Source organism: Crocodylus siamensis, chromosome 2, assembly GCF_052110815.1.
Source record: "Crocodylus siamensis isolate JL-2025a chromosome 2, ASM5211081v1, whole genome shotgun sequence".
Classification (NCBI taxonomy): Eukaryota; Metazoa; Chordata; order Crocodylia; family Crocodylidae; genus Crocodylus; species Crocodylus siamensis.
Genome location: NC_143396.1, coordinates 125,083,202 through 125,155,290, shown reverse-complemented (window position 1 = coordinate 125,155,290; position 72,089 = coordinate 125,083,202). Strand labels below are relative to the sequence as shown.

The 72,089-nt window shown below is 42.4% G+C and overlaps 1 long non-coding RNA gene across 1 annotated transcript; it reads left to right on the top strand.

The window, feature by feature from the left end:
* The first annotated feature begins 29,628 nt into the window (after positions 1-29,628).
* Positions 29,629-70,363, top strand: LOC149870720 (uncharacterized). The gene is made up of 2 exons (XR_016440488.1): positions 29,629-29,892; positions 70,108-70,363. It is a non-coding gene; the product is annotated as an uncharacterized LOC149870720 (long non-coding RNA).
* Positions 70,364-72,089: the final 1,726 nt, after the last annotated feature.

Sequence of the window (72,089 nt, the reverse complement as noted above, 5' to 3'; positions counted from 1 at the left end):
GTACACAGCCCCACCCAGGAGGCCAGCCCAGGAATGGCACCACCAACCCTCATGAACTCTAGCTCCTCCCTGTAGGGGACCCCTGCTTGGTCAGCCAGGCACCAAACCCCAGAACACCATCAGGAGCTGTGTATCATCACCACCAATGGGAAAAGACTCAGGCTCCTGAGAACATCTGCCATGCCCACTCGGTAACCCCCACACTGGGAGAAGGGCCTTCCCTTCCCTTCCCTGTCCTTCCCCACCCCTAACCCTGCTCCTGCCCCCTTTCCCCTCCTTCCCTGACTGAGCTCCACTCTGAACCCCAAACGTCCCTCCCCACAGCATGCAAGGAGGTGAGAGGCAGTGCAAAACTTTAATAAGCAGCTAGTGCCCCCTCAGCTAGGCAGGCACAGGCCTCTTGCATGTGGAGAAATGCATCAATGCCAGCACAGCAATGTCATTCTCAGGTGCAGGGAGCAGGACACGTAGTGTAGGCACAGCTACCCACCAAGTGGCGGTGAACATTGCAAGAAAACATAGGCTTGTCCACTGCACTGTTGTAGCTCAGGATCCCATGCCAGGTTCTCAGGTATGCCTAGGGCACCATGGCAATCAGTAGCAGCAGGATATAGTGGGTTGGGCACCCCTCAGTCTGTGCATACAGCTCATCATGGCACACCCACGACACTTTCAAAAGTGGCATATTTGGGGCACAGGGCATGTGTTGGGGGGGCCTGGCCTGGGGTGTCTCGGTGGAGAAGGGAGTGCCCTGGAAGAAGGGTGGGATTGCCATCAGCTCCACATCCCAGTCAGTCAGGAGCCCCTCTCCCTCCTTGCCCAGATGCTGTGGGCCTGGCAGCAAGAGAGGAAACAGCCTAGCCTGCAGGAGGAAAAGGGAGAGTGAGTCTGGAGCACCCACAGCAGGTGCTGCCTGGAGCCAGGCCTGTTGCAGCCTGGGAAGGGGGTAGGAAAGGCAGGCTGCTTGAGGCAAGCACCCAGAGGCCTACTTGCTCCTGCAGAGCAAGTGGTGGCAGGAGGTTCAGCTGGCAGTCACCCGTGTCAGGACCTGCTCAGCCATCTTACCCTGGTTCCTAGTTATCTGTGCATGCATGACCCCTGATCTGAGGCCAGGCAGCACATAGCCCCTTGGTATAGTGCATGTAATCTCAGAAATGTTGCAAACTCTGGCAAACAACTTCTTTCTCATGACTCTACAGGTTCTGCAGCTCCTCCTCCTGGAAAGGCAACAGCTTCACACAGGGAGGCAACTTCACAGTCACTACCAGCTTTGGCCAGAGCCCTCCATATGTGCCAGCTCCAGCAGTAGCAGACCCAGGACCATACCATGTTGCTGGAGTGGCTGGTCACTGTGGCAGAGGAACAGCTGGCAGCCTCAAAGGCCTGCACAGAAGACATTACATGTGAGTGGGAGAGAATCATGCCTAAGCTAGAGAAGGACTGGGTGGATGGGGTGTCTTTGGGAGGATGGTGGAGGCCCAGGAGTGGCAGACCACTGTGATGGCCATGGCAATGGAGGCCACAGAGGAGGAACACTGGGTGCTAGACACCATCCTGAACCTGGTGGTCACCTTCATCCTGCCTGCTACCCTGCCCCAGCCCTAGCACTAGCCCCACCTGCTCCCTAACAGCTGCCCACTGCCCAGCTGCAAGCCCCACAGTGAGCTTGGGCTGAGGTGCAGCAGCAGCTCCAAGGGCCAGGTCCTCCTGCTCCAGCACCCAACTGGGCCCTCAGCCAGCTGCCCTCCCCACCTTCCCCCACCCCCACTGCTCACCCCAACTCCATACATCTCCCATAGCAGGAGCTGCTCATAATGGGGCCAGCACCATGCATGGACCCTGCTGTCTATGGCCCCAGGCTGCAGAAGGGAGAGTCAGCCATGCCAGCACAGCAGTGGCCACCTTCACACTGAGGCAAGCCCTCTGCCTACCAGGCTCATTGCAATATGTGCACCTGTAGCGATGCAGCCAGAGGCCAAGGTGCTCCACCCCGTAGGTGCCTTCACCACACTGTCCCCTTCCCTGGGAGGGCACGCAAAGCATACTGTTCATAGTCTGCATGGGGAAGAGGAGGTTATATTGGTGCTAAGTATGGTGGTTGGTGATGAAACTATGGTTCAGGAGGGAGGGAAGGGGAAACGGGCTGTTGTTCAATAGAGAGGGGGGACAAAGTCTGTGTTTGTGGAGGGGAATAAAGTGCTTTCCAGAAAACTGCCTGCAATAAGCATGGTGCTGGCAGTGCACAATGGGACTAGAATCCATGGCTGGTCATCCAGGTGGCCTACAGTGGGGAGTGTAGGTGGTCCACCAGTGCTTCTCACACTCAGTGCCCTTGCCCCCACTGCCAGGTGTGTGGCTTGCCCAGGGCCTCAGTGTTGAGGGCCCATTGCTGTTACTGCTGCCACAGCTGGCAGTCCTGATGCCAGATGTCCTCCACCCACTGTGCCTCCACCGCTTACTGAGCCTCTTCTGCCCATGCCTCACAGACGTTATAGGTAGAGGGAGGGTTCTTGACAAGGAGGGGTGGGACTGCCACTTCACCTAACTGGAGACCTAGCACCCCTGGTGTGAAGAGCTTACTCTCCACCAGTGCTGGCAGGGCAGTTCCAGAACATGTGGGTATTGTGAGTACTGCCAGCCCAGTCAGTGATTACATTGATAAAGGCACTCCAGTGGTCAACAACAGCCTGCAGCACAACAAAATGAAAGCCCTGATGACTGTCGTAAGGGTGGTTGCCACAGAGCAGGCAGGTGACAGATGTGAGCCCCATCTGGAGCCCTGATGCGCTGGGATAAGCCCAGGACATGGAACTCCACCACCACCTCCAGGGTGTCATAGACCTAGAGCACGGTGTGTCCCAGCACATCATGGAAGGTGCCATATACCTTGAGGATGGCGTCCCCAGTGGTTGCCTTGCACATGCCAAAGAGGCGGCTGATGTAGTGCAGGCTGGCACATGTCCTAACCAATAGAGGCATCTCTGTTTCAGGGGCATGAACATACTTGGCCTATTCCAAAAAAATGAAATTGGAGATTGTCACACCATGTTGTGCCCAGGATATGGTGGAGACATTGAAGATAGAAATTTTTCAATTTTTCTTTCTTCCTTAGCATAAGAAGTCTGTATTCCACTGCCATACAATAAAGAGCTAAGTACACAAGCACTGCAGATGAACATCTTTGTCAACAGAGTGAGCGCCCTGTTTTTCCAAAATCTCTTTTGAAGTTTAGCCATGGTGTTGTTTTCCTTTCCAATATGAGTGTTAATTTCAGCTTCCAAGCCAAGATTTTGCAACATGATGGAGCCCAAGTATGTGAATTTTTCAACCACTTCCAGGCTTTTATCATTTATTCCAACTTCTGGAGGGCAATCATCTTGTTGACCCATGACTACTTCTTTAGGCTAACAATCAGACCAAAATAGTCACAAGCACGAGAAACATGATCCATGAGACTTTGCAGTCCTACTTCTGAATACTATATGCTGTACTCCATCCCCCTTACCCGCTCCTCCAAAGCACAGTAAGGCAACTTGCCTGCCACCAGAGTTCTGTTAGCCTCAGAATGCACTGCCTCCTCCAAGGCTGTATAGTGAAGCGCGGTAAGTAGCAAGATGCGCTTTTCTTCAATGACCAAGTCTGGCCTAAGATTAACCTCTACCATGGAATCCTGATCTGTGATTGAGATTTCTGGACCCTACTGCCATACCCATTAAATATTAAAATAAATAATCATCACAACATGTTATTGAATTGTTGGTTTTATACTTTTATATTCAAAATTCCAGAGTTATTTGGAGTTTCGGTCATCTTGCCTGTCCAACTTATTGTGCAAAACTGTTTTTTATTATGTATACCCAGTACTTCAACCAGTCTAGTTTGTTTGTTTGTTTTTTAACTCCAGTTGTGGGACTTAAACCAATTCCCTGGGTAGCCTATTCCACAATCTAATGCATCTTGCTGTTAGGTTCATTTTACTCCAGATGTTCAGTATAGATTTTCCTTTGCTCTCTTTTATCCTATTAGTCCTTGCTGGTGTCTTCTTGTTCCATGCCAAAACAATTCCCATCTATCCCTGGAATTTCCACACATCAAATACAAGATCCTCCCCTTGAAAGATGCTCCCCGCCTCTCCTTTCTTGGGAATTGTTTGACCAAGCTTTGCATATTTGGTTCCTTTTATCTTTCTTTCCAAATGTGTTCTTCTACCCTCCCCCCAAGTACATTTATATCTTGTGGGACTGTTTGAAAAAAAGAGACTGAAAAAGTACAAGGAAACAAAGACAATTTGAGTAGATACTGTCAGATTTGTCCTTGGTAACACTGTAATTAAAAATAATTGAAAAACTTTGAACAATGGAAAATATTTTTATAAATACGGTAAGAATGGTTGTGAAGAGTAAAACCATAACTTGACTACAAGTCATTGTCCCCTTGGAATCCTTTGCATTTTCATTGGAATCCTTTAAGCCTTACTACAGCATACAATCCCAAGTAGCTATGATCAGGATCTTTGTGATAGGTGGTTTCAACAGCTGTGAGGTGGTGTCAGCAGCACCAGTGAGGAAGAGAAGTGCTTCAATTCTGAAGGGAAGGCAGATAAGAATAAATACTCGGGACTAGAGGAGAAAACATTACATGGAAGGTAGGTCGGGTGGCCTGCTGAGGGAATTAGCTGTTTGTCTAAAAGTACCTTGGTGCAATATATAGTGAATAATTACATTTTGAATTTTCATAAGGTCTGTCAAGTCATTAAGAGTCTATATCAATCTTAGTGGTAGATGTGACTGAAGTACATATAAATGTACTTGACCTAGCTTCTATCTAGCCTAATTAAGTATGGATAATAGTGAAGACACAGTGACACTGGATTATATGACCCTGGCCAACCCTTCCTGGATAAACATTCTGTTCTGGAAGCCCATACCACCAGATATACTGCTACCAGCACCCACAATAGGTCAGATTGGTCTGCATTTGCTGCAATCACCCTTGCATGTTAGGCATACTTTAACTTCAAAGGTAGATCATAAGTTGGTATATTTCAGTGTTTGGAATTCTAGTTTATGATCAGCATTAATATAGGCCTGATCCAGGCAATTCAGAGTTTAATCTGAATTTGAACTGCTGTACATTTTTCAACAATGATTCTCAACCAGGGTGCAGTTGGGGTGCCTCAAGATCCTGTCAGAGGTATCACAAAGTGACACACAATGTTCACCCTGTTAGGTTTACAAATATGATTCACAAGATGGACCCAGAAATTTTAAATAGAAATCCATAGTTGTGGTCTTTCTGAGTTCTTAGCAACAGAAAAACCACTCTATTTTTCTGTAGTCAAAAAAAAGAGTGAAAAATAAATTAGCATTTTCCATGGGTGCCTTGAGTCTATGAAGGGGTGCCTCGGATATAAAAATGTTGAGAACCACTGTGTTAGAGGAGGAAATGTGTAGGAGCTGAGGTTCTAATTCAGGATCTAATTCAGGATCGGATTGGACAGATATTGGTATTTTGTATTCACCTTCATTCTGCAGCCCCACTACTCTCTGTTCTGTGTTTCAGGTTTTAATATTAACCTTTCAGCCAGGATATACACAGGGTATATAAAGACATAAGAATTACATATACAAAGAGTCAAGCTAACACTGATAACACTGAAGTTCAGAAAGATGGGGAAGAGATGGAGAAAAGCAGAAGCATATCCACAGTAACTAGTAAGCTTCACAATCAAGGGACTTGATAAGTAATTCCACTGCCAGCAGGCAGTTCCTCCCTAAATTTCTCAGGTGGTAGGTCAATACATCAATGCATCATCCCAAAGTTAAGCCACTGCCTATAAGCGCAACTGAGTTCAAGATGTAATTATTAGGATGAATTGTGCTGGACTTGAAAAGTGGAATATATGAAGCAGTCATTCTTTACCAATCAGCCTGAAATCTTCATTAAAAACAACAATCAGCATGTAAGCTTCCTAAAGTTTCTTTTTGTTTTTATGTCCAGCTCAGCTGAGATAAGAGCTGGACTGTGTCTAGCATTGCAGTAAATTTTGTTCACAAAGTAAGTTCCTTATCATACTTCCCATCTAAAATTCCCAACTCTCCAAGTACCAACTATAAAGAAACTCAGCAATATTTAGGCAAACTGTAATTCATTCTGAAGTGCCAGTAATGAAGAAGACAGAATTTGGCCTAGTTCTCCCTGCCACTCATGACTTCCTGTATTCCTATATGATATTACACTGTGCAATTTCACCACTTTACTTATCCTTGACATGTACTAGGTGCAAGTAATTCTATCCATTAGACCAGATCAGGCATGGATCTGGTGAGAGTGTGCACTGGTGCAGTTGCAACCCCTCCCCACTATTGTTTCCTGCCCCGTCTATGTTTAAAACCAGCTGCCAGGCAGTGCTGAGGCAATCCCTTGACTTCATGGCTTGTTATAATCTACCCGATCCCTTCTAAACCTTTCATTCCAGGTGTTAATGACCCTCTCTTCTTTGTAATGGTCTTGATGTCCCACCAATTGAGCTATCCTTCCTTCTGTAATTTTTTCCTTCTGTCTGTTTGCTGCTTATGGTAATGAAGCTCCCATTTCATGGCCCTGCAGATTGTTTTCAGCTCATTCCAGTAAAGTTATACTTGTTTTTTTCTTCAATCATCAACTGCATAATGCAGCCCTAGGCCTCTGGCATATTAGTAAAGCTTCTAGCTTATTTTTAACTGGAGAAAAATGTGTTGTTTGCATATGTGATGGGGCATCTCACCATATGCACCTCCCTTTTCCAAACTCTAGATCAGTCCATGGGCCAATTAAAGGCTTTAATGCCCACACTTTCCCCATCTTTATAGCATTGTCAGCAGATACCCTAGTCTAGATATGCAGATGTAACCTGGGCGGTACTCCAAGAGGTAGCTCCCTCTTCAAATGAAGAGATCAAAGCAGGTGCACAAGTGCTGTAGGAGGTGTAGGGACTCTCTTCCCCCTACAGAGCAGAGCCAGACCACCAATGGGCACTTAACCATATACCTTTTAATACTGGGAATATAACAGGCATAAATCAGAGGGTATAGTGGACACTACAATGCCCCAAGGGGACAGGATTCAACAAAGGTTAGACACTTACAATCACTGACAAAAAACAGGGTTAACAAAATATAAAACACAAACAGCAGAAAAAACAATACGGGTTAGTGAAATATAAAAAGGCACAAATTGCTAAATGTCAAATGACAAGGAAATATAGGGCCTTGGTACCTGGAGGGGGAGAAAACACAACGGCCCCTTTCCACTGCAAGAAGATTTGCTTCTTGTTAGCTCACTCACCCCAAGTTGCCTCAGCAAGGACTTCAACACAGATCTTCTACCTGGGAGGCAGGAACCCTGCCACACAGCCACCACTGATGGCACTACTCCAGCCTGCTGGGGATCTTGACCTTCCCGGAGCACCGGCCTCACGTCAAGCTGCCTGGCCTCTGATTGGAGGAGCTGGAAGCAGAGCTGGGAACCCCTCAGGTTGCTGCTCAGATCCTTGTTGGAGCAGAAGGGAGCCTCTCCTGCTGGCTGCAGCCTCTCCCAAGGGATCCTGGAGCCCAGTGGGCAGCCTCTCCTGCCGGCCGCATGCTGCGCTGCTGAGGGTCCCACGGCTGCCTGTAGGTCCTGCTCTTTCAGGCTCTTCTGGGGTACTGCTCCTGCCCTGCTGGCTCAGCTCTGTGAAGCTTGAAACATAAATTCCTGTATATATTTAAAGATATACTTTTATTTGGAATGCATGTCAACATTCATGAATGACAACTACTCTCTTATCTTTAAATACTCTGTTCAAATTTACATTATGTTACAGATTTACTGGACTTTGCCAGAGTGATACGTAGAGTTGTCTTAGGATTAATAAGCACCAAATCCATACCAGTTTTACATTTGTGTAACTGATCTAAGTAGATGGATGCCTTGAGTGAAGGCAGCAAGATAGTATGGAGAGCTGTTTGTCAGGGAAGAAAACAAATCAAACAAACTAACAGTGACATTCATGATCTGTCTTAGAGGTGCCAGTGTTAAGATGCCAGTTCACGATTTGAAGCTATTAGATATGTAGTATAATACCAATGTTTTCCAAAGTAATACATCTATGAAGTTCTGATCTTTGACCCTACAAATGGTATCTGCCAACAACCAAGACACTAAAAAAAGCAACAAAAGAAAAAACAAATCAAAAGAATAACTGAAAGAAACCAATGTGCACACAGGGAATAGCAGCAAACATGAACTACAGGAAATTTATCCTTTCTTGCTGTCATACTGAAGCTGGGACTATTGCAGAATCATACTTAAATGTCAGTCTTGCTAATACAATCATTTCTGTATTAATGAGATCCAGCCAAATTTCAATAAAACTTTTTTAATGCGACTTTGATTCAAAGCAATTGGAAAAAAACTTGTGGTTTCAAAAGCTATTTAATTTAACCAAATGCGGACAGATCCTGCTGATAAAGGAATGATTTAACTGAAATGAATTTCTATAATAAAAAATAAACTTGGCTAGCAAACTTCAGCCCAATCTGAATGAAAGAGAACTTTAAAAACATCAAGAGCTTGATGAAATGCAGTTAAATATAAACATGTTCGCTTTAAACTCCTTCCAGTCGATCAGTTAAAGAAGACATGATTTAGAAGAGAAATAAAATGTAAAGTCTGAGGTAAAGCCTGCCCTCCTTCATGCAAAGAACTACTGAAGTCAGGAGATTTGCATGGACATAACAGGCCTGAGTTGGCCTTGTGAAATTTACAGTAAAATGTACAATATACTCAAACCTGGATCACACAGTTCAGGAACTGTTCATGATACTATAAAATGTAAAGCACATAAAATATACTGATCATCCAGTTTCCCACTGAGAAGAGGTGAATGAGCAATCTTACTGATCTCTGAGGATTGTGCATACAAGGCTAATACAAGATGTTGGGAAATAAAACCTGTATTCCTGTAAGAGTTTACAGTCCTGTGGTTTAAATTAACAGAGAAAACAACTTCTGCTAAACAGCTTCTGCTAGAAAGACCTACCCAGGAAATAAAATACCCAGGAAATAAAACATTCTTCACATGGCTGGTACTTACCTCTAAGTGAATCAAAAGCAGCACCTAATACAATGAAATCTGCCTGAGAGAGTGTTCTCTGAAACAATAATCTACAAAGGGACATGATTCTTCCTGTTCTGTTCAGTTTAGAAATCAACACTGTTAATTTGGTCACTGCTGGTTATTTCAGCAGAAACAGTGAGCCTATGTATTTTATTTAGTTTTAGATCACTTGTGTACCTTCTCATGTGCCTAAAGTTTGAATGATATCTTCCTGAGCTACCAGAATGTCTACATTCTTCCCATTTTGCCCTGACAGCTTCAGCGATACCATTACATAGAATCATAGAGAATTAGGGCTGGAAGGGACCTCAAGAGGTCATACAATCATATAAAATTAGGGTTGGAAGGGGCCTTATGAGGTCTCCTAGTCCAATCCCCTGCTCAAAGCAGGACTATCCCCAAGTATATTATCCTATCCAAGACTTTGTCCAGCCTGGTCTTAAAAACCTTTAAGGATAGAGATTCTACAACCTCTCAGGGTAACCTGTTCCAGTTCTTTACTATTCCCCCAGTAAGGAAGGTTTTCCTAATATCTAACCTAAATTTCCCTTGCTGCAACATGAGACCATTGCTTCTTGTTCTGTTATCTGCCAGCACTGAGAACAGTCTAGCTCTATCCTCTGAACAGACATTCACTTTTGATTCAGAAAATGCAGGCACTTGCCTACAGTGGCACAAGCCAGAAGCCAGGGGGTGCTAGAGCACACCTCCCAGCCTGCCAGCTCCAAGGCTTTTCCCTCCTCCCTGCTTGAGTGGAGGGGGCATGGCCAGAACCCAGCCCTGAGCTAGCTAGGATCTATCTGGGCAGAGGCAGTGCCAGGCTGGCAAGGGGAGAGCAGGTGGGGGAAAAGGTAGTGGTACTGAATTCAGAAAAGCTTGAACAAGAATAGTCCTCTCTCTGAAACAAGCATGTATTGAACAGAAGAGAACAACCCTGCAGAGTCCTGCTGTCTGTGATCCTGGACTACAAATCCTGGAGGCACCTGGAAGCAGGAATAGGAACTGACAACCCTGCAGAGTCCTGTTGCTTCAAATCTGGACTGCAAATCCCAGAGCCCTTGGGGGAAGCAGGTAGGGTGGCCATTCATCTGGTTTTATAGAGGACAGCCCACTTTTCTACTACTCTGTCCTATTGATATGAAACCAGATGCCTTTATGTCCTCTATTTTTCTCTGTAGCCTTCCACCAGTCTGACATAAAGGTATCCAGTTTCATATCAATAGGACAGAGGACAGAGTAGCAGAAAACTGGGCTGTCCTCCATAAAACCAGACAAATGGCCACTCTAGCAGCAGGAAGAAAAAGCAGACACACAGCCCATGTTGGCTATGTGCCAGAGGGCTGCATTAAATGTAGGACAGGGAAGCCTCTGCACAGCAGATGCTTTATGAGAGCAGAGACTGAGGGACAGTCACTCTAAGAATGTTCCCCTCACCCCCTGCCCCATGTCCCCCACCATCTCTGCCCCAGAGATGGAATCAAGAGGGGAATAGCCTGGCAGGGGCTGCCCTCCCACCCCCACTCCTACCCATACCGCCTCCCCCTTGTCAGCCAGCTGTCCCTGACAGCAGACAGAACAGCCCAGCCTACGGTTGCAAAGCATCCTGGGATGCTGGGAGACTCTGATTTAACTTGAAACAGGAAGAGACAGAAGTTCCATAAACCAGTTTCACCTAAATCCATTAAATCTGATACTGCATTCAACCAGGTTTATCTTAAACCACTTTCAGACATTTTCAGACTGGTTTATGTGCACTGAGCTTCTGTTCTGTTACAAGTTTAAACAAGTTTCTGGAGACTTAAACCAGTTTATGTGTAACTTCTGTCCCCAGCCCTGCAAACTACATAAGCCCAGTTCCTTCAGCCTTTCTTCAGAAGTTATGCTCCCCAGCACCCTATTTTGTTGCCCTCCACTTGACTCACTACAATTTTTCTATATCCTTTCTGTAGCAGGGAGCCCAAAACTGGACACAGTACTCCAGATACCACATAGAGATGAAAAATCACTTCCCTTGACCTGCTGGCAGTGCTCGTACTAACATAGTCCAGTATGCTGTTAGACTTCTTTGCAACAACAGCACACTGTTCACTCGTTTCCAGTGTATTGTCTACTGTAACCCTCAGGTCCTTTTCTGCAGGCCTTCTGCTTAGCCAGTCAGTCGCCAATCTGTACCTATCATCTAGTCCAACCCCCTGCCTGAAGAAAGATCCTCCCTATCCAAACTATCTCATACAATCCTTAATCTAACCTCTACATAAGGTTCCCATCAGTGCTGAAACACCACATCTAACACCCTAACATTCCACAAGTAAAGCAGGGAAACCATGACAGCTAACATCCCGCTTGTATTAAATGTTGTCATAGGTTCATAGATGTTAGGGTTGGAAGGGACCTCAGTAGGTCATCGAGTCCAACCCTCTGCCCTGGGCAGGAAAGAGTGCTGGGGTCAGATGACCCCAGATAAATGCTCTTCCAGTCTCCTCTTGAAGACCTCCAAGGTAGGGGAAAGCATTACCTCCCTTAGAAGCCCATTCCAGATTCTGGAAGACTTACTGTGAAGAAGTTCTTTCTAATGTCCAACCTAAATCTGCTCTCCACCAATTTGTGGCCTAGTTAGTCCAGGGGTGACCTAGTAAATAAAGCATCTCCTATTCCCTGCTGCCCTCCCCTAATGAATTTATAGGCAGCCACAAGATCACCTCTCAGCCTTCTCTTGCAAAGGCTGAAGAGATCTAAGTCCCCCAGTCTCTCTTCATAGGGCCTTGCCTGCAGGCCTCCCACCATACAAGTGGCCTTCCTCTCAACCCTCTCTAGAGTCTCCACATCCCTGTTGAAGTGCGGCTCCCAAAACTGGACGCAGTACTCCAGCAATATGGCTCAAGAGATCCTGGGTCACACCCCCCACTACAAAGGAAGGCAAAAACCATCAAATCCTGTACTAATCTGACTATGGGGTAAAATCTGACCCTAAATATATTGATTGGTTTGGCCCTGAGTGGAGGGACAAGACACTCTAGCCAGAAAACTCCTGCTTTGGTACCAGCATGAATGTTGGCACACCCCAGCCAAAGCCCCCAGCCTAGACTAGCAAATACCCTATGCCTGAGGAAAACTTAAAAATACCCTGATGCATATAGCAGAAAGTGGGGAGCAAGGGCAACCAGAAAAGACCAGAAGCATGGGAAATACCCATAGCAGGACCTAGACACAGCTACACCTAGATCATCCATGGCTAGCAGCTGTCCAATCTCTTCTTGAACATCTCCAGTGGTGGAGACTCCACAATTTCCCTAGGCAGTCAATTCCATGCATTCACTATTCTAACAGTGAAGAAGTTATCCAATCTAAATTTACTTTGCTACAACTTCAGTCGGTCTGTGTCTTCCTGTCTGAAGCAAGAGAAAAGGTGCTTCCCTCTTCTTCATGGCAGCCTTTCAAGTATTTGAAGATTGCTATCATGTCCCCTCTTAAACACCTTTTCTTCAGGCTGAACATGCTCCTTCAGCCTACTCATACAGCTTGCTTTCCAAGCCCTTGATCATCTTTGTTGCCTGCCTCTGGACCCTCTCTAACTTTTCCACATCTTTTTTAAAATGTGGAGCCCAGAAATATACACAGTACTCCAGATGAGGCCTAACTAATGCTGAGTAGAGAGGCACAGTCAGCCACCTCCTAATGCTTCTATTGATATATCCCAAACCTACATTCACATTCATGGATGCATCATGCTATAGATGCATAATGAGTCTGATCTACTAAGACTTCCAAGTCCTTTTCCATTCCATTCAGCCAGGTTCTCAATACAAACCTATCAGTAAAGATATCAATAACAACTGATTAATTAAAACATCTTGTCCCAGGGGGACAAAAGTGGAGGCACCAGAGCAGCCTCCCACGGTGGGACCTGAGGCAGGGTTGACCCATCCAGAGAAAAAAATAGAAAGCCCTGAAAATAGGGCATACTTGCCACCCCCAGGGAAAGTGGAGCCACACGAAGAAGGCCACTGGCACGATTCATCAGCTCTTTTTATTGCCAGCTGGGAATGGTGCCAGCAGATGACATCAGCATAAATCACCACCCAGCAGATTTAAAAGCCGGTGTCAGGAAATGGAAGGGGGAGCAGCAACGGAGCCAGAGGGCAAAGTGGCTCCCCAGGCTACAGCTCAGCAAGGCTGGCAGCTCCAAAAGGGTCCAGACAGAGACCCACAGGAGGGGTCTTGACCACATTAAGAGGATCTCACACACAGCTTGGCAGGGCAGCCAGGCCAAGGAAGAATGGCATCGGGGATCTTGAGGACCACAGACACCGGACCTGTGAGGGGGGTGGGCAGAGGCCAGTACCCCAATTATCCTTTTCTTCTTTTTTTTGTTTTACTTTATTTTGGAGGGCGCACAGAGTCAAAAAAGAAGACCAAGGCAGCACAGCAGAAGCCTCAGAGGGAGAACAGATGCAGATACGAGGACAGCCTCATGCCTCACTGTCATCTGGCACAGAAAAGTCATATAGGGACAGGCAAGGAGAGAAGGGGGCAGGCAAGAACACCAGAAGGAGACAGGCCAGCGACCCATCATCCAGCGGTCCTGAGGGCTGATGCATGGCTGAGGTGTAGGGGAGGAGGAGCCCCAAGAATGCCCGCAAAGGGCAGCACCCGGTCTGCAAGAATCCACAAGGAGGAGCCCCACTACTGAGGAAAAGAAAACCAAGTCACAGCAGGCGTGTGTTGGGGCCTCTCTTGGAGTTGAACGCGACCCAACACTCAGGTCCCAGGACATACCCCTTGGCCAGAACCAGGTGTGCACTCGAAGGCTGCTAGAGAGCGCCTTTATGAGACTAGGTGGGTGCACTTCTGTTTTACAACTATAACTGCCATGAAAGGTTCCCAGGAGGTTTAACTACATGGAAAGACTGACTCAATAGTAATAATCTATTTTTGAATTAAAGAGAAATTAATATTAAACAAATGTAATGATAACGTGAACGCTTTCTCCTTAGGTTTCAGAGTAAATCAGACAAATCAAATTTCCATGCATAGTTCTAAGAAATAACCGACATAAGAATTTACAATGGAAGTAAACTGAAATTTAAAGATAGAGAACCTGACACCTTAACTTAATTCATTCAATAAAATCTACCTAATTTGTAGATAAAGTTTACCAACACTAAATAATCCAACTCCTAATTAAAATATGTGACAGGAAGAGTGAGTTAAAAAAATCTCCAACAAGTTAAACATAAAAATTCATCTTAATTCTGATTCAAAAGATGAAAACTTGGTAATTTTTTTTGAGTGGATAGTAAATTAATGCAAAAAAATGTAGCTTCAGTCATGCTAAAACTATTTACAAAATCAGCCAAAACTGGCCATACTTTTAGCTAGGAAGCTATTTTTCAGGGCGAGGTTAGTAAAACTGCCAGCTTTCTCCTTCTATCTAGTAGCTCAGCAGTTGTAACACTCCCACAGTAATCCTGGGTTTAATACGCTCCTCTAATAAAGAGCAAGAGTTTCTAGATTAATGGTGAAGGCACTCTCCTGCTTGGTTTGGAGTAAGGCTTTAAAACAAAAGGACTTCTACTTCCCAGGAGAATGGCACAAACACAAGGGTATTCTGAGGTGAGAACCCCTCATCTTATAAAACTTCTATTTTATATTAAACACTTGTCTAGTTAAATGAGCAAGAGAGCAGAGATGACTTTCTAGCCTAGTGGTTAGGAGAAACACATGGGAGGTGGGACTGCTGCAGTCTAGTCCCTATTCCAGTGAATGCTTAATTAGAAAGTGGAACAGTTCTAAACTGAGGGATTGAGATTCTCCACCCTGAATACTCTATATCCCCTATAGTTAGAGTACTCTCACAGGTGAGATGAGGTTCAAATCCCTTCATACATAGTGCTCTAATTCCTGAGCTACTGGGGAGAAAGAAATGAATTATAAATATTCCATTGACAGTTTTCCAAGTCTAGCCTTTATTTCTTTTGCTTTCCTTCACATCCCAAAACTAAACGTTGAGTGTTAAATGAGACAATGTTGTTTTGTTTTTCCATTTTGGTGAGAAAAATGTGATCCAATCTGGTCAGATCCACACCATCTTTTTCAAGTTTTTGCTTCAGCAGCCAAGTGAGAAAGTTATGCTACAGCCCTACACAAGCCACACTTACTGAAAACATACCAGGACAAATTTTAAACACTATAAAGACATTTTAAAAGGTACTTCCAATTTATATTTTAACATACGTATACTATTTACATACACAAATATAAACAAAGTTTGTGAAATAACCTAAAGTATATATTACTGAAAACCATATACTCTTTTTATTTTCCTTAACTGTTTCCACAAACTAGAACATACTCCCTATTATGAAATGGCACTCTTGGTACGTCCTCATCCTTTAGATCAGAGTGAGATAATTCCCAGGAAGTTTCCTGTGGGTGAAATCCATTCATTCACAATAAGGAAAAAAATGTTTCATTACAAATGCTGGTTCTGGCAAGGGGATCTTAAGTTAAGTTGTTATAGGACTAGGTAACCTGAATTTTCTCTTTTCTATACTACTCCTTGTTTTACAGGAGTAATTAAGACAGCTAAAAACTACTGTCTCTGAACACGCTGATCTTTTTTACCTTTTAAAGCTTCCTTATTTCTCTAACAATCTTAACTTTAAGAAAGTTTTTGCTAAAATTTTGAGAAAGCTCCTTCAACAACAGGGAATATCAGGAGCCATGAAAAAGATAAATGAAAAAGATGGTTACAGCAGAGATTGTATTCCTACCTCCACGTGACAGCAATATACATTTTTTCCATAGTAAAATTCCTAATGACATGTTTACACATTGCTTATAGGAGATCTTCAGTGCCAACCCATAATGCCATAACTCTGGGCTTGTTTACCCTATCCCTTCCCAACATTATCCAGAACACTTCAGCCCTAGAACGCCACATGCCTTGGATCTTTGGGTCATAAATTGACCCCTGTTTTAAAAAAGCACAATGTAAATGCTTGTTAAAAACTACAGAGCCAAGGAACTGCTTTAGGAAGGGCAGAAGAGAAAAGCTCCACTTCCACAGTTTTTTGAATGTGCCGCCTGGGATTTGCTTTGAGACCCATGGGACTCTGGTTTGCCAGATGTCAGTGTCCACAGAGCCAGAACTTCTATGTACTCCACCAAACCCTACTACTCCCCAAAAATGTTTATACCCAAGACAGAATCCATTGCCTACTTCACCTGCTGATGATTCACAAAATCAGAATTAAACTTCTCTGCCTATCGTTGACTATCCTATGGTAATATTTCCAAGACTCAGTTCAGCTGTCGTGAATGAAGGAATATTTTATTGGCAATTGAACACAAATAATGGAGAAATGCATCACACCATAATGAAATAAAAAATAAACATCCTTTGATGAAGGCTGCCAGAAGCATTACTCCCCTGACAATAACACTTGCTAAAGAATATTACAACATCACCTGCAGCATGGAAAACCCCCTCTTCTCTTTTTTTCACAGATGTAGGTTGTCTGTTTCAGCCTGCCAGCTTGATTTCCTAACTCAGATCCAATGTACCCATTTGTGAGCAATAACAAACTCTTCCTTTAATCATCTTCCAGATCACCATAAGACAGTCATTTCATTTGTGTGAAATGTGCTCATTACCAATAAAACAAAGCAAAACATTATTTTTCAAATGCCATTTCTGGTAAATCAGCGGCTCTTCCTGTCCTCAAACACAAAAAAACTTGCAGTATTTTCTTTAAGCAACCTCTCCCAATGAGGCTATTTCAAAAGCATAATTGCTCACTAAAAAGGGTTAATTATTCTAGTCATCAGTCATCCATAATGATTCTCTAAATAACATCTCCCAGGCAAACATTCTGCATGCACACACTGATTGTGGTTTCCTTCCCAGTTCAGTTTCCCAAGATAACAGTGCAAGTCTGATTACAAACCACATAGGATTGAAACTGAAGTAAACTGAAGTTGAGATTTGTTTGTGACAACACTGTACATTGCTCTCTCAGTAACAGCTTAGTTAAGTCACATAAAAGAGATATTTTACTGAATCAATAGAAAGAGAAAAATAAGCAGCATTCTTACAATATCACTTTTTTAATTGTCTTTCTTCTGTTTTCCTTTCCTCAGTCATAATTTGATGCCCACAAAACTTGTACTTTCTTTTCCTGAGATTTTTCTTATCATTATTATCTTATCGTGAATCCTTTCCTTTTGGAGTTTAATTTCTTTTTGTATTTAATCTGAATAGTTTGAAATAGTCTTTAAAACTGTGTTCAAGTCTTATCTCAAACCTAGGAAACAAACTAAACCAGACTTTTAAAATATTCTTACAGAATTTGTATATAATATAGCATACATAACATACACAGCTACCTTGGTTAGAGTCTACAGCTCTCAAATGATATTTGGAAGCTCCTCAGTTTTTACAGTTTATACCTCAAATAGTAAATTACACCTGTAATTCTCTCGTGTCTATGCCATGGCATATATATAAACATATACACATAATAATGCAAAAATAAATATTGATATCTACAATTCCATGCTGTTTGGAGGGAAAAAATCACACTATAGATAGGACACCATTAACTTAAAGATCTAGAAATTCTTTTAAATAAGTTATACTTAGTTTTAGGTAGTACATCTGCCTCAAGTCTACAGAATAATTTTCTTTTGTTGTTATACCATAGTTTTTTTAAACCATTTTTTCTCTTACCTTTTGCCATATGAAGGACCCAAACGAACCACAGGGAACACGGAATAATTGCCAGTATATAAACTTATTGAAGGGAAGTAGTGATCTAACTATACACAAAGGAATACTCTGTGAACTGCACAGCTGTATAGGGTTTAAGACACAGTACATATGCCCTTTCTCCTGTAGGCCCCTGGACCTTGGTTTAGAGCACAAAGGAGGAAATAGGCATTTTGAACTTGCTTATTCCCCCCTGGAGCAACAGGAAGAGGCAAGGAGTGAATTCACTCATGATTTTGTCCCACTCCAGTATGACAGCCAGCAAAGGGATAGCTTAGTAGCATATTACCACATCAACAGATCAAGGGAAAGGTCTGGCACCTAGGTATTGCTTCCTTTAAATGGCTTGTAGCCCTCAAGTGTTAAGTGTAAAATTGTGGCTAAAAAGTTCAGATGGAAATGTGGTTTTCAAGTTGATAGTATCCCTTTAAATGAAAGATCAAAACAAGTTACACATATAAATATCATTGAGAGTGCTTTCATTTAAACGCAGAACATGACACTCTACATGTCACATGTACACATTATTTATTAGAGAAACTAGACTACTGTGGGGCACAGAAAAAATAGGTAGCTGTGGGAAATTGGTATTTTGATATACAAATTTCTAATGTACGTATATGCCTAACATTCTCATCTTTTAATTGCAAGATGAAAACATTGTTCACATCATTACAACAACCTGTAACTAATAAACAGCAGTCTCATAAAATTTCTAAGTAGAAAATAATATTGCTTTGAAGTTGATTGTTCCTGGAAGATAGGTATTGGAGACCTGTAAGTTGTAGTTTGCAGTGCTGTTATAAATGTTATATGGCTTTTATCTATTGTGCTCCTTCACAACACGGGCCCAGTAACACGCTAAGTTTCACAAGGAGAAAGCATGACAAAAATGAATGCCAGACATGTAGCTCATAAAAGTACATTTCTCTCCATTGTAAAAGGAAGAATAATTTGAAATAGAACTTATGGGTGGAACCTTTAAGAGAAAATTGTTTTCACAGTTTAAGATTGTGTTATGTTTAAATTGGAATGAAAATTGTAGTTAATCATAATCATTTTCCATTAACCCTGTACAGATTTGTTTTGATTTGAAGTCCTATTCAGACTGTCTGTTAATCATTTCACAGGTTCCTTTCCCTGCTTTGCACACACATAGTCTGTCTTCTAGCTAGGTTTATTTGCAATACAGTATTTCAGTGGAAGTTTCTGGGTGTTCAGCACTTCTGAAAAGGTTAGTAGAGCCTTGATCCTACAGACAAGCATCTGCTTAACTTTAGGCCCATGAGTTGTCAGTGAAGCTATTTTGAAAACTGGGCTGATATGTACAGATTTTACATATGTGGATAGTAATCTATCTTCTCAAAACATTGCCATATGATAGTTATTTGATGCAAGTTAATTTGAGTAAGGGTTGAAAGTGGAAAAAAAAGGAAAAGTCACCATATCTACATATGCTAACAGATCATTTTCCAATATTGGGACCCCTTGAATTCTCTTTCCTTATATTATGATGTTTTTATCTCATTCCAAGTTAGGTACGTAGGTGGGTAGGTATGTATGTACACACACACACACAGACACACACATTTGGGAAGATGAGAGTTGATGAGATTTTGTGTCTAGAGAATGGTTTCCTTTATTACTTGTTAATTGTTTGGATTCAGGTTTTTTCTGTTGATAAAACATAAATGAAATCATTGAATTATTCTGACATGATACGTTTTGTAGTATGTTAAACAAAGTAAAAATGAAGTGAAATTATTGAATTCATATGAATCAGTCTCTGCTTCCTTTTGTCATAGAATTTCAATGGAAGGTCCACTGAATTTAGTAAAACATCTGGATGGATCTACAAGGTTCAGCTGCAGTTAAGTGGAATTAAAATAGGAGTAAAATTTGGAACACGTCTGACTTTCTGCAATTGGTTAAGTCCCATGTTGAAAACCTTTAACCCTGTAAATCACAAAGGACTTGACTTTTCTGGACCTTGGAATTAGAAAGTCTGCTGCATTCTTAACATTTCCAGACTTCACCCATTATCATAACAGGCCATAGGATAAACTTTTTTGAGAGGTATTTTCTGCTCTTTTTTTATTGATCTGTTAAAATAGCTTGAAACAAGTTTTTTTATAGTCTGACAAAAGCAAAGAATCTCCTCTAACAAATCATCCAAAAGTTTGGATAACCAATTGTTCACTGTTTTATTCTGCATATTAGTAAGTTATCTTCAATAGGGTAAAAAAATTAAAAATCAAACTACAGGGCCAATAAGTGAAGAAAGTAAGATGAGGAAATAGGCATCTACAAGCAGGACAAATTATCTTTTCTTTCTATGTTTGAGAGATATTTTTAAATATATATATAATAACTAGGTACATATAAAAGTAAATGAAAGTAGCCCGACTGAGGTGAATGGAATTACTCCCACTTTTTAATGAAGTAAGTGAATAGAGACTCAGTTCCAATAAGTGGTAGCTTTTCCCCTGCTCAGCTTCAGCAGTTAAACCTTGATCTGAACAACCTCAAACAGCAAAATTGGATATATTTATGAAATATTTCTATGGCTGCAGGTTAGCTGTGACCTTCAAAAAACATAATGCACTTAAGGACCAAGAGTTGCACAAGTTCTGAGAAAGTCACAGAAAAACTGTGGAATTTGACTATTGAGATCTATTCCGCAAGTAGAAGCAGCTAATCAATATATCAGACTTAAAGTGAAGTGTTTCTTGTACCATCCTGTAGGTTAGCGAAAATTAAGCTCATCAGCTGAAGTATTTCTTACAAAATCTTTTCTGACCATAACTAGAAATCCAACCAGCTGGTTCTTTAGGCTAAGGACAAAAATTACACATAAACCAGCAAGTGATTGGAGACTGATTCAAATCTGTGACATAACAAAAGTTCAGTGCACATAAGCTGCTTTCAAAATCACTGAAACAGGTTTAAAAGAAACTTGGATGGATGTAGTATCAGACTTAACTGATTTAGGTTAAGTCCGTTTTCATAGATTCATAGATGTTAGGGTCAGAAGGGACCCCAGTAGGTCATCAAGTCCGACCCCCTGCCCTGGGGTCAGATGACCCCAGCTAGGTGCTTGTCCAGTCTCCTCTTGAAGACCCCCAAGGTAGATGAGAGCACCACCTCCCTTGGAAGCCCATTCCAGATTCTGGCAATACTTACTGTGAAGAAGTTTTCTAATGCCCAACCTAAATCTGCTCTCCATCAATTTGTGGCCATTGTTCCTAGTTACTTCAGGGGGTGCCCTAGTAAATAGAGTATCTCCTAGTCCCTGCTGCTCTCCACTGAGATCACTTCTCAGCCTTCTCTTGCAAAGGCTGAAGAGATCTAGGTCCCTCAGTCTCTCCTCGTAGGACCTTGCCTGCAAGCTTCTGACCATACAAGTGGCCCTCTTCTGAACCCTTTCAAGGTTGTCCACAGCCCTCTTGAAGTGCGGCACCAAAACTGGATGCAGTACTCCAACTGCGGTCTAACCAGTGCTGCATAGAGGGGAAGCATCACCTCCCTGGACCTGTTCATCATGCATCTGCTAATACATGATAAAGTGTGGTTAGCCTTGTTGATAACTTCATCACATTGACAAGTCATGTTCATCTTGGAGTCAACTATGACTCCAAGATCCGTTTCTGGTGCTGTGCTGCTGAGAAGGTCATGCCCCGGCCTGTAAGTGTGTTGGTGGTTCTTTTTCCCTAGGTGCAGCACTTTGCACTTGTCTTTCTTGAACTGCATCCTATTTTATTCTGCCCATTTTCCAACCTGTCCAAATCTGCCTGGATCCATTCCCTACCCTCTGGCATGTTAACTTTTTCCCATAATTTGATATCCTCTGCAAACTTGGACAGGGTGATCTCCATGCCCTCATCCAAGTCACTGATGAAGACATTGAATAGCACCAGTCCAAGGACCAAGCCTTGAGGGACTCCATTGCTCACATCTTTCCAGTTTGATATTGACTCATCCACCACCACTCTCTGGGTGCAACCCCTAAACCAATTTGCCACCCACCTGACTGTGTAATCTTCTACATCACTGCCTGTCAGTTTATTTACAAGAACAGAATGAGATACTGTATCAAAGGGCTTCTTAAAGTCTAGGTAGATGACATCCACCTTAATTCCTGCGTCTAAGCATTTTGTGACTTGGTCATAAAAAGAAACAAGTTTAGTCAGGCAGGATCTACCTGCTGATTTCCTTTCAGCATTATTGTCATGATTCTTTCATGATTCTGTGATTATTTCCCCTGCTGGGCTCCCACAAATGTGATCCTTAATGATTTTTTCCAGAGTTTTCCCAAAGATAAAGGTGAAACTAAGTGCCTTATAGTTTCCCGGTTCCTTCCTCCTCCCCTTCTTGAAAATACGGACCACATTGGCCCTTTCCCAGTCCTCGAGGACCTGACTGGAGCACCATGAGTGCTTGAACAGCCATGCCAGTGGCTCTGCTATGACACTGGCAAATTCCTTCAGCACCCTTGGATGAAGTTCATCTGGGCCCACTGATTTGAACACATCCAGCCCCTTCAAGTACCCCTTCACTAAGTCTATACTAACAGTTGGTGGACTGGTGTCCCTCCTGTGTCTATCTATGATCCAATTGGGAGATGTCTTTGTCTGTGTCTAGGAATACAGATGCAAAGAACTCATTGAAGAGCTCAGCTTTGTCTCCCCTCTCTGTCACCAACTGCCCTAGTTTGTCCTATAGGGGTCCTATGCTACCCTGCGCCTTCCTTTTGCTCCCTATATACCTGAAGAAGAACTTTTTGTTATCCTTAATTTTTGTCGCCAGCCTAAATTCTGATCCTATTTTGGCCTTCCTAACTGATTCCCTGCAAGTGCAAGCCAGGGAGGTATACTCCTTGGTAGCTACCCCCCTGTTTCCAGAGCTTCTATACCTCTTTCTTTGCCCTTAGGCTTTCCTGGACTTTCCTGTTCATCTAAGAAGGCTTCTTGGCCCCTTTACCCCCTTTTATGTGCAATGGAATTGTCTCCTTCTGTGCTCATAGGTTCATTCCCTGGAGGAACAACCACCCTTCCTGGACCTCCATTTTGCCAATGCTCTTGAGCTTTAACGCCCCACTAACTAATCTCCTGAGCATACTGAAGTTAGCTTTTCTGAAGTCTAGCACTTCAGCCCTGCTGGTTAGTTTACCCACCTCTCGCCAGACAGTGAATTCAATCAATTGATGGTCACTATCCCCTAGGTTACCTTGTCCCTGCAGATTCCCCACCAGGTCATCCCCTGTAGCTAACATCAAGTCCAGCAAGGCATTTCCCCTGGTGGGACTGTATACCTCCTGCATTAGGTGCAGGTCCTATATGCAGGTTAAGAACCTACATGAGTGGTTAGATTTAGCTGACTGCTCCTCCCAGCAGATGTCAGGGTAGTTCAGGTCACCCATGACAACCATATCTCTTGACCATGAGGCCTCTGACAGCTGTCTGGAGAATTACAGGTCTAGCTCATACTCCTGGTGTGGTGGTCTATAGTAGACCCCCACTACCAAGTCCCTTTCCCTGTGACCCCCTTGTACTTACCCACAGTACCTTGGTTTGGCCCTCGTCTGATCCCATCTTGATTATAGAGGATGTATATTGTTCCTTAACATAGAAAGCAACACACCCCACACACACCTTTTTTTCCCACTCTATCCCACTTGTACAACCTGTAACCCTCAATGCCTACTGCCCAATCATGAGTAGGGTCCCACAGATTTCAGTTAGTCCAGCCAGGTTGAAGTTGTTGCTTTCAAATAGGAATGCAAGTTCCTCCTGCTTGTTTCCCATGCTCCTAGCATTAGTGTAGAGACATTTATGCCCCCTATTGGTGCTCTTGGTACCCCCCTGTCCTGATGTTTATTGGGCCCCTTAGTGCTTACCATAGTGCTTACCTGAGCTGATCTAGTGGATTGCTCATGGCTCGAGTGCATTGCTTTGATTCAGGTTAAATCAGTTTATTGAACTTCTGTCCCAGATCCCCTCTCGTTTCAAGTTAACTCAGTCTTCCAGCATCCCAGGATGCTTTGCACATCTCCCACATCTGCCCCTCCCTTCCCCTCTCACAGCATGGGTGGGCTAGCCTTGCTATTCACTTGCTTATCTGTTCAATCTGTGCAGTTTAGACTAACCTATGGAGATTGAATCAGTTTAGCCTCATGTTTTTTAACTGTCTGATCTTAGCCCTACAGACTGTCCACTGCTATATGAATATTTAACCAAAGTATTTCACAAAGGCAGCTGGTCTCTTCTCTTGGGTCTCAGGAAATACCATAACCACCAGACTGGGCTACACTGGGTGAGAGCCCCCTCCTTCTACCAACAGCTCCTGATCTACTGTGCTGTACTATAGTTAAAAGGACTAATGTAGTCCTTGGCTCCAAAAAAAGGGAACTATCCAGTGAATAAAAAGTTATGGTCATGACTTTGTACACAAGATTAACAACACTGGAACTACTACAACGACCACTGCTGCTGATTTCCATGAAAACATGAAAATACCAAGGAGTATTCCAACAAAGGCCACAAAAATTATCTAATTTTTGTTAGTGTTGAGAGTGTTATCATTAAGGAACTCATTAAGGAGCTCAACTTGCTTTGTCAAAGACAAAGTTGGAAGGTAACATGATAATGGTGGGAGGTAGGCTTTTCAATCAAGTTTCAAAATAAGACAGAATTTTCTACCAGTAAGGCTAATTAAACACTGAAACCATTTACCATGGGAACAGGTATCTTCACCATCACCTGGAATCTTTAAATTGACATCTGCTAAAAGACAAGCTTTTATCTGTGTGACAAAGTGGTTACTCACTGACCAGCCACAATGCTAGTTTCCCACCTGCCTCTCTTGGCAGCCACACTGTCAAGAGAGACACATCACCCACCTCTCTCATCTTGTTGTTAAATTATTAGGGTCTTAATTAGATGGGAGGCTACTCTTTGAATGCCCTGTTCTCCTGGGCTTATGTATGCAGCTCCAACCAACCCTATACTGCATCCCAAGCCTTGCTGATGTTTCTAATAGCTGTTCTCTGCTCTGACCTAAGGCCAAGCCCAACTCAGCACAGTGTTAGGCCTCTCGCATTCTGCCCTGTACAGGCTGCACTCAAACTGCCTCTCTCTCACTGAGGCCTTTCTCACTCCACTGCCTCACCCACTGTCTCTCTCTTACTGCCTCGTGCGGGGACACACTCATACCACCCCTCCATTTCCACAGGGCCTCACTTATCCTGCCCTCACCCAGAGGGTCTTTGGGCTTGTTTCCTTGCACTCCCCGGCCAGCAAGTGTGCAGCCTCTTGGGCCACTCTCACAGCCCTTATCCGAGTGAGCGCTGGGCGGTTTGCAGAACACTGGACTGACTCTGCCCCTGGTCTCTTGCTGGGTCACTCACCCAGCTGTTCTCAGTCAGGGCTCCTGATTTGCCCCATTGTTTACTTGTGACTCTTCCTCAGCTGCCCCACCCAATCAGCCTCTGGTCCACCTGTGGCCTCAAGCACCTGAAGGTTTACCTGGACCTAACTTGGCTCCCATATTAGCAGGACCTATCCTCATGCCCCTTTCTCACTGGGACCCACTTCATGCCCCTTCCTCACAGGGCCTCCTCTCTGGCCCCCATGTTTACAGGGCATCCCTACTTTCCCCTCTATCCAGGGCCTCTCAACTGCCACTCTGGTGCAGGCCATTAGTTGCCCCTCCACACCCCACTCTGCAGCTCTGCCTCCACTGAGGCACATACTCCACCCCCAGTGCTGGGGCCTAGGGTCAAACACCACCGTCTCCCAACCCCGCAGTCTCAGGTGCCACTTAAAAGCATTCCTGGCCCACTACTGTCACTCTCTGGGGTCCTGTACCCCACACAGGCTCAGGTGGCCACAGCCATGGCACTATCCACTCTCTGGGGTCTTGCACCCCATATGGGCTCAGATGCCACACTGGGGCATGCCTGGCCCTCTACTGCCACCGATGACAAATAACCCACCTGAAGATGGGGGCTGGGGTTAAAGTGCCCTTCCTCACCTTTCACTGGGGAGGTAACTGACCTAGCATGGAGCTCCCATGCCACTAGGAGCCACACCAAGCCACCTTTCCCCAGAAGGGTACAGTTTTAGGCCATGCCCAGGATCAGGAGCCTCCTAGTCATCCCCATAAGATCCTGCCCTTACCTCCTAGTGTTACCAGACTGGCAGCTCCACTGGGAGATGTTGTTTTCTCAGTGTCAGGAAGCATATTGCTGCCTCCAGCCTTGCTGGCCTGAATCTTAAAATGGCTGCTTATCAGGACTTGGGCCACACCTGCTGATTGCCTCCTCATATTCTTAAGTGACAGACACCAAAGGTGCTCTGCCACAATCTGTTTTGTGGGGCAAATTCTTCAAAAGGTGTATGAGGAATTGAGCTGGATATTTGAAATGGTCCTTTCTGGCCATGGAATCTATGAATCTATAAATCTGTTTGTTCATCTCTTCTCTTCATCAGCCACGTGAAGATCAAGATATTTTGCATTGCCCTTAGCCTATTTAAATTCCATAGCTGCACATTATGATAATGACTATAATAAAATCTCACACTTTGATACTTTAGACAGTTGCTTGCAATGGTCAGAAACAAATTTATTTCCACAATGCATGTTTGTCTGGGTGTATTGTGGAATTTCCTGGCATTCTGCATCTTAAAGTGTTTCACGCTGGCCACTTCTGGAGACAGGAATTAGGTACACTACTGATCTGTTTCACTCATATTCAAGGTCAAACAAGTCATCAGATTTGCAGTCAAGATGACATTTTTCCCCAGGTCAGATTGGAAAGGGTCTATGGGGAAACCCTCTTCAGGATTCATCTCTTCAATATGGAGCAAAGGTTTTCTGTTAAAAGCATGTGGGCACACCCCTTGAAGCCAATTCCCTATCAGTAGAAGGGCCTTGGGCATTGGCAACATATTGGTGTCTCCTGTTTTCTGCCACAGTCACATAACAGTTTAGTCTTATGAGGAATGAAATGTTTTAGACCAATCTATCCAACTTGACTGGTCCTGTGGGGCATAAGTCCAGTCCATGGGACCAGATCTGAAGTGTCAGACAGGTCTGTGGATTCAATTTGCCACATGGAGCTTGTCCACAGGCCCTTTCTGACACACAGAGTCACATAATCAGGTCCACAAGGCTGGGAATTTGGTGGCTAGATGAGCAGTGGCAGCTGTTATTGCCAGCTCCAAGAGCCATAGCAGTTAATGCTACCACTGTTCCTGCATGTCCAGGCCCACTGGGGGCATTGCAGCCCTTCTGTGGGCCATATCCAACCCGCAAGCTTTATCTTGGTCACCCCTTCTTTAAACTATCTAAAGTAACTGGGCTTAACATTGTGGTATCTCAGTAAAATATAATGGCCTGTGTAACATGTCTCCTATTATTCAAAGGGATAAAGATACAAAGAAACTCACCAGCGTGATGGACTGTCACAACAATAATATCATCAGTGCAGCCCAGTGAGAATGCCGACAGTACCTGAGAGAGATAATGAAGAAAAAACTTACCAGAAACAACTAAAGCTCAAAAAGGACGCTGACACGGACAACATCCCCCAGAAGAGGAACTGCAGAGAGAAGTGACAATTGGTCAGAGAAACGACCTGTGCGGAGGCTTGGGCTCCAGGAACGATGATTCAGAGACATTTTTCTGAACTACGTGATTGCAATTGAAATTTTTGTGTTTTGACTACCCTAAGAAACCTCTCTTGGCAAGTGCCGCACCAGGGAGATATATAGACGTTTAGCTATCTCCAGAAAGGAACAGGGAAGTTCTTGGGAAGGATTACAAGCAGGAGAGAAACTGCTTAATCTGGACTGTACTAGCAAACACTGTTTGCAAGCTTACTGGGTTTTTTAGTTGTGTGTTTTTTACTTGCTATCTATGAGTTTGAATGTTTGAGTTACTTCTGGAGACTACCCAAACGGGCTATCTGTAAGAGGTCTAATAGTGAGGCCAATATAGTTGATTATAACAGCTAGAATTATCCTTTGAGTGCTTAATTTTATAAATTGTTCTATCAAAGACATGGCAGGAAAGCTAGCTGCAGGGAATATTATTAATCCATCGGCTGTGCAAGAAACCCTAATAACACACTATAACAGCCTGTAATAGACAGGAGGTCTGATTAGATGTTGTAGAGGTCCCTTTTGGCGAGAAATGTTTTGATACCTGAGGTATTGGAAAAAGAGTAAGTGCCTTTCCCCAGAGTGTGCTGGGTAGGTTAGGTCCTCCTGTCTTCCTTCTTCAAGTGGCTTGCCACATTGGAAAGCTCCCCACTCAACTAATGGAGTGTTGTGCAATCTTTGTCAGTCTACTAACATCACAGGCCCAAATAATAGTTTAAGCCACTACCAGACCACAACATGTAACAAGAAGAAAAGGGTGAGGCCACAAATCATACAGAATAAATAAGATCTGGGATTCCTCTGGATCAGGTGTGGTGTCATCTTAGAATGTCATGTAAATACTAACTGTGCTAAATAAATGAACCTTTTGCACAGCCCCCAAATGTATAAGTACAATAAAAGACCTCCTACAATTCTTAATAGCCATGGGCCAAACTATTTACTAACAGAACAAACTCTAACATAATACCAGTGTCTCAAGTTAAATCAATGTATTGCAAAAATCAATGTAATGAAATTGTTCTGATATTTAAACTGGTACACAGTCCTGGTTTAAAACATCTAGCATATCATATCAATCATTTAAAGGATTGCAGGAGAGAAGCATCTTAAAAAAAAAAGAACCTGATGGTTGCCTACAAACTCATCAGGGGAGATCAACAGCAAATAGGTAGAGCCCTTTTCTCCCCAGCACCACGTGGGGTGACGAGGAACAATGGTAATAAGCTGATGGAGAATAGGTTTAGGTTAGAGATCAGAAGGCAATATTTTACAGTTAGGGTGGCCAAAATCTGGAACCAACTTCCCAGGGAAGTGGTCCTCACCCCTACCTTGGGCAAATTCAAGAGGAGGTTGGAGGATCACCTGTCTGGGGTCTTGTGAACCAGCATTCATTCCTGCCTGGGGCAGGGGGTCAGGCTAGATGATCTGTTCAGGTCCCTCCTGACCCTAGGTACTATGAAACTATGAACAAGATTGGTGACCAGGGAATATATCCAGGCTGCCATTTGTGTTGTACTGGGACCTTCAATGGTTCTGACAGGTTGCCAGCATAGGTGTTGTTTGAGCTCTTTATTGTTGACCGGGGACTAGAATCATGATTCATCCCAATTATGTGAGATCTATTAAGAGCCTTCAGAATTTTTACAGACTTGACACCATTTGATCCTGGCTTGTGAAATAATCCCCAAGCTGACTTGAATAACACTCACGATGTGCTGTACAGTCCTGAACATATCACTCTTGCTACAAAAAGTCCCTCTAACAAGAATCAACATCCAAAATTCTCAAATATGTAGTTTCTGGCAATTCCCAAGTATAGGTAATGCTCACCAAAGAAGGTGATTTGTGTATTTTCCATCCCCTGAAAATACTTCCCCACCTCAAACTTATAGGCACTGAGAACACATGAATAATTTTGATCAAAAGAAGTAGCAGTAGCAGCTGCAGAGGAAAAAGTGCTGCTTTCTGATTGCCTCATCTGGCCTGGAAGGGGGTAATAGCATAACTTTATTACACCAGATGCAGTGGAAGACTTTATTTCATTTAATCTGGAAAGCAGAAGAATTTGTCACATGGAAGAGATGAAAATAATCAAATAATCTTTGCTTTTCACACTGCCATCCATGCATGCTAGTTATTGGCTTCACCCATGGAAGAAGTTGGAGTTTATAATGGATTTTACTAACTTTCTCCTGCATGATTGTCCTCAGGGCTGGTATTTTGCTAAACTCTAGAGACTTCTTCTGTTGAAAAGTTATTTTTGTTTGGTATTTGCTGGAGTACATTTGTTTTGGGAATGTGTGCTTCTGGGATTTGCGGTAAGCTTAAAATGTCAATTGTACATCGTAATATATTGTTTGTTGCTTGGTACGGGGGATCACATTTAATCTGAGGTTTATTTGCTTTTATTTTACTTTATTAACTTTTATTTCAATGTTATTTTAAAAGTGTGAAACTGGTTCTGAACGATGTATGACTGCTTGTTATAACTACCTTGATAGCAAAGGTGACTTTTGGCCTTTATTTCCTTGAAGGGATGGTGTTTAGAGTGGGGGGCATTTTCTAATCCTACTCACATTAAATTCATTGGCAGCTCACAATATTTCTTTGTTTGCAATGAGTTTTTATGGTCATGTGCTCCTTTTCTGTAATCATATTTACAGTGTTAATTCAGTTGATAGCTCAAGCCAATGCCCCTTGGTGAGTAGGAGCTGTCTTCAGAACCCTGTTCAAAAATAATGAACCTGATCCAGCTTTGCCCTTCATGTAGAATGAGTAAATTTAAATGGACTACTAAGAGGGAATGATAACATTTTATAGCTCCTTGAACTGGCTGGTACCAGGCATGGAAGGGTTAGTATCTGAAAACTTGCTCCTTCATTCTGAGAGGAAGGTTTGAGAAGGCAGCAATTCCTAGGGCATTGGAAGCAGAAGTTAAAAGACAGTTGATCTGCTTCCCCCATAGAAAAGAATGCTGGTAAATATCTGAATTTTTTTTCATAGGTTGGCCACTAATAAAGGATAGGACATGAAATTGGGATTCATATCTAAATCCATACCAGATGTTAAAGTATAATCAGAAACAGTGTATGTGATTTGCCAAGTGAAAGGCTCTCTGAGAATCCAGACAATATGAAAGTAAGCATGTTGCCTTATACAAGATACACAGCAGTTTCCAATTGGTGGCACTACTAAGAATATCGTACATTGGCAGGGGGGAAGGTAAGTTTTTCTAGTAGGTAGGCAAACATCATGAACTAAGATGCTCCCCTGTTTTATAAACTCTGGTTTCCCATTGCCTGAAGGTACCCTCTTTACCTAGCATAGTATCCCCACGAGATCTGTCTTCTCTGTTTTAGTTCCCAATATTGTAACCATCAGAGCACAACCTAGCATCTGGGATGCAAGTTGACTAGAAGGTTATGTCCATGGGTCAAGGAAGGTACTCATCCATTTTGACTTGAGGGGTAATGTGTACAGACAAAAATATCTAAAACAAAAAGTATCCTGAGAAGAATTCCTTTGAAGAGTCCCTATTTATATCTAGGCTTGCAGAGATTACCCTGTCCACATTTGGGATTAATTATCTCAGTACTCAATCCAGGATTCCACTTATAATTATAACTAATGACAGAGGGATCTTCATCTAAAATCTCTTTGCAAAAGATAGCCCTAGGACCTTCTCAACCTCACTAGGCATGGTCAGAAATAAAATATTATTTAAAATATTATTCTGAGGACCATCTCAGATATTTACTAGTGACAATCGAAGAAGATTTCTGATACAAATTTAACACCTGGACTAACATCTAGGACAAGCTAAGATATCACCCTGTTAGCATTTTAAGTCACCAACTCTAAAGATTACTGTTATTTATGTTTAGGTACCATTTTCTATGGTTTATTAAATGTAGGTATTTGTATGCAGCAAGATCTTGTTTCCCCTTCCACTCTTGATTGCAAACAGTTTTTTCACTCCCCCTAGATCAGTGTTTCTCTACTCGTGGGTTGTGACCCAAAACTGGGTTGCGAGAATGTAGGAAAGGGACATGAACACACTTTAAAAATGGATCAACAAATTTAAAAAATGGATTTTTGTTTAAAGGAGAAAAATGTGGGAAATCATGGCTTTTCCCTTGCAGGCTGGCAGAGTTCCAGCCTGAGAGGGGCTGCTTAGGGTCCCCCCTGCCCCACACACTGGGGGCCTGGGGGCATTGGGTCAGGAGTAAGGGGCATTGGGTCAGGACTGGCCATCTGTTTACAAATGGCTCCTAGTACAAAAAAGGTTGAGAACCAGTGCCCTAAATCATTTCTATTTATTTGCTATCACAACATGGGAACAAATATGTCAAGTATCTTTAAAATCGTTTTAAAAGCACTTACTAAAATATGCTAGGAGGAATCACCAAGCACCAAGAGACAGGAGATCCAGGCTCACAGAACTGGAAGTTGCAGGAAGTATTTCTCTGAAAGAAAATTAGGGTTGGAAGGGACCTCAGGAAGTCATCTAGTCCAACCCCCTGCTCAGAGGAAGACCAGCCCCAACTAGATCATCCCAGCCAAAGCTTTGCCTACCCAGGTTTTGAAAACCGCCAAGGATGAAGCTTCCACCACCTCTCTGGGTAACTTGTTCCAGTGCTTTACTACCTTTCTCCCTTCTAGTGAGAAAATTATTCCTAATATCTAATCTAAATTTCCCTTGCTGCAACTTGAGACCATTGCTCCTTGTTCTGTCATCTGCCACCACTGAGAACAGTCTAACTCCATCCTCCTTCGAACCCCTGCTTCAGGTAGTTGAAGGCTATTAAGTCTCCTCTTCTCTAGACTAAATAAGACCAGTTCCCCCAGTCTTTAAGCATCACACTTTTCAATTCACACAATTAAGTAGGTGTGCAATCATTACTACAATTATTATGAGTAAGATTGTTAAAACTAGGTGGGGGGATGGGTTCCAGTCCCTGCTCTCAGATTTACTTTCTGTTTTTATTCAATGACTTCCTAGTGTAAAATGCATAGGCCACCCTGGGAACAGGCAGCAGAACACAAGAGTCCTATATCTGAGTGTCCTTACCACTTGGCTACAGAATCAGGCTCTCTCTTGCTCTCCTTTTGCCCCATAACTCTTGCGTCCTTGGTTCCACTTCAGCACAACAAATGGAGGTTGTCTTCCCCACTTTTTAAAGCCTGGGGAGTTCCTTGGGAATAGGGGATGTGGAATCCCCTAAGGTTCAGAGCCTAAATCCCAAGTATTCTACTACATACAAAGTGGACAGTCACCTCACTAGTCCCTTCCGCCTGCTCTGATAGGCACCTATCCTCAGAAGAGGGCTGCAGTTTTGGTTTCCTTAGTGGACAGAAATATATAATGTGCTGCCCTGAGTCAGATACTTAAATGCCATAGAGCAGGGGTTTTCAACCAGGGACACATGTACCCCTGGGGGTACTTTGGAAGGCCCCAGGGGGTACGTGGCAGTGGTGTGGAGAAGCCAGTGGCACTTCTATTTTCGCTGGCGGCATTTCTGGCTTTGCTGCCATGCACCATGCAGGCCCCCCCCGCTCATCAACCAGCCACCAAGGAACCCCCATTCCTGCTCACTCATCGACCAGCCACTGGGGACTCCCCACTTCTTGACCGGCCACCAGGGGTACCCCAACCCAAAAAAGGTTGAAAACAACTGCCATAGAGGAATGGGAGGTTATAGACATTCCTGTGCTTATTGTTTCCTCCTTGCTGGCTGTAGGGGGCTCTCTGTTTAACATTCGTGCTCTCTAAATTGTCCTTCAGAAATGCCCAGTTATCCCCACTGGCTGCATGGGGAACCTGGGCATGTAAACCAATGTCTTATAGTCATATGGAACCATGTACCTCATATTTAAACACAGTAAAGACTAAATTGGAAATATCTAAAAGCTAATCTGGTTTTCACCCTATGTTCCAGCAGTGGGCAGATGCAGATTGAATTAAGCAAACAGTTTGTTATTGAGTCAAATTCTACTGTACTTTGCAAGAACAGAGTTGAAAAACCTTCCATGCAAAAGAAGTTAATTAAGTATATATTGTCGGCCTTTATAAAAAGAAAAAACTGGTAATTCTACTCTTGTGTGGAATTATTATTTAATTCCACTAAACTTGATTTAATTCATGTTGATGCTTATTTATTACCATTAGATAGATATTTGCTGCATTCAGTAATTAGCCCCAGTTAATATCAGTTAAGATCTAGTTCTTTCCTGAATCTGATTAAACAAAAGGCGGGGATGTTGACCGGTGTTCTACCTAGTTCATTTTATGGTTTCCAAGTACTCTGTCCAAATTTTTATTTCTGTTTTATATTTACTGTTCTTTCTTTTATACCATTTGTGTCAGAAGTACTGTATTGATGGTGTTATTAAGTCAGTAGTGTCATGGATGCAGTTTTCACACAACTCTTTTAAAATGAATGCTAGAAGAGAGTTTGGATTTCAGGTTCTAAAGTGCCACCTGCTGGGAAAAAAAGATAATAACCAACCATTTGTGGAAGAAAAATCTGATGCCCTTCCAAAGTGTAGGAGCTCAGAAGTTTCCTTTGTGTATCTAACAAAAAAATAATGCATGCAAATTAACTAAACGTAGTTCTATTATGGCTTAACTTTGAAAAGTACATCTGTAAAAATGAAAAGGTATAGATCCAAGTGTACTGTATTCCAGTACTACAAATCCAACCCTGGTATCTTAAAGTTAACCTGTGTATTTTCTGTGTCTTGCACCACTGCAAATAACAAATATGTTGTAACTGGAATTTAAGAAACGATTGCTTTGATGATATATGAGCCAAGAATAGTTCTAAATTATGTATCAGTCATACATTACAAACCTCTTTTGAATATTTTGCCTCATGCATGGTTTCAGTCTTATAAGTGCACACAGCACCCTGGTGAAGACCAAAGGAGTCCTCTGTTCACTTGAGACAAAGCAACTGTGCACACTACATACAGATTGCTGCCCAGCATGGAACACCTGATAAATTGGTCCCAAGTTGAAGATGTTCCATCGCTACAGCAGTGCATGTATTGTACGTTCAGAAAATTAAACTATGCCTTCAAAAGGGGTCCCATTACTAGGGGTTAAAGTCCGACATAGCTCAGGCCTAGGAAAGGCAGCTTCCCCATCTCTGGGCACCTCCCAATTACAAGTGAGTGATCAGGGACACTGGAGCACATGTTAGAGGCTGGGGAGTAAATTGTCCATGAAGGGGATGATAGTAATGTCTCAGCATCAAGGGAGGAGGGTGTCATGGATCCACAGGCAGAAATACTCTATAGGATTCTTTGGCTCCCCTGAAGGTAGGCTGAGGGGAAACTGTGTGGAGTTTCCTAGAGAGTGACCGCTAGAGGATGGCGAGAGAGGGCCCTCCCCACTTGGAAGGAAGGTCCCCAGTTAAGAGAACTAGCTGCGACTAAGGGGAGGTTGACCCTGGGAGATTTTCACAGGAACTTTTGAGGGCTAGGTGGTAGCCTGCATGTAAAAATGTTGTCAGTCTTGTTTTACTATACCTTGTTTTCGAAGTATTTGATAACTCTTTATTTTTATACCATTTGGTCTTCCTTGTAATCAGTTGGCTTGTTTTTCTGTTACTTGACTCAGATGCCTGTAGTAAATTGTGATGTCTGGGCAAAGTAGTAATGTAGGCATACACATTCAGCAGAGATGCAGAGGTAATAAGCTTACACAAACCCAGAGTGTATCTTGAGGAGTTGCCTGATATCCCAGGGTTTTGTTACAGAGGGTTATTTGGTAGAAGAGTCAATAGGAAGATACCAATACACAGGTTCTAATGAAACAGGGCTTTTTGATGTGGTATAGCAAAAGGTAGTGAGCAAGCAAAGAGTATAGGGTAATTTCTTGCTAGGCCCTAGATTTGTACTGTAGGAGGGGCCCACAGTACTGTAACATCCTAATCTATGCCTCTAATAAAGTATTAATGTTATCCAAAAAAGAAGGAAAAGACAGTTGGGTTGTGCTTGAGAGACCAGTAAGAGAAACTAGGAAGTGGGATTGCATTTCCTGCAGTTCCGTGGGCAAAGAAAAAGCAGAGGTTCATCTGTAAGAGCCCAAGGGTGCATTTACATAAGCTGCAGAGTAGTCTAATAACATTGCTGGGCAAAACATGTGCTAATACACTACTGTGCAGTAGCATTAAGCTAGTATTAGCGTCTGTAAAAACCTGTGCACTGGCACTACTGTGCAGTAGTGACAGTTACTGTGCAATGATTTAGTACTTGGTGATGCAAGTATTAAACATAGTGCACAGTAACTACAGTGCATTAATGAATGTGTAGATGCAACCAAAACATCCTCAGGACACATTTGACTTAACTCACAATTCTTCACTCCACTGTCAGGAGGTTATGCAGGCCATTGATGCATATGGTCTGGATACATAGGCTCTCTAAATATGGCTTAATATGGGTCTTTAAAATATATTAAGAACAGATATCTCTTTCTAGGTAAAAAAAAAAACATTTGAATAGGACACATGTGAGAACGTGGCTTCAGGTGAAGGCAATTCTGCCTCATCCCAGTACTGTGTAAGGACCATAAGTACAAACTCATCTGCATCTTTTAGAAAGCCTAAGAACAACAATACCATAGCCCAGATGACAAGGGTTAAGTACAGACAGTCAAAAAGCTCAAGGCTGAATCAATTCAATCTTTGAGGGTTAGTCTAAGCTGCGTAGATTGAACTATTAAGCAAGTGACCAGACATTCACTTCTGATTCTTTAAATGCAGCCACATGCTTGCAGTGGCCCAGGCCAGAAATCTAGGGGTGTTAGAGCATGCCTTCCATCTGTGCTGGTTTAGACAGCTTGGGCTATAGCTAGCCCGCCCACCCTGTGAGCAGGGTGGGGTTTGCAGGAGAGATGCAAAACCTCCTGGGATGTAGGAGGACTGTGAGTTAACTTGAATCTGGACGGGATCTGAGACAAAAGTTCAATAAACTGATTTAACCTAAATCAGTTATGTCTGATACTACATCCATCCAGCTTTATCTTAAACTGGTTTTGGCCATTTTTAAAGTGGTTTATGTACACTGAACTACTGTTGTGTTACAGATTTGAACCACTTTCCAATCACCTGTACCGGTTGATGAATAATTTCTGTCCCTAGCCAAGGAGTCTAAATATGCAATATACCTCAGACCAGAACCCACAAAGAACAGATTTCAAAGATGGTCACGTCAACCATTCTACTTCTAGATCTGTTTTGTAAAGTTTTTGCATATTATATATTTTGCATGGGGAAAATATTAAAAAGGGAAAAATAAAATATGGGGAAAGCAATGTTGCAGTGAATAAAAAGTACATGATAGGATATGATATGATATATCATTCAAAAATAACTTGGGGGGGGGGTTCAGAAAGCCAACAAAAGGAGCACCCCCTGGTGCCTAGGTACATTATTCTAACAGACATCATATCACCTTTGTGTGACCTTCTTACATTTCAATTTTATGCTGAGAGATTCTAATTCTCAGTTTTACTTTCAATATTATTGTGGTTACATGAATACCCAGTAACGTCCTAAATAATACAGAGCATGTCTATGTGTCCCTATATGGTACCTTTGATACTGTACCGTCATTTAGTACTTTCTTTCAGAAGTACAGGCAGTCCTCGGACTTACGATACAACTGGTCCCTGAAAACAATGTCTTAAGTTGAAACGTAACTCGGAACCAATTTTCTCATAAGAAACAATGTTATAAATGGGGGATTGGTTCCTAAACCAAGGCCCGATACCCTATTTTCACCAAAAATAACCCAGAATGTTGTACTTATTGATGAGTAATATAGCTACATTAATGTATTTATATTGTAAATAGCATTCATATTGATTTGGAAGGAGTTCTTTAAGGTGACTTTGCTGGACTTTTTGAAGGGCTCTTGGCCGGGATCTTCTCAGGAGTCCTGGCTGCAGGTTTTTCTGGAGCCTTGTCTGCTTTCTCAAAGAAAGTGTCGAAGGCAGTTTGGACAGATGTTTTCCAGGGAGATGAGTGACACTGAGCTTGTTCGCTGGCATGGCGTTGCATCAGATCAAGAGTTTTAAAGTTGAAACTGACATCATAAAGTTGAAATAGGATGTCAATTTATAAACATTGTAAGTGCGAAACATTGTAACTCGAAACATTGTAAGTTAAGAACTGCCTGTACTAAAAGACGACACAGTAACAGCCCATAGTGCACCATGGTTACTTTTGGTCTCTATGTTACTGTAGTAACATGCTTTGCACTGGTCTACATTTCATCCTGAGAAAACCAGACAAATGGAAATGACTAAAGCAGGCAGGTTCAGCAAGACTTCCCTTTTGTCCTATGCCTGCACACAATTGTAGAAGCTGCATTCACAGCTGCTTTTCCCTTAGGCTATAAGGGAAATGCCTATTTGGCTGACTAGCATATCCCTGTGTCCACAGGGAAACATCAGTAATTCTCAGTGGATCAACAGTAGTGGCTCTGGCTAATGATAGCAGAGCTGAGGAGCTAGCTGACCTACCTGCTGATGAGCTCATCCACCGGCTACTCATGGCTCTACCAGATGTTAAAACTTTACAGACACATTTCTTCTCCCATCACAGAAGCAAATTCACACAGAGCCGCAACCTGAAAAACAACGTGGCACTGATACAATAAGAGTGCACAGGACATGGAGAAAAAAACATCTACAGACTTGCTACTGTACTACTTCCCATCACAGTTGTATTAGCATTGTACACACGCTGAGCAACTCGGCTTGGGTGAGATATTTCTCAGGTGGATCCCAAAGAAACAACAAAACAGCTTTTTGTACAAACAACAAAGAAAAGAATGAAGTTTATGTTTAGTTCAGTATTTTGTTGCATGCATACTTTCAGTTGTTTTAGCCAGAGAACTGGATCAGTTACCTATTTTTACTATTGATAGTGCTTATTTTTTCTGAACTTGTTGTGCCAGTTTTAGATTACACTCTTGCAGCTTCACTACCAGGAACTTTTAAAAGTTTCAAGGGAAGACAAGATTGGTTATAGATTGGGAACAGCAAAGGTAGGAAGTTTCCACTACATTCATTTTCATTTTTAAACAAGTGTGTTTCAGATAAGATCATGACCCTTTTACATTTACTTTTACTTGTAAACGTATTTACTTTTATAAATAAGTATTCTAACAAATTTAGCTTAAATAGGAAGAACAGCTCTCAAAGCAATACATTCTAGGGAAATAATACAAGAAATTTGCAAGCAACAATTCTTGCCTTTGCAGTTCTACACAAAATATATCACATGACTTATAACATTCAGAATTATTTTATGAATTGTGACAGTGCCTCTGTGCTTCAGTAATGCTCCATAATCCAATTGTGCAAGGCACTGTGGAAAGAATAAAAGGGGGTTCCTGCCTCAAGGAGTTGACAGTTCTCATCAGAAGTGTATTTTGAATACTCTCCCTAAATTCCTTATGAACAAGCTGCAAACCAAGACATTCTGCAGATATGTATTTAATGTTAATTCTCAAAAAAGAATACATTCTAGAAAATTGCAAACAGAAAGATGTAGATCTCTTGGATCATTTTTAATTCTGATGAACTATTCATCCATGTCTGCTCGGTAGGTAAATCAAGATCAGCTTACTTTAGAGGATGTTGATTTAGTTAGTTAATAAATATCCCTTCTCATATTAAACAACTAGTGAAGTAAAAATAAAATTATCTCTAGTACCGTAAAAACATGTTATATGTAATAGTAAATAGTAAAGGGTATTATAATGCTTCAAATACTAAAATATTTTAGTAATTATGTTTCTATGTTATATTTTTAAATAGAAGCAGTTCCATATTCAATTTTTGTATATAAAATCAGATAGATGTATAATGTGCAACAGCTGGAAAAAGACCAAGTTGCATATCTCCCCCCGCCATACTGCAAGAGGTCAATACCTTCAGGGCTTTAGGCCTGATATAGAATGTACTATACATCAGTTAAGCGTGATACAGAAGTTAGGCCATAAATCCAATGCAATGGGTTGTTTTAGCATTGAAGGCACTCCTAGCTGTATTGTCAAAAGCTCCAAAGCAAACCAACTCAAAGCCATCTCGAAATTTCTTTTAAAGCCAAGAAGCATTTTAAAAATAAGATAGGACATTACAGATCAAATAGAAAAAGACATTGTCATTTTTAAACCAAAACACTTCAGGGGAAAAGAATTAAATAGAATCTAATTTACCACATATGTTTTATACATACTGTACATAAGGGGGTTTCTACAACAACATATGGAAAGTATCTGAAATCATAAGACAATGACCTTCATAAATCACTCCATGCTCCGGCTCCAAATTATGTCTTGTTCCCTCACTCATGGGATATTCACTGTATTTCATACAAATTCATTGCTGTGTATGCTCTGTAATCCATTCCTGCCTCTATAAGGAATGATGTCATCATGCACATAGAGGGTCCATAAAGTGAAAAATAAACAAGTTTCTATAAGGCTTTGAGCTGATAGATCCACATACCCCAATCTTTACTGCTTCCCTTTAATTTATGGGGATTTATCCACTTTAAAAGTTCACTTTAAAAGATTTCTTCCCCCTTTATTTTATTTATACAATGGTGAGCCTTAGGCTGCAGAAGACAGGAAAATGTCACACTCTAGAACCATTCTAAGAGAAATCTTGATAAACTAAATTCACTCCATCTCTTCCTCCCTTCAGGTCCACATGCAAAATGTACCCTGTCCATCTGGAGGCTGGATAAAGACCCATACAACAATAGTGAAAATGTATATGGCTGTGACCCATTTGGACCAAAAACCTGCAATCTCTGATTGATTTCCATCACAAATTCAATCATCAGCCCTCCATCAGACTATCTCTGGAATACTCTAGAACCAACATTTCCTTTTTAGACACTATGAGCAATATCTAGAATGGTAAAATACAAACCACCATATACAAGAAACCCACAGACCAACATACATATCTACACATAAGCAGCAATAACCCTAAACAGACCAAGAAAACTAATTTACAGCTTGCAAAGAACAATTTTTCCTACTATTTAGTTGGTCTAATAAAAGATATCACATTTACCCAAAGAACCTTGTCTGCCTATGACTGTGACCAGAACGCTTCTGAGGGAGCTGTTGCATGCTGAATTTACTTTGTGATTTGAACACATGTTGCTGAATTCTAATTTTCTTGCCATTTTGTTGAAAGTGCCAAGTCTTCTCTAAAAACCTTTAAACATTGATCTGAACTTGGGAATACTAAAACCTACTGGTCAACATAGAGATTTATTTATGCAAGGTCTGTATTTTAATTAAGGTTTAACATCTAATGGTGCTTACTAGGGGTGTGCAAAGCAGGCCCTGTTCAATTCAGATTCGGCCTGAATCAGGGACAGTGATTTGATTCGTTGATTCAGATCACTATCCCAGACTCAATTCGGCCGAATCCAAATCTGAAGAGTCGATGCTGATTTGGAGAATCAGTGATTTGGACATAGACACAGCTTTAAATGTTTTTTTCTACATACCTTGAGGCACCAGCTTGGGCTGTGAACTCTGCAATACTGGGGCACATGGAGCATCACACAGGGGTGCTCAGTGGCAAACCCAGAAGTGGACCAGAAGTCCTGCCCCCCTCCCCCGGCTTGGCTATTGGCCACAAGGGGACCCCAAGTTTCACTCCCAGACCCAGGAGGCACCAGTCACTGAGCTGGGGGTGGGGGGAAGGGGCACATGGGGGCCCCCGTGCACTCCCCTGCAGACCCAGAAGTGGACCTGAAGTGCTTCTGGTCCACTTCTGGGTCTGCTGCTGAGTGTGCTGGGAACCGCCCCGTGCTTCTGTGGGACACTCCATGCACCCCAGCATCACAGTATTCATGAGCTGCCTGGTACCAATAGGTATGTAGAAAAAACATTTAAAACTGTGTCTATGTCCAAATCACTGAAACTTTCCAAATCTCTCCAAATTGATTTGAAGGGTTCCAATTTGATTCAGAGAGATTAAAGGGTCCTCTGATTCTATTTGGATTCAAAGATTTAGCCATCAAATCAGGCCAAATCTCTGCCGAATTGACTCAAGGACTTAAGCTTTGCACAGCCCTATGGTATAGATTTTATTCAGCTCTAAATCTGATTTTTAATTAAAAAATAGAAATTTCCCCAGTTTGTTTACTCTCTCTCTCCTCAATAAGATACATGGACCAGAATATTCATGTATCTAACATTAAAACCATGAGAGCATAAATTTAAGACCATGGGAGGAAAAGTAAGTATTGAAGAAAGAAATGGAAGCCATAAACTACTAATACTTGAAACATTCCAATAGAATTTAGTTAAAATTCCAACAGAATTTCTAATATACTATTTACTGTCCACAGGTATACAAAGGTACTGGGCTCATCTACATGAATCATTTACACAAAGTTGACTAATTACTGCTGAAGTGAACGTCTCAGTATCTACACATGGGGTGCATCCAAATGAGCATGGATGTGTGGTATGCAGTGCTGCAGCCCAATCTGCAGTGCCATATGCCTCACACACCACATAAGCAGGTGTTCCCTGCATAGTTACTTTGCCGCATTGTGCGGGGAGAGGGTTGACCCTGGGAGATCCTAGGGTCAAACAAAAAAAACACACCTAAAAAAAGTGGGGAGGCACAGAGCCTGGCCAGCTGGATCCACACACTTCTAATATGACTTATAAGTTACCAACATTGTTTAGAGATGGACATTAATTAGGAACCCAATATTTGGCTTCATTTACACCCCTATAATACAAGAGAAGGCAACTTTGTTGCCCAAATATAATCAGAACAAGATGTTTAATGTGAGGATGTAGCCCTGTGGGGTCAGGCCAGCTCTCAGGATCTCAATATTGCACTGGTAGCCAGGAGGGTATGACACAATTGCACATATACAAACACACAAATCAATTAGGTGCATACACACACACACTACCAGCTAAGGAGCACACACATCCAAATACACACACACACAGCCTAGGCATATGCACACCTATCACCCATTCAAGCACATACACTATACACCCCAAAAGTTAGACACAGATCACTAATTCATATATCATGCACACAATGCCAGATATATATACATATAAATATATATATATATATAAACATATACACACACACACACACACACACCAGTTCACACACATACAACCCACCTACACATACACACATGTAAGTTCCTAACTTGGATGGTACAATGTGTATGTGTGTGCTTGGGGTACCTGGGATACTTGGGGGAAGGTTCAGGTGAGAGAGAGAGTTAAAATACAGGGAGAGAAAGTTGCCAGAACCAGGAGTAGAACCAGTAGACTACAGAAAAGCTGGCTGAGGAACAGAGGCTTGGGTTTACTTAAGGTAGACTGAGGCTGGAAACTGAGGCAGACAGCTGAGATATTGTGGTGGGGGGGAAGATAAGTGGTGGCAAGGAGGAGACAGCCAAGAAAGAAACAGAGGCAGAAACCTGGTTCCTGAAGGGAAAAGGAAAAGGCAGTGGGGATAAGACAGTGGCAAAAAAACAGGAGGGTTGGAGGCAGAAAGGCACTCAGGACAGGTGTTGGAGTTGGCAGTGAGCCAGAAGCAGGAGAGGGAGAAATGAGACAGAAGTTAGAGGGGCGAGGAGCAGAGATTGGAGCAGGGTCAATCCATAGTAAAGCAAAACCCAACTTAGGGGTCCAAATATTAAATATTATTAAATAGACAACACACTACACAGCCCCATGAAGTTATTGGTTCATACACACACACACACAAGCACTCACAATGGCAGCAGAAGAAAGAGACTCAGTGGAAGCGCTGGAGTCCAGGTAGGGAAAAGAAGCAGAGTCCAAGTTCTGGGTTGAAGAGGGGGTAGGGGGTGATAGCTACCTATCCAGGCTGGAAAGGAGTCCTTGTCCAGTAGGTGTTGTCCAGAGGGGGGTCGCCAGCAGGGCCTCTGGGTGGATAGGTGGCGTGTAATGGTGCTGGTCCAGATAAAGAGGGCATCCCACCAGATCTGTCTTCATTTTCCCTTTTTATAGGAGCAGACCTTGCATGACCCTAGTGACAGGAGGCATGCCCAGGCAAGGGTCAGCCCCTGGCGTACTAAGTATGTGTGCTCCATGTAGGGATGTTCAGTTTCAGGTATCTGTAATGGTGGGGTACAATGGTAGAGTTGCTGGTCCTGCAGGGTCTTTTGTCTTTCAAATGCTGGGTCCTTGTCTCTGTTCCTGGGTGAGGTCTGTGGTTCCTGGATGCGAGGTGATGGCCCAGTCATTACAGGCCATTCAGTAGAGGCCTGCTACCATTGTATTTCAATCATTCCCAATCGCTCTCATTTATCTGGGAACCAATTTACATGGGAGGGGTACGTGACTCATAGAGTTGCAATACAGTGGATGCCCGGGCAGAGGACACAAAATAGAGACTTGGCTTACAAAATGGAAACTTGATGTTACTTTGGTTCACTTACAAACACAGGCCTAAACCATACAATATCCATATGAAACAATAAAAATCAACACGAGAATGATAATAATACAATATAAAACAATGAATATCCAAAACCAAAAACTTGCTACCAAAGTAAAAACATTAAAGTTTATCCTAAGTCTGAGCTCACTTATGCTTGTCTATAGGGAATAGAGAGAGAAAAAGAAAAGCCAGAAATAATTGGGGAAGGGAAGGGAATGCATATCTGTCGTGTGTGTGTGTGTGTGTGTGTGTATTAAAAACAGAAAAACTTGGGGTTTTGCTGCAAGGATATTGAACATCTATAACTGAGGACAGTATCTGAGTTGTGAGATCATTTTTTTAATGATGAAGATGAAGAAGCCAGAAGGAATTAAATTTTATTATGCTTGAAAAGATGATTTTGTAGGGTTTGCATTAAGAAGACCACTGTTTTACTTGCAAACTGAGTGAATGCGTTCTGGAAGCCATTGCCATATAATAAATGTGCAAATGTATAATGTAATTTTTAGAATAAACCCCCAGCCCAGAATCACATATGAAGCAATAGAATTATACATCCATCAATATAGTTCGATGTATGCATTTTCCAAGGATTTAGAACTGCTGTACTCTTATGCTAGTTGCTTACAATGAAAATAAAAAATAATTATTTCAATTCACAACAACTTAACTTGGGTTTGTTTGAACGTTCAAGAATTGCAGGGTTTAAAAACTGCCTTTGCCCCAGGAACAAGTCTAACTAACAGATCATTTAGGCTAAGTACAGACAGCAAAAAAAGACCAAGGCTGAATTGATTCCATATTTTCAGGTTAGTTGCATATAATGAACTGAGAAGCAAGTGATCAGATATTCTGGAAATGCAGCCACACGCCTACAGTGGCTCAGGCTACAAGCTGGGGGGGGGGGGGTGCTAAACCATGGCTTCCCTGCCCTTTGGCAATGGTCAGAAGGCTGGAGTTAACCTGGGAAAGAAGCCCTCCAGGCTTTTCTTGCTCCCTTCATGAGCTGAGGGGGTCAGGGGGTTGTGGGCAGACCCTGGCAGGCTCACTGAGTATGGGTTTGAACCCCCATCCTGGTCTGCGGGGACCCCAGCAACGGTGTCCAGGGGAAGCAGCCACTGCCAGGCTTTTCCTCTGCTCCCAATGGAGCAGAGTGGGGTGGGCTGGCCAGACCCTGGCCTGGGCCAACATGCTGAGATGGAGAGGAGGGGAGGGTGATTTAAAACCTCTCACCTTCAGCGTGTCAGCCCAAAGCCAGTGTCTAGCCATGCCCCCACCCCCTCTGCTTCCGTGGGGAGTGGGGAAAAGGCTGGCAGATGCTGGCTAGAGTCCCAGGTGGGGGGAGGGGCTTCAAGCCCCCTCTACCCATTTGCCTTATTCTGCTTACCTGGCCCAAGGGTCTGGCCACCCCACTTCCTCTGCTCCAGTGGCAAGTGGGAGAAAAGTCTGGCAGGGGATGCTTCACCTCCAGCAGGCAGACCTGGCTGCAATCTGGAGCTGGGTTTCCCACTCCCATCCCCTTCTCAGCAAGCCAGAGCAATGATAGTGCTCCAGCTAGGGAGCAGAGGGGTGGGGCCAACTTTACTCTCTGGAGCAGACAGCACAACCCAGCTCTGGACTCCAAAGCATCCTGGGATGCTGGGGGACTGTGAGCTAACTTAAACCAGGAAGGGGTCTGGGATAGAAGTTCCATAAACTGGTTTGACTTATATCAACGGTTAAATCTGATACTACATTCAACTAGGTTTATCTTAAGGCAGTTTCAACCATTTTGAAAGTGGTTTATGTGCACTGAACTTCTGTTCTGTTACAGGTTTGAACCAGTGTCTAATCACTTAAACTGGTTTATGTGTAACTTCTGTACCTAGCCTTAAAGTTATCAGAATCTGACCCAATGAGCTGCAGTTATAAATCAAATAAACCAATTTGAAAATTATAAATAAAATCTTCCCAAAATGCACTATCATAGCCAATGGAGACTCCAAGAACATGTAGGAATACACCAAAAATGGCCTCTGATGGATTTTTATTTGCTTGATAAGGCAATTTAAATCAATACATTTTCAACAGACAGTAGTCTTTCATCTTTTAGTGATCAAGTTTTGACTTTTGGCTTTAATGATAGATAATTATTTATTTTTTTACAATGTAGCATAAATGCTTACGTTATGGGGAGTAAAAAGAGAGTAAAGAGATAACTATTATTTCTGTTTCAAGTTTAGAGACTCTCATAAATTAATATATGCACGTACCAAACATTAGTTCCAGCCAAGCTGTAACTATATCCAAACACCAAACAAACTACTTATATAGTGATTTAAAAGAGTCTATGTAATACTCATATTTACACCAATATTAAATTATGTGACTACTTGGAATTTGTGGGTCATATATTGAATTTACATCTTCATTTTAATAATACTAAAATAATTAGCAATCAAAATTATGTAGGTAATTATGAAGAGCACAACAACAAAATATTGTCCCTATCTCTTAGGCTAGGGACAGACATCATACACAGATTTCATAGACATTAAGGCTGGAAGAGACCTTGCGAGATCATCAGGTCCAGCCTGCTGGACCTAATGATCTGAAAGGTCCCTTCTAGCCCCTAACAATTATGAAACTATGACTTCATGGAGTTGGTTTTTCCATTAAGAATGAATTCTTAAACCACCTCAATGAGTTCCCTATCAGAATTAATGAGCACCTCGTGACTCACCATCTTAAACTGGTGGGGAGCCAATATGCCACTGTCATCAACGCATATGCCCTGACTCTTGATGCCACCAATGAAACCAAGGAAGAATTCTATGCCATCCTTGCCCAAGTCTTTGAGGAGAGGCTGGGAGGCATGGGACTCTTCAGCCTGGAAAAGTGAAGTCTCAGGGGGGTGATTTGGTGACAGCCTATAAGTATATAAGGGGTGTACATCAGGAACTAAGAGAATATCTGTTCACCAGGACACCCCTAGGAAAGACAAGGTCTAATGGTCACAAACTGCTGGAAGACTCTTTTAGACTGGACATAAGGAAAAACGTTTTTACTGTCCAAGTCTCCAGAGTCTGGAATAGATTCCCCACAGAAGCAGTGCAAGCACCTACTCTGGATACCTTTAAGAAATGCTTGGATATTTATCTTGCTGGGGTGACTTCATCCCAGATGACTTCCTGCCCATAAACTAGTTTAAGTGACCAGAAACTGGTTTAAACCTGTAACAGAACAGGTGTTCAGTGCACATAAACCAGTTTAAAAATGGCTGAAACTGGTTTGAGATAAATCGGGTTGAATGTATTATTAGACTTAACTGATTTGACTTAAACTGGTTTATGCAACCTCTGTCCCAGACACCTTGCTGGTTTAAGATAAATCAGAGTCCCCCACCATCCCGGCGTGTCCTCTGGCTGGCAGGGCTCTCGGTGGTGGGGTGGCAAGCGGCAACCGCCTGCAGGCACTGCCAACAGGGTTGGTGGTGCCTTTTTGCAGGGGGTGCGCCACCACACACAGAGAGTGCACATGCACCCATGTGCACATGCTATGCATTGCCCCTGTCTGTACAGTTACAGAGTGATTCAGGCTAGCAAGGTTAAACTAAACTGCAAAGATTGAATTAATTCAGGCTCAAGCTTTTTGAATGGATGTCCACAGCCTTAGAGGAAACAAAATAGCATCTTTCTTATCTCCTGAGAAAATTATTCAAATAGATTCCACCTATTAAAAAAACAAAAACATAGCCCCAATAAATTCTATTAACCAAGGATATGATTTGCAAAATCAGGCCAATATATTAGTTTTCTAGGAATGTCTGAACATATTTCATGTGGCAGATTTTTATGTGTTACACTAAATACATACAATTGTATTCACAAGTAGACATGACAAAACACAAAGATTGGTACACATATAAACAACCATTGGGATTTCTAACAGTCATTTGGGCATACCAATACTTGAGTATGCATGAACAGTTATGGTGTTCACCTTTATATCTTTAAAACTCAGTTCTGAGGTTAGTACTCTCCCTCTGTCTCTCTCATCTACCCCTGCCCCCGCCCACTCCCCTACCCTACCTAGATACAGAACTGCAATGGGAACATGAACACTTCCAAATGACTTCAATTAATATTGTACCAGTATACTCTGTAGTAGGTAAAGCCAGCAGCAATATCCACTCTTTAACTTAGGACCACTGAACTGAATTTGTTCTATAGGTAATTTCACTCAATTCAATACACAAATATATGAATTGGTTTAGTAGTTGAAGTGTACTAGTTGATTTTACATTTTCAGAGGGCATATTATTATTGTATCAACCTGTACAAATACATTTAAGTAACCAGAACTAAAATCCCAAGAACTGTATCTGAGATTCATCATGGATTAAAGAAAGCGGTTCTTGTTTTCTGGTGTCTGTTTCTCTTCAGCGAGACTAGTTACATGAACACTGCAGAAATTATGACTTATCCTTGGAATGTCTCATTCGTATCCTTTACCACTCACACATATGCCAGAATGACTAGAACAGGGCTTTTCCCACCAATTTCCACACTGCAGCCACAAGCCATTTCTCCAACTTTATTTTCCCTGCCAAAGAAGGATCTACAAATCCCTAAATTTAACAACAAGAAAAACTGTCTTACCCACATATGGGTATAAAGTCATGAATATGATTCCACAGTTCAGGAGTTAAAAGTTTCCATTAGACTGTAATTCTGATCCCGAATTACTCTACGGAAAGGCAAGGCAGGGAGCCCCTGCTTCACATAAAATGCCTTATGTCTAAAGTATGTCCAGAGGAGAATGTTTAGCGTGAAGTAATCAAACAAGCCATTTTGAATCACGAGACTTTTAAAAATATGATGGTTGTTCACTGTTTAATTTTTTTTTTGGTCTACTCATAACTCAGAAAGTCATGAAATAAAAAGCTTCAGTGGCCTATGTACAAAATTCCTTTTAAAAGGTTTGAATTTGGTCACTTATGTAGAACTGTCCTGTTGTGTAGAGTTGCTTACCAACCCTAACCGCATCTGAAAGCCCTGGGAGAAGATGGATGGTTGGCAGCTTTGAAAATGATGCCAGTTAAATTTACATGCATACTCATGACTTGAAGAGCTTAGTTTGTTAACTGATTTGTTAACTATTTCCTGCCCTTTTTGTTATGAAGGGTATTCAGTTTGTAAATTTGTGATGATAATGATCCCTAAAAATCAGAGATTATTCATAGTAGGTGGAACATGTTTAAATTCGTAACATCTAAGAAAATGGTCTGAGCTTCAGGTGGGCTGAATTGCACCTCCAGACCTGTGGCCAGAGCATGGGGCTGCAGCAATGCCTACCTTGTCACAACTTCCCCAGCCTCTTACAAACTGCAGAAATGCCATGCCCATTTTGCTACTTGAGTAGCGTGTGTCTAATGTGTACGTCTTAAGGATGTTCAGGGCCTGGGATCTTTTTCTGTGGTTAGCGTTAGCCACCATCCATGCTAACCTAAGTAGGGCTGGTAAGGAGGGTGTGTTTTAGAGCACAGGCATCATGGGTGCATTTTATCGCCTACAAGCAACATGATATACAGAACATAGGATACCCACCTATGTCAATGGTAAATTTCATATGATGACTTTCCAATAAAAAGAAAAACAATTTATTTTTGCATATGTGGAAATGAGCTCTTAATGGAAGGCAAAGACTTAAATACTCTCAAGGTCCATGTAGGCTCTTTGCAATGTAAAACATTGCATTGCACATTCCAAAAATAATCTCACTGCCCTTATATCTCTGCCTAGCTTCAGGTTATTGACCAGAAACCTTCATAAACTACCACTCACCAACAATGTCTGGCAGTTTTTAAAATCCTATAATGAAAACAAAATCAAGTCTTATAAGAAAAAAACTGTTGGTCATTTTATTTGACATCAAAAAATGAATCTAATACAGCCAAAGACTAACTACAGAATTGCTGAGGCCAAAAGAAAGTTTCCACCCAAAGTTATAGATGAATGAAGAGTGAAAAATCAGGTTTATAATGGATTCCTGGCTGCAGTCATAATCATGGAGAGGCTGTTGTATCTCTATAATGCAGTACCTTGGGTTGTGCAAAGTCAAAAGGGGCCTCTTCAATGCTCGGTTACCTTTGGGGTCCCTGCATGCTAAGCCACATGTAATTTATTTTAAAGCCTCTTTTAACCCTGGGCTTTGCCAAAAAGTTATAAGCTTCATTAGTTAGGCATGAAATGTGACACTCACAGCAGTTGCAAGCTCCAGAGGTTGTGCCAATGAAGCTTATAACTTCTGTGAGGCCTCCAATATTGCTCTTGTCATGCTGCTTATAAATTTGTTATCTCCAAAGAACTACATATGGTGCTTCATGGGAAATCTACATTCTGACAGCACAGCCTAGAGAGCTTATAAATCTCATGAAAACTACTTATAGAATACTAAAACTACAGGCCCAAGTCAGTCAGTTTTGCCATTTTAATAAGGCTATGGGCATTTTTAAATAAAAACACTTAGATAAAAGGGAACTGAGGCTGAAAATATACTCTTTAAAAAAATATATTAATTGAAAGTCATGGTGGTAAAAAACCTTAAAGGCTGAAACACTGGAAGTTTTCATTTATTCCAAACCAGCCTTAACTCTGCTCACCAAGAATCTCTTTATCCCATCCTTATTTGCTACACGGACAATAGATTGCCTTTACAGTATTTCACCCCCAGACCATAATATGGTATCTACTTTATATACTGACAGATGTATCTCCCCTTAGTATATTCAGCTATTCAAGAAGGCTGTTCGGATGAGAACAGATTTATGTTGCTGCAACTGGGTAAGAAGGAGTGTTGGGGATATAGAAACAAGAGTGACGTATAATGTTGGCACCTTAACAATGAATGCTCTTAACAACTATCATAAAGTAGGGTGTTAGAGAGATGAGACGTAAGAGAAGAAGGGAGGGTGAAACTTTGTTGAAACTCCTTCATCTAAGTGACAAGCAATTTCAATAGACCATAACAAAGCACACAGAGTTAAATTGAAACAAAAAACAAACAAACAAAAACCATGGCCTTTTCATCTCTCTCTTCCAGTTTTTCCACTGCTAATTGATTGTTATTCTGTGGTGCACGTGGGTACATATGCACCCCCTGGGACTGGCAGTGGACCCCCTGCAGAAAATGTCACTGACACTGCCAGAGGCACCTGCAGGCAGTTGCCGCTCACCCCGCCCCCACCCCCACCACTGACACCACTGGTAGCATCTGCAGGTGGTCCCTTCTCGCCGCTGGCTGCCGCTGACACTGCTGGGAGCATCCGTAGATGGTTGCCGACTGCCGGCAAACACTCAATACCCCACTACCCACACCACCAACAGCACTGCAGCTGCCTGCAGGAGGTCGCCGTGTGCCTCCAGCCTCGAGGGGCATGTGGCATTCATGAGCCAGTGTTCTGAACATGTAGATATTCATGCATCTCCACTACACTGTTTAATTCTTAGCAATTTCATGCTTGTAGTAGAAATTATAAATATTATACAATCTACAGCTATGGATGTGCATGAAATAACACATAAAATGCAATCTAGAGAACACAACTGCATTCACATTAGTACTATATGTCTGGACAGTTTTGAGAACTCTCATGAACTTTAAATACGCTTCCTTGTGTTCATAATCAGAAACGTTCTCCTACACTTATCTCTGTAACAGTTTGCAGCTAGAGGACATTAAAAGGACAACAGAAGCACCTTCTTATTCATTGTGTAATGTGGGTACACCCAAGGGTGTGCCCTATTCTCAATTGGATGGGATAGGAGGGGGTGCTGTGAGAGAGATGCCAGAATTTCAAGCATATCCCTCTTTCCTCTATAGAGTTAGCCCAGGCCCAAAGTTCTTAACTATCTACAATTTAATGAGTTACCTACATTTATAAAACTCTTTAAGATAGATTTAATTACAGATGTAGATACAAATATACATATAAATGTCTGTTAGCAAGAGGAAGTCAGCCCTAGAGAGGGCATTCAGGTAAGTAACCATGCCTCAGGCCAAAAAGAGGGGTGGCTCCCAGGACAGTCAAATCCAGAAAGTTTATACCATAAGTGGGTTAGCTAATAAAAACATCCTTACAGAGCTCAATATACAGAATTAATACACCCAACTATTTATAACACCAACAATAACAATAGATACTAAATAGGAAAAATAACTATACCAGATATTAGATGCATCCTATCTGGGTTCCAACCACTTGGTCCTTCAAATGGGATAGGATCTTCTCCCCCTAGGCCCACTCCCCCCTGGGTCCCTTGCCCAGGGGCACCTCCCCTGCAGGATCTGGGTTCCTGGTAACTTGCGGTCCTTCCTCTGCAGGCTGTAAATCTGGCCCCTGGGTCCCCACACCATCTCAGGCCTCCTGGAGTTGTTGGCCTCGAGTTGAGGGTTCTTTCCTCTGGGCCCTAGGCTCCACATTGGGCACCCAGGGAATTCCTATGGGAGCCAAGCCCTCGCTGGCTCTGGCTCCCCAGCCTCATGCCAGGGGTCTTTCCCCTTCCCTGGCCCTGCTCTGTGCACTGGGGCTCTTTTAGTTTAATGCTGAGCCATACTGTGTGGCTCTGGTTATCCAGCCTAAAGTTGGGGCTAACTTAAGCAGCCTCAACCTGCTCCCAGGGCCACTCTCCATGCACTGATCTGTGCACTGTGTGGGGCCTAAGCAGCCTTGAGCTGCTCCCAGGGATGGTTCTTTGTGCTCAATCCATGCACCACCTCACCCAGCCACTTGCCGGATTCGCAGGCTTAAGTTGCGTTGAGTGTCTCCCAGAACCTGAGCACTGTGCACCGATCCACACAACGCTGAGGCTCAGGCAGGCATCCCTTGCTGCATCTGTCCAGTGTGCTGAGCATGCTGGGCTTTTATTTACACCGGAGGCCCCACCCCTGAAGTCTGCCGGACCTGCAAAGCACAGTCTTCAATCAGGTCCAGGGGCTCCTTGCATCCCCTACTCTGAGCAGGGGTGGGGCAAGTCCCTCCCAGCTGTTACCTGATTGGTGGAAATGTTCCACCAATCCTAAGTGTCCTTCTCCAAGCCAAGATGCCAGGCAAAAGCAGCAAACCCGCCACAGTTGTATAAGCCATCAGCTGCACAAAGGCTTATGTCACATAACCAACAAATTTATAGAGACAGGGTCACCACCTGGCCTGGTAGTAATCCAGCATTTACCTCAGGTTACTCAGCTATAACATTTAAATGCTAAAGAACATCAGAAGTCTTTTAATTCCCTGTTATTTTCCCACACTGCAAACAGCACTCTGGTTTACATATGGTGCTAGATATTATACAGATTAAGTGTGGAATGTTGCACAGACAAACACAAAGACTATGGACAGACACAACAGTTCAACCACTTTATAAAGCTCCTCAGCTGTTACAATGTAACCACTGGGCCCCTGGCAGACTTTACACTTAAGATGTGATTAACCAGATATTCACATCTTAAGTAGCCACATGTTAATGCAATTAATGCCAAAATAATACAAGGAATAAGCCACAAAGTTATTACACAAAATATGTGGAATAACATTGTGGCTGGTTCCCATCATGCCATAAATTGCACTGTGCCTCAAAGGCTGGGCGCCCCAATCAGCTAACTATCCCAGCCCCTGAGGTGCAGCAGAGTCAAGGGCTCTGATGTGCCCCCCAGGTTGTGGGGGCACATTGGAGCCCTTGGTTTTGATGCACCCCCACAGCTGGGAGAGCGGACCACCTGACCTGTACTCCCAGACTCCAGGGCACAGCAGAGCCTTTGAGCCTACTGAGCCCTGGAGGCTGGGAGTGACAGATGATTTGGAGTTCCCAAGCTTTGGGGTGGAAAGTCTAGTGCTCTGGTGTGTCCCCAAGGCTGGGAGCAGCAGTCAGCTGATCAGTACTCTCAACCTCAGGAGTCCATTGGAGTCTGACTGATATACTTCTGAGGCTGGGAGCACAGATCAGCTGACTGGCTTCCTACCTGCCAGTGTAGGAGGAACCTGGGATCACAATCCTGGGCTCCCCTGCAACAGTAATAGGGTGCAATGGGGATCTGATCCCAATTGCACTTCATGCCATGCACCTGTAGCAGGGCAGAAAGTGTGATTGTTGAGATCACACATCAGATCCCACGGTGCCTTTAACTGAACATTGGCATGGGGCCTTACATCTCCCTGCTCCCTATCCAGGCTAGGTTAAATTTGGAAGGGTTTTGCTACACTTGTATCACTATCAAGTAGTCAACAATTAACATTGTAACAGCTTGTATTGCTCTCATTTGATACCATTACAGTTATTAAATATGTCTGTACCTAAGTATGTATGAGTATACTGCCACCAAATGAAGTGACTCCTACCAAAAATCCATAATAAGGTACAGCTGAGCTGCCACACAGGTGGTGTTAGAGGTGAGACTTGCCACTAAGGGCACAATCACGTTCACCTCCCAACCAAAAAGAATATAGCAGCATTCATGTAGCTCTGTATGTGCACACCAATTAGCTGTGCTTCCCTTGAAAGTAAGGTTCTGAAGGGACAAAGGGTTTTAAGATTTTGGGCCCCTCCAGATGTGCAGGAAAAAGTGTCATAGAATCTGACGCACAATCCACACAGTCACACTTCCTGCACATACATGGCAAAAAGTGTGATTGTGTGGTCATGCATCAGATCCAATCACATTTTATTGTGGGTACAAGGGGAGCCATAATCACCCTTGCACTAGTAGGTAGCAAGGTCCCACAGCTGGGAGCCCCCTCAGCTAAATCAGGCTCCTCAGTAGGAGTGCATGGTGAATCCCCACAGCTGGAAGCCTGGATTAGCTGCAAGCTCCTATCCATGGGGAAGTACCATGTGCTCCTTCACCTGGGAACCCGGGTCAGCTGCAGGCTCATGCACTCCTGTGGCTGGGACCTTATCAGCTGACAGGGCTCCCAGCCACAGGGGCTCACGTAGCCACATATTCAGTTGATAGCATGACAGGAACAAGCCACAAAATTATTCCACATTTTTTGTGGAATATCTTTGTGCCTTACTCCTTGTTTTATCACACCATTAATTGATTGAACAAGTGGCAAGATTACAATTTAAGATGTGTTTAACTGGTTAATCAAGCCTTAAGTGTAATGTGTGCAAGGAGACATACTGACTACTCAGTGTAAAAAATTATGGTTAGTCAAAACAGTTAGCCCCATTCACAAATCTGAAGGGGGTTCATAGTAAAAAAAAAAACCAAACATAAGGTTCATATAGTTTTTAGCTCCAATGGAACTATGCTGATTTGCATCAGGTGCCAATCTATAAAAATCATATTTGTTTATACTATAGGCTTATATATTTTCCTCCTCTAACTACTCACTAATTTAAGAGGTTTCCAGTATTAGCTTGCTTATTATTTCTCTTTCTATAGTTCCTAAACTATATGATAAAACTGACCAGAATTACGAAGTGTTTGCAGTAAGGAAATACCCAAATTAATGTGTTTTTTGTTTTATTTTACAAAAGCCTTTATCATTTAAAGTGCTCGTGGCTCAGAAGTTGACATACATTTTATGTGTTGGCTTATTGGATCAGACATGAAGGCTTTTGTTAAAGAAAGTAGAAGCAGATTGTGGGAAAGCATGTCACAAGTGCAGATGCAGAAACAGCCATTTTAGCAGAGATCAGTTGGACTCTGAGGTGTTGCATGTATCATAAACATGGACCTGAAGAAGTTGAGACCAGTTTAGAACCAGAGAAACTTAGGAAGTCTTCATTGGACCATAAACAACTGACGAATTGCAAAGAATGTAACAGCTCTAGTTAGCCAAGACAAGTTTTATGCAAATCAGACAAAACCTCCCAGTAAGAACCATTTATAAAGAAGTAAAGTGTTAGCCTTGCACTAAATCTTCTGCAATATAAAACATACACTTTATTTTATGTTATTTTTGTATTATTGTGCAAAGTTTTCTATTGAACAGCTTCTGATAAAGAAGATTTCTGGATTCATTTCATGCTATGAAAACAAAATTCAATGATTACCAGGTGTAGTCTGAACTCCCTCTATGCTTTTCAGATGAGCAATAAAAGATTGAGCTTACTCCAGTCTTCTCCTCCCTCTTTCCTCCCCCTCAAGAAAAGAAGTGAAAATATAAACTAGCTTCCCCAGAACTCTGTAGCAAGAGAGGAACCTCAGGAGATACCTCTAGAATTTCATTTCTCAGGATTGGTGCATCAGCAGCAGCTTTGTGGTTGTCATAAATAATTTTGTTTTGGACAGGTTTAGTAAGAATAAATCTCCTCCCAAGTTTATTGTGGTTAGCATAAAGAGTGAGCTTCCTCATTCTACGTGATTTAGTATATTTTAATGAAGAAACTCAAGGTTCTGAAGCAAAATAAAGACTTGTTTCTTTCAGATACTCACAAAACACTAAGATTGGAGCATAGTAAATATAGTGTTTAAAAAAGAGAAATCAGTCACCAAGGTAATTACAGGCCCATTAATTTGATTTCAGTATCATGCAAGAACAGACATTGACAGGGGACAAAATTCTGACTTCTGAGACAAGGGCAATTCAGTGAACCTAATCTATCTCAATTTAAGCAAAACTTGATGCTGTGCTTCACAGGAACTACATAACCGAAGCAGGGAGGAAGGGCAGGAATTAATGCTCTAACTGCAAGGTGGATAAGAAGTTGGCTAAAAGGGAGGCTGCAATGGATTATGCTGAGTTGTCAGATTGGAAAGAGGTTAAGGGTGTTCCCCAGGAATCAGTTTTGGGACCCATTTCATTTAACATTTTCAGGAGCAACCTTGGTGCAAGAACTAGAATTGTGCTTATGAAATTTTCAGAGAACACCAATTGAGGAAATATTGTGAATATAGAAAAGGATTTGATTATACAATCATAGGTAGGTAAGGCTGGAAAAGACCTTACAAAGACATCTAATCCAGCCCCCCTGTTCAAGCCAGGATCATCCCTAACTAAACCATCCCAGCCAAGTGTCTATCTAACCTGGTCCTGAAAAATTCCAGGACAGATTCCACAGCTTCCTAGTAGTCAGTTCCAATGCCTGACCACTCTCACAGTCAGAAACTTCATCCTAATCTAGCCCAAATTTCCTCTGCTGTATTTTGAGTCCATTACAGCTAGTCCTGTCCCTTACAGCCACAGGGAAAAGCCTGTTTCCATGCTCTCTATAATCACCCTTCACGTATTCTGAGACAGTTATCAAATCCTCCCTCAGTCTTCTCTTCTCCAGGCTAAATCTCCTTTGCTCTTCCAGTCTTTCCCCATTAGTCTGGCCTTCAAGGTCTCTAATCATTTTTGTTGCCCTGCTCTGGACTCTTTCCCAACTGTCCACATCCTTCTTGAAGCCTGGGGCCCAAAACTGGACACAGCACTACAGGTAAGGCCTCACCAGTCCTGAATAGGGAGGAAGAATCACTTCCCTTGATTTGCAAGTGGCACTTCTGTTAATAGAACCCCAATTGCTGCTGGCATTTTTTGCAACAAGAGCACACTGCTGGTTTATGGTCCATTGTAACCTCCAGATTCTTCTCTGAAGTACTGCAGCCTACTCAGTCATTCCCCAGGCTACATATAATTATGCATGCAATTATTCTGTCCCAAGTGCAGGACTTCACACTTGTCCTTGTTGAATCTCATCTCACTGATTGTAGACCATTTCTCCAGTTTATGCAGGCCATTCTGGAGCCCAGCTCTCCCCTCTGGAGTGTCTGCAATTCCACCCAACTTGGCATCATCCACAGATTCACTAAGTGTGCACTCAACCCCTTCATCCGAAGTACTAATGGGTTGAACAATACCAGACCCAGAACAGAACCCTGGAGAACTCCACTTGACACCATCTCCCAACTAGACACTGAGACATGCAGGACCACTTACCGAATACATTGATCAAACCAGTTATGTAACTACCGTATAGTACTTCATCCAGTGTGCATTACCTTAGCTTCTTAATGAAGTTGTCAGGGGAGACAGTGTCAAAAACCTTGCTAAAGACAAGGTATACCACATTTACCACTTTCCCCTCATCCACAGAGCCTGTCACTTTATCATAGAAAAAATCAGATTATTCTTTGTGAATCTATGCTGACAGTTTCTGATCACCTTGTTCTCCTCTAGGTGCTTCACAATGGATTCCTTGAGAACTTGCTTCATGATCTTTTTGGGCATAGAAGTCAAGCTGACTTGACTGTAGTTCCCCAGATCCTCCTTCAGCGATCCAAGGAGTGTCATTTTAGGACAGTCTTCTGAAAAACAAACAAAAAAACCCAAGGGGACAAGGAACCTAATTTGCTTCAAAACAGAGCTAGATTAGTAGGATAGAGATTTTCTTGGCGCAAACATCAGTGCACCTGATACATGAATTCATATATTTACTAACCCATAATAGGCTTGAAAAGAAACTGTGGGAAGTGCTTCCAGCCAAATGCTGGCTACCAGTAGGGGCCAAGAAGATTTCCCAGCCCCTCTCACCTCCCCCCAGTTTTGCTTTATTTGGTCTCTGGGTTGTTGTAATTTTTGTGTTTGTTTTTAAATTTTCCTTTGAAGCACAATAGCTAGAAGTAGGAGTCTGGCTAGGGTGTGCTGCTGTCCTATCAGTATTTTAGAAATTTATCAGGTACTGGAAGGTCTTGCTCATAATCAAACCAATTGCTAGATCTGAGGTCAGGAAGGAATTCTCCCACCCCAGTCAAATTGACTAGGACTGTGGGGCTTTCTGCCTGCCTGTGTAGCACAGGTCATGATCTTTCGGGCATATGTAAACCTATGAATTTCCCTTCCATTGCAGTGGCCAGTGTTGGCAGCATTCTTGTCTCCCCTGCTCTTTATCTGTGACACTTTGTAGGGTTTTTTCCCTCTCTCTTTTTCCTCCTAACCCTCACCCCTGCCCCTTTAATTTGATTAGTCTCTTTCTCTTCCTTGAGCTCCCTACCTCTCTGTGGCATCAAGGTACCTTTAACTGAACATAATGCAGGTACAGGCTTATTATATTCATGCACAGAAAGACAAGAATTTGATTGCAGATGTCCAGCTGTTAGTCCATGGGTAGCCAACATGGGATTAAGCTGCAGCCACCAGGCTCTTGGTCTAGGTGCCACTCCTTTGTCACTCTCCTGGTGCTGTTATCAAAGTCTCCAGTGTCCCCTTCTCTCTTCCAGTTTCTGCCTCCAGCTCCCTGCCCCTGGTGGGAGGGCCCAAGGAGACCACAGCCTGATGGTGTTGGAGGAACTGGGCCCCCCATGCAGTGCAGCACCCCAGGAAGGCCCCATGGTGGGGGGGGGGCACATCCACTGCGATGAGGGGGGTGGAGGCTACATCATGCAGCATGTGGCTTAGTAAGCAGGCAGCCCTCAGCCACTCAAAAGTTGGACAGCCCTGGGCTTGATCATGAAAGATTGGCCCATAGCATTTCTATATAGGTATTCCAAAATACATTGGTCTTTTTTAGCTACCATATCATTCTGGCACGTCCAGTCTCTCCAGCCTAAAAATATGGCAGATTTCTTCCTCCTATTAAGTACGGCTTCCATTTTATTTTGTCCCATGCTCCTAGCCTTCATATTTGCAAGGATAATGTGTTATTTTCAGCATATATTACTTGTCTCTTTGGGTCCCACTCTTTCTCTGTACTTACATTACAGATTTGCCCAGGTCATTTGCATTTGTAATTTCTATTACTGAGATGTTACTTCTTTCTTCCAGGCCATTAATAATGTTATTTAAACCCAAACCAACTTAATTACATTGTTACCAACAGCATGTCTTTCTCATTTCCACCACGCTAAGCATATTTCCATTTACTATTTTTTCCACTTCCATTCACTTTGTAGAGCATAAAATAGAGTTCCAATCCAAGCCAATTTTGAATCAATTTAGTTAATGAATTATTGTAAGATAGTGGATGAAATGCTGCAGTTAAAGCCAGATATATGAGCTCTATTGTATTACTTTCCCTTCATCCAATAAAATTATAAACCTGTCCTAAGAAAACAATCAAATTCATCTGGCATGATTTAAATTTCATAAACCCAGCACCAACATATGCATATTTCATCTGCATATTTACAAATCTTCTGCAAAATTCAGTCTTGATTTAAATGAGGATTATTCCCACTGAATTCAATGGGACTTCCATCAATGTTGTGCCTTTTCTTCAAATAAAACACATAAATAAAAAGTTGTTCCATTATTTCATGACACAACAAAGCTATAAATTTATCAAATAATATATGAAAGGACTGGGGTTTATACTTCCTCAAAGTGACCACACTCAGGTTGGTTCCTTTTTCAGAGTTGTCCAAATTGCATTGTAGCTATGACAAACCCTGAGATAGCTCTCATTAAAACAAAATATAGTTTCTGTACAGACCTGGATTTCCTGATTTTGTTGCTAGATCAGGGAAGGTAGGTCAGCAGCCTTGGCACTGAACTGTTACAGGATTATAGCCAGTTCAAATTTTGGCTGCCTGAATAAAATGAATTACAGATTTCTGCCCCAAAGAGTGTTGATTTTTCCATTGTAGGATCCACACTGCTTTTTAATTTCAACATGTTTTTAAATATCATACTAATGAAGAAATCTTTCAAATCTGCAGAATGTAATTCATTTTCAGATTCCATCCATCCACATCTACCTCATACAATTCAGTTTTTCATCACTGTATTAATTCCTTCTTCATGGGTTCTACATTGTGTGTGGTATATTATCCCTATCATACCAGCATTCCATCCAAAACAATTGATCCCCAAGCAGAACATGTGTAAGCACACTCAAACTACAGGTTAAGTTTTTGAGTACAAAAGAAAAAGAAGAAAGAGTTGGCAAAGAAGGGAAGAATAGGGAGACGTGGATTTCATGGGAGTAGGACAGAGGGAAAAGCAGAAGAAAGAAGGTGATGAGGTGGTAAAAGAAGCAGAGGGAGGAATTTGAAATAAGGAAGATGAGCCTCAGCCTTCTCTCTTTTCTTCCCCATTCTTGTGCATAACATACCCTGAAAATCCATTCATTAGTTGTCCCCAAATCCAGATCTGTCTGCTCTTTTTCCTTCTGTAAGCATGATTTCTCCTTTTATCTTCTGTCACTTTATCAAAAGAAAAAACGTAAAATCCAAAGAACCTGGAAGAATAGAGGACAAGAGCATTGCTATGCTACTGTGTGATAGAGAACAGGTAGAGACAAAGTTGTACCTTGGAGGGCTCCAATCCACTGACCCCCACCTCTAGCAAAGGCTGGACAAACCCCAGACTGGAGCTTCCTTCCCTTCCTTTCCCCCTCCCATCCTGAAGACAGCACTGGAGCTGGGGGGGAGGGGCAGGGAAGGGAGGCTGCAGATATGCAACTCCTCCTGGATCTGCTCCGAAGTGGAGCTCGATTTCCATGCCTCCCCCCCGGAACCAACAGTGAACAATTGGGTTGAGGGGTCGCTGTAACTCATGGCACTTTCTGTGAAGCACCATGAGTTACAGTAGGGAGTTGCACATCTGTCAGTTCCCCGTGTTTCAAAATTGCTGAAACTAACTGTTTCACATAAGAAATGGAACCATTTTTTCTTTACATTTTTTAATTTGTTTTTGTTTGGTTTTAAACCAAAAAACTGGCAAAGACTAAGTGAATTCACAAAACTCTTCCTTCATTGCCAAATCTATATTTTCCCACCAAAATGTCACTGCTGCACTGGAGGTTATAGTATATCCATTAAACTAGGAAAAGGTACACACAGGGCATGGCTACCTGAGATGCTTAACTGCACAGTAGTGTAGTTTACTGCTCAGTAAGCATGTGCGTCTACACATGCACACACTTACTACACAGTAAACCTCACTAATCACAAGTAAATTTAATACCTGCAAATGCAAGTAGCAATTTTACTTTAGATTAGCAACAATGCTGTAGCGCTCATGTAGAACCCTGACTGGAGGCAAGTCTACTCCTGGTCAGCTGTCCGCCAGGGAGTGAGAGAATGCTCCCTGCCCCAGGAGCTGCCTGCTGTCAGGGCAGGCTCTCCCCAAGGGACCTCCCCATGTGAGCCTCAAGGGACTTTTTTAAAGTCCCCAAAGTAGGTGAGAATTCCTCCTTCCTTCCCCTCTGTGTTCAGAAGAATGTCCCTTCCCCTCTTTTCCCCTTTCCCTCCTCTGCAGCCTGCTACTGCTGCTTTCCCTGCTGTCCTGCAAACAGGGGAAGCTTCAGAGCTGCTCCTACCTACTCCAGCCAGTCTGTGCAGGAACTGGGCTCAGCTGAGGATAGCCACAACAACAGCAATGAGCAGGGAGTTCCCCTTCTCTGCACCTGCTCCTGAAAGACTGGGCAGGGTGGGGAACCCCCGGCCATCACCACTGTCATGATCCCAGGTAAACCCAGGACCTGCACATTCCAGTTGGAGCAAACAGGAGCAGCTCTGAAGTTTCCCCCACCACTGGGACAGCACAGAAAGCATAAGCAGGAGAGGAGGCAAGAGAGAAGGGGGAAAGGGATATGGAAGGGGTAAGGAGGGGATATGCATCCCAGCATGCAGTGGAAGTGGGGGATTCATACCTTTGGAGACTTTTTAAAGTCCCTGGAGGCTCCCATAGCATGGTCTGCCCACACTGGTGGGGCAGCGGAGGGGGAAAAAAAGGGCTGGGGGTGCAGCCACCCTGGTAGCTTAGACTGCTGCTCCTGCACCCCACTTTGCCAAATCCTGGATCCACTCCTAGGTACACAGGTAATTTGCTATGTGAAGCTGTGTACTCTGGTAGGCCATATGCTTGTTTTCTGTGTTATGTAACCACACCTGCCATTACATCTGTGCTTGTATCTCCTAGAACAGTGGTCTCCAAACTTTTTTGATCGCGCACCCCTATCAGTAAAAAATTTTTGAGCACGCACCCCCAATATATGTTTATTTATATAAATATACATCTAAATAGAAATTCTAATATTTTCTTCCTGTGCCCCAATGGACCGTCTTGCGCACCCTCTGGGGTGCACGCATCCCGCCTTGGAGACCACTGTCCGAGAAGACACATAGTATAGTTGAGATAATGACTCATTTACTACTACATTTTTCTACCCTTTTGCATATACCTTCTCCTAACTTTAGAAGTCTAATTAACTTTCAGCAGTATTCTTCTAGTATTATCTCCTTCCTTTACATTTGATTATTAAATTCAGACCTGAACTTAAGATATAGATCACAGCTAGGTTATGGGAGTTACATTAGTATATGGTCAAATATTTTCCCTCTTCTACTTCCCTAAAATGAGCCACCAGTAGTGCTATGTATAATGTTTAGAAGGTATAAAGAAAATATCCAAATTTGGTAGGTTTAAATCAGACTGGATCTTTAATAAAAGGCTGAAGGGTCCTAGCCAATGCACCCTGATAAAATTCCTACAGCTATTACCATTCCTTGTACACTTTATTTACTGCATCCTCCATCTTAGGACAGACCTAAATCATTTCCATCCCTTCAGGGATATTTTTCTTCAGCCTCTATTGTCCTTCCTTTCTCCTCTCACAATCATTTATAATAAATAGGTAACATTACTCTTAATGACAGAACGTACATCAGTCATAAACACTGCATTATCCAAATGTATCTTGTATGTTAATGTCTAATTTTCTCTTATTCATACTGTAAATATTCTTCAGGAAAGATTATCCATGTAAACTTATGGTTCAAGCTGGGACCAATAAAATACAGTAGATATAACAGACTTGTAGTATTTTGTATAAAAAGTATTTCATGGATTTATTTTTCACATAAACCATCTGAAGTATGTTATGGTATTACTATAAATGATATACTGAGAGCTGAATGAAGTAACAAAGTAATAAAATAATGGAACCAGAAAATATAATTAGAGGCAAGGAAAAGAAAAGTAAAATATCTTCAACTGAAATTTGCAAAACAAGATTCATGAAAACAGAGGGTAATTATATGTTATAATAGCAAAATGATAACATAATACAAATGTTTTACAGCCAGTTGAGATAACTCTATTTTGGACCCCATTATGATAGGTAAAGGTTAATTAATCTCTGGTGATTACCTATGGACCAGTATTCATGACCTAATTACATTCAATATGGGTAAAGAGAAGACAGTTGCAACCTACTCAGTATGTCTATCTTTCTGGCTTCATACTCTATTAATCTATGAATATATGAACAGAGGGAAAGGTACATGAAGACTGTTCCAAATGGCAGAATCTGTAGAAAAGAAGGTTGAAATAGTGTTGAGGAGGAACAGAGAGGTATAGTACTAGACAAGCAAAGGAGTTGGGAAAAGAGGAGAAAAAAAAAGAGTCCTCAAAATAGCAAAGGGTGACATAAGCCACTGAAAGGTTTAATAAAAGAGGACATATTTTTTTAAATGGATCCCAAAATGAGTAATGATTCTGTAGATTTTTTTTAAAGACTGGAGAAGATGTGCTACATTTTGGTAGCAATCAAACTGAATTGCTTCAAATTCTGCTTTCTCCTCCTGGAAGGAAAATATGTTTAGGGGGGAAAGAAACCCACTAGCCAGCTGCAAAGCTGTCAGATAATGTAAACCCAATAGCCACCCCACTATCACATATTTTTCTTATAAAGCCCCATTACTTACCTGTTTTGATCCATAAGGTAGCAACTTGAATAAGTCAACAACTCTGGTTGTTTTACAGCAACCAGAGTTGTCACCAGGTGTCTTCCTGTAATCTAATGCCGTGTAGACCCCAATTCACTGAAGCACTTCAGCGCATGTATATCCAAACATGTGTTTAAACCTGTTTCAGATCATTTCATCTGCTTCTTCAGACCTTGCCTGGCAGGTCCTTGGGTTATCAGTTTCAAGCCTTTGGTTACTGAGAAAGCTTTTAGCATGACTTGATAATAACAGAGAGGGGAAAAATGCACCTGATGGGGCACTTACTAATACTGCCACAGTCATGATTATTTTTGCTGAGGCTTGAGTAGTACTAGTACCCATAGAAAGACAACTTTATTTGGAGGGGGCAAAGTTTTTTCCCCTCCCTCCATTTTGTTATCAGCTCTAAAATGAGAAATCCCTAAGATCCTACTCTCTCTCCCTCCCCAAAGAAGACAAAATCAAAACCACTGGTTATTTCCTGAGTCCAAAATAAATAACAGCTAACACACACATCAAGATTTTTGCCAATTTTAACACATCATACAGTATCTCTAGCCACTGTCCCTTGAGCTCTCACTCCTTTTGTTTAAGCTCTCCTTAGCACACGTTTGAGAGCCACTGACCACGTGGATGCTTCAGTGACCTTCAGCTTTCACCTCCACTGGGATATGCATGTTTAAATTTTGCAAGGCAATAAGAAAAATCACTGAACATAATAATATAACAACCTTGCATACACACACGTATGCTGCCAAAAGACAAAGCTGAAAATTCTTGTAGTGCCTAGACCAGTGTTTTGAACAAAGCCTAATTAAAGTCAGGAATCTGTGTCCATATTTAGACACCAAATTTATCCAATTAATTTCAAATATTTTGGGTACCCAGCAGCTCTTATTTAAATTAGGCCACTTTTATATACTGGTAGATGTGTAAAAATGTGTCCTGAAGCTTAAACATGGGCACCTTTTTTTTCTTTTCTTTTTTTTTACAATTTTGTACTTTGCCTGTCAGAAAACCAACAAAATTGTTAAATTCTACTGCCTCCAATATGAAGAAAAAACATGAACATTACTATATACTACGTGTAACTGGTATATAGTACATATAGTGCTATAGTACATATAGTGCTATATACTATGGTATACTATGTAGTATAAGTGTTATAATATATAGTACTATGCTAGTTAATATATGTAAATAGCAAGACCTCTAACAAGTGTGATATCTTATTCACTGTGGAACAATATCACTCCTTGCTGACTTGTAGTATTCTTCTCTGGGTAGCTTGTTCCAATGATCGACCACTATCATAGGTGGAAAATTCCTCCTAAGTTCCAACCTAAATTTCCTGTGCTGCAGCTTGAGGTCATTGCTCCTAGTCCTGTGCCCTATGGTCACCAAGAACAGACTATCTCCATCCTCTCCATAATCTCCCTCCACGTGTTTGAAGACTATTATTAACAGTCTTCAACCACAATTTTCAAATCCCACCTCAGTCTTCTCTTCTGCAAGCTAAATACGCTTAGCTCTTTCAGCCTTTCCTTATAAGTCATGCTTCCAGTCTATCCACATCTTTCTTGAAATATGGGATCCCAAATTGGACACAGTACTCCAGATGAAGCCTCACCAGTGCTTAATAGAATCAAAGAATCACTTTGCTTGATTTGCAAGAGATGCTCCTATTAATACAACCTAGTATTCTGTTAGCTTTTTTTTTGGCAACAAGAGCATATTATTCGCTCATATTCAGATCATAGTCTACTGAAACCCCACAGGTCCATCTTTGCAGTACCATAGACAAGCCAATCATTCCCCAGTTTGCATTTGTGCTTGCAATTATTTCATTCCAAATGCAGAACTTTGTATTTGTCCTTATGAAATGTCATCTGATTGATATAGGACTAGTCTAGGTCATTCTGGATCCTAGCCCTATCCTTCAAAGTGTCTGCAGCTCCATGCAAATTGAAGCCCAGCTCTATCCAACTCTGAAAATGTGCTAAGCATGCACTCAATCTCATTGTACAGATCATTAATGAAGATATTAAAAATACTGGACCCAGGATAGACCCCTGGGAAACTCCACTCAATACCTCTTCCCAGTTAGCTTTTGGGCTGCTGATGACTATTCATTGAACAAGATGATCAAATCAGTTCCATATTCATTTTACAGTATTTTCATCTAGTCTGTATTTGCTTAATTTATTAATAAGAAGGTTACAGGAAACAGTGTCAAAAGCATTGCTGAAGTTATAAAATTTCACTTCCACTTTTCTCTCCCATCATGGAGCCTGTTACCTTATCATAGAAAGAAATCAGATTGGTCAGGCATGACTTGCTCTTGGTGAATCCATGATAGTTCTTCCTGATCGCCTTGTTCTCATCTAGGTGATTTGAAATAAATTTCTTGAGCATCTGCTCTATGATTTCTCCAGGTATTTGAAAGACTTACTGATCTCTTAAGTCCTGGATTCTCCTTTTCCCCTTTTTTAAAGATGGGCATTGTGGACATTTATAAATGTGCTCCAAGGATGAGGGTGGAGGTTACTTTAATTAGAGTGGCTTTGAGAACTGCTCTAATTAAAGCATCCAGAGTGTCTTATGCTTCAAAATGGCAGTGGGGGTATTTTATCTAAAGCACCTTTGATGAGCTTAGATAAAGGGCTTCTTCCACCATTCTGAAGCATGGGGACGCTGATACACGAGACTTGTAGGCTGACTGTAGCACCATGGTCCATGCAGACTTGATTAATCAAATCTGCTCTGTTGTGCTGTAATTACAGTGCATCAGAGCAGCCTCTGAACTCATAGTTTCATAGTTTCTAGGGTCGGAAGGGACCTGAGCAGATCATCTAGTCCGACCCCCTGCCATGGCAGGAAAGAATACTGGGGTCAAACGACCCCAGCAAGATGTTCATCTAACTCATGTATAGGCACCCTATATTTGCTCTTTTCCAATCATCTGGGACTACACTCAACCGCCACAGGTTCTTGAAGAAGATCGTCAATGGCTCTGAAATGATCTCAGCCAATTTCTTTAGTACTGTAGGTTACATCCTATCTGGTTTGAGAGCTTATTGCATCTGTATCCCGTAATTTGTTTTTTCCAGTACTCTACTCCAGGAGTTTCAAAGATATGGCCTGTGGGATGGATCTAATCCAGAGAACCCCATCTTTTGGACCTGAGTGTTGCCCCTGGAATTGTCCCTGTGTGCAGAGATTGGGACACACACCGCACATGGTGCCTGCCCCAGCTGGTCCAGAACTGGACTGTATGCAGTGTCTGCTCTAGCACGACTGGGATCCATGCTACACATGGTGCCACCCACCCCTCCCCATGGCTGGTCTGGGGCACAAGCAGAACCTGTGACAGTGGGTCCATGAACCATACTGCATGCAGTGCCGCACGCAACCTGGGTCTTAGACCAGCTGGAATGGGCATCACGTGTGGTGCAGTCCTGGACCTGGGGTGAGGGTGCTGCATGTAGTGTAGGATGCAGACTGCCTGGGGTGAGTGCTGTCTGTACTGTAGAACCTAGAGCGGGTGCTGCAGGTACTGGATATGGCATTGAGGTGGGGGGAGGGTCCATGGGCCTGACCCAGCTCATGAACCAGCCCCAAGCCCTCACCTAGCCCACCGATGAGTTTAACACCCCAGGTCTTGGCTGTTTGTTTCCTTCTCTGTCTTTGCTGTAAACTGTACTTGTCATCTAGTATCTGCTTTTTTGTGAAGACTGAAGTATAAAAGACTTTCAATACTTCAGCGCTCTCTGCATCATCCATAACTAGATTGCCTTCTGCATTCACTAAGGGACCTACCCTTTCCTCAATCTTCCTCTTACTTCTGACATATTTGTAGAGTCACTTTTTCTTATCTTTTATGTCCTTTGCCAATTCCAACTAAAATCATTCTTTGGCCTTCCTGCCTTCCTGTTTTTCTGCCTGCATGCCCATGTAATATTTTAATACTCTTCCCTGGTACTATGGCCAAGTTTACATTTTTCATAAGATTCCTTTTTGTGTTTCAGCTAATTGAAGAAAAGATCACTGTTTAGTCAGGCTTGTCTCCTGTTGCACTTCCCATTCGTCCACTGCATCAGGATAGCATACCCCTGTGGCCCTAATATGGGCTCCATAAACTACAGCCAGCTGTTCTGGACCCCTTTTCATCTTAGCATTAGTTTGATCCACATGTTCAGGTCTACATGGTCCTCTCTAACTGTTGTTGCACTTGTAGATACAAGTCACTGCCTCTATTTTCTGGGCAAAAAGCCATCTCTGTAATTCCTGCTTCTGTCTCTGGCAGCAACTTCTGCAGAGGTGCACTAAAGAAACTTCTCCATATAACTCAGCAGCTGTCAGTCCTGGCTTTTAAGATAAACAGGACCCATACCTTTACTAGAACAGCATCAACAGGAGAGACTGAGAACACCCTCACTCCTGAATACTTGTGTGGCCCACTGATGAGAGCACACCCGGAGATGTGACTTAAATCCTCTCAGGAAGAGAAGACAACTGAACAGGATTTTCCTTGTCCTTAGCGAGTTCTGTAATCATTAGGTTATTGGATGAAAGGGGGAGTTTCATGAAAAGTAACAGGCACAGTGATGACGAGAGCTTCAGGCAACAAAGCATGTTCAATAGTGTGTAGACTTCCTAACTTAAAAATGTTACATCCTCCTGATCTATTATTAAGGTAAAAGGTAAGGTAAATGGTGCATATAATTATGTCACTCTTGTTGTTTTATTTTCTGTGTACCACAGCTTTACAAATTTGTTGGAATAACACATATTTGTAGACAGAGTAGCCATTTTGTTCCCAAAACAATGCATCCGATTACAGAGGAGATAACACTGTGGTCTCTGGTGGAGATTTAACTTTTGCTTTTTTCCTCATTTGATGGCCCTTTAAGATAAATTATTCAGACTTTGAGCAAGTGGTTGCTCTTTACATACTTCAGACGGTTTATGTGAAAAATAAATCCTTCATCTTGCTGTCCAGACCATGTTCTTCTTCCTTCTCCTTTCAACTTAACCTAGCCTCCTATGTTCTGTTGATCTCTTTGTGCTGTCAAGAAGTTGTTGCCACAGCACTGAGCTCTCAGTAGCAGATAATCTCTGTCTTCTCTCACCATAAATTCTGCAGCCTGAAAACCATAGTCTTTGTATCTTCCTCTTCCTCATTGGGTCTGAAACTATCTCAGAGTCTTAAACTAGGGAAAAGAGTTTGAGAGTACCCTGGAAAATGTTTCATTCATTCTGTGCAACTTGAAATAAAAGCTATCAACTCATACTTTGTTCCCTTCACTGATCTCTAACCAAGCAAATCTTTTCTATTTTCAAATAAACTAAATGATTGATTAATTTTACTTTCCAATTTTTTTTTTGGCGGAAGAGAGTGGATTAGGCAACTGAAGTGCTGGAAGATTGAGCATGGTGTGCAAGAAGGAGCAGGGAAATCGCCTCAAGTCTTGTGACAGAGGAAGTTATAAATGACTGAAGAGAGTTTGCCAGTTACAAGGGAAGCAAAAGATGACCAATGTCAAGAAAACAGACCATCTGGAATTTTTCCTGACTGAAAAGTCCTAGGCTGTTACTCTCCAACAATGAAACAAAATATATTCGTCAATAAACCAGCTGGTATACCACTGGGTTTGCCTTACTCAGAGTGGCCATATTTTCCTGTGTCAAAATGGAACTCCATTCACCCCCACGCCCCAGGTCACCAGCGTCCTCAGCTGTTCCATGCTCCAGTCTCAGCTAAGCACGCAGGAGAGTGAAAGTGGGTTGTACGGCCAACTTAATCTTACGTAGCTCCTTGAACTGTCTTAAACTGTGTTATAGCAAGCTACCTGTTAAGAGGAGTTATTAATTTTTTCTCCATCTATTCAGCATTGCAAAACATGGTTGAGAGACAAATAGGTGAGAGTGCAGAAAAGGGAGACAAACCTGATGGTGCTACATCTGCCCGAATATTTTGTAATATACCAGCTAAAAGCTGACCAAATATTTTGTAATATACTTTATAATAATTGTGGAAATGGCTACACCTGTCTTACCCTGCTGTGATGCTGTATCTTCCCCTGATTCTCCATGTAAGGCTATTCCATCTCACTGTACCCCGGGTGGAGCAGGATGGGCTGTGAAAATTGCTCCCAGGGCACGCAGGTCCGAGCTGCACCCTGGCAGCTCTGGTTTGGCCCTGTCCTGTGCACTGGGATCTGCGAGCCCTGCTGGGGGGGGCAGGCAAGAGAGCCTAGCCCCCTCCCTGCAGTAGGTGCTGCACCCAGCTGCTGTGCACAGGCCTGCGGGGCTGGAGTCGCTGCCTGGGGGTGCAGGACTCCCAGCTCTGACCCCAGGCAAGGTGGGAAGTGCCAGGGTCAGGTCCCACACCCACATCTGGCTCCACACCACTCCCTCCTTCCCCCAAATGCCAGTGCCGCGCCCCCCACACCCTGCACCCACTGACAGCTCCCCCCGCTTTGCTTCCTCCTGCAGCCCCAAAAGCGGACGATGGGCTGTGCTGTGCCCCTCCCCTAGTCCCAGTCTTACTCTGTCACTGCTGATTTTTCCTGATTTAAACTGATTTTTTTCCTTTTTCTTCCTTTTACACCAATTTCATCCCAGTTTTTGTTTCAAAGATAAACCCTGAAAAATTCTCCAATTTTTTTGTGTTTAAATAAAAACCGAGAATGCAGAACACTATCTATTTGCTACCCATCTAAACTATGCCACTTCAAGAAAACCATGTAACTTAGAGCAATTCTGCCTTGGGCTTTTTGAATGTCTGTATCTAGCTTTTTAGACTCCTGGAACCCACTCCTTAGACTTGAGGCATCTCTTGGAAAATTCCATGTCTTAGGTTTTACTTAATTTTTGGCTACAGAAAAATTATATTACAATTCTTCTATTGCAAAGTACTCAGAAAGACCAGAACAGGTCAGAATGTTTTTGACACAATGGGTTCCTATTTGAAATCTCTGGATTTATCTTGTGAATCATATGCAAGTGTTTGCATACCTAGCAATGCTAATATTGAGCAGCAGCCTGCAGCACCCTCAGAAAGATCTCATGGCACGCCAGGGAGCCAGTAGTACCCTGGTTGAAAATGAATACTCTAATCACACCGATACATGGTATTCTTACCAAATGTTCTTCGTCTCACTGTGCCAAAGACTAGAGATTACTGAAGACAGATAAACTGTAAGCAGCATGGAACAAAGTTGATGCATGTGAAGGTAGCCCATTACCCGTTAGGGAACAAAGCAGGGAGAGGTGGTGAGACGAGACAGTGGGCTTGTGAAAATAGAGGCGTGCTGTTGACTATCGGTTGTGATTAGCAGTGGCCATGCATTTTCACTGCAGTTACCTCAGGTA